The following is a 72,089-nucleotide window of genomic DNA, read 5'->3' as shown; positions in this document are numbered from 1 at the left end:
GAGATAGAGAGAGAGAGAGAGAGAGAGAGAGAGAGAGAGCGAGAGTGGCTGCTGGCAACTTTTACTTACGCGTGTTGCATTTCCTTCCTTTTGGGCCCCCGTTGCATGCCCCATGTTCAATTATTGTTTATTTTGGTTAGCGTTGGCGGCAACCAAATGGACTGCCATATATAAAAATGCACTCAACTGCAGCCTAGACAATAAATATGAATTTGAAAGTGTGGCCTGTGGCCCTGCAGCCTGCTGCCTCGATGTTGGGCCTGTTGCATCCGCATCCATTAGCCGGAAAACCAGCGTCTAAATATAGTGCAACAAGGTCCATGATAAATGCAGCACACACTCACAAAGAGATATAGAGAGTGAATGAGAAAGAGGTGGGGGACTGCAGTTTGTCGTGGCCTTTTCCATTTTCCACATTTTCATATGGATTTCTCGTTTCGTTTCGTTTTTGGCATTTTTCTCATAACACATCGTCGCTGTCAGTTGCAGTAATTGTGCCACATGTTTCGGAAAATGTTCGCAGTTCGTTTGTCGCTCAACCCACATTACTTAACACACAGAGATTTACTCAAAAACTAGAGAGAGAGAAAGAGAGAGAGAGAGAAGGGGAACAAAATATGCTGTCAGTCACAATTGCCCCGATATGATCCAATCCCAATCCCAATCCCAATCCCTGAGACCGCATCGATATTCAGTTCGATTTAGATCTTAAGTTGCGATCGAGCCAATTTTGTGAGCCAAGTTAATGCTGCATCATGATCCGTCGCGACGCGTTGCCAAAACGCCGGTAACTCCGTGACTAACTGACTGACGTGTCGGTCGACATGACGTTGTAGTTATTCGACTGCTTTTAAGATTGAGATTGAGATATTTCCATAATGCGGACTTGACACTGACATTGACGAACGTAGCGACTGCATTTCCTGCATGCAAACAGGTGACTTCTCTCTCTCTCTCTCTCTCTCTCTCTCTCTCTCTCTCTCTCTCTCTCTCTCTCTCTCTCTCTCTTAGCTGCACTGATAAAAAATGTTCTAAAATCAAGAATTTGGTCTAAAAAAAGCATCGAGACATAAAATTTTTAATGTAAGAAACACATTTGGGTTTTCAGATTACTTCGAATAAGACCAAGTTCTTATTTTAAGAATAAATGCTCTAATTATCAGAAATCAAAAAAAAAAAACTATTAAAAACAATTTTTAAATATATAGTTTTTTTTTTAATTTGATTTATATACATTTTATTCTGCCTTGGTAATTATATAAATATTAGTTCACCTTGTTACGAGTGGAACTCGAACCGTTTTTCATATAAAAATATACATATAAAATAGTACAAAAATATATTTATAGTTTCCTAACAATTAATGATTTGTATTCTTGCATTAATATGTTCCCCCACGTTTTTTTTTTGTGGGTCTGGGTTTTTTATTACTCATCTGTCCATGTATAAATATGAGTGTATTTTTTAAATACGAAAACATTAAAAATATTTATCAAAAAAAAATAATAAAAATGTTTTTATATGGTCTAAAATGGTCTTATTTAAAGAACAAAATGCATATTTAAGATAAATATTTTTTGATTTTAGAATTTGGTCTTTTTTTCAGTGTGTTGCCTTTCCCTCTTGACTGTTGGCTAACGCCTTTAGGCCCGGCTCAGGTGTTGTTGACCGATGCGGGCGTCGCGAATTCATCAAGTTGACTTTGTCAGCTTGTCAAACTGCCGAGCAATTAAAACCGCACAAAATCGTCGTCATTAAAGATTTGTTTTGTTATTTTGTGTTTCTTTTTTAGACCCCGTACTTAAAAAAAGTACAGGGGTCTATTGGGTTTGTTTTACCGAATATGTGCGTAACAGGTAGAAGGAGGCGTGGCAGACCCTATAAAGTATATATATTCTTGATCAGCATCAATAGTCGAGTCGATATAGCAATGTCCGTCTGTCTGTCTGTCCGTCTGTCTGTCTGTCTGTCTGTCTGTATGAACACCTAGATCTCGGAGACTATAAGAGCTAGAGACACCAAACTTGGTATGTAGGTTCCTCTATACTGCAGGCAGATCAAGTTTGTTTCAAAAATCAGCCACGCCCCCTTAACCGCCTGCAAATCGACATTGAAAATTTTATATCCAAATTATAAGAGCATTTTGAAAGCCAGAAATTCCAGATTTTGCACAGATGAAGATATAATTGTCCTAAATTTTTGCTGAAAATTTCATTCTGATCGCACAGTAAATAGCGAAGATATTCAAATAATAAATATTGCTGTTAAATTCGTTGATGGCGCGTTGGCAGTAATCAAAACTTGAATATCTTGATAAAACAAAAAATTTATATTAACATATTATATAACAAATTGGCGTCCATTCAGACGTGAGCTTCGGTGGCGCAGTGTACTGAGTCGCGGAGTCGGACAGTGCTCGTGGGTTCGAGTCCTGCCGTGGGCGAAAGATTTTTAATTTATTTATGTTCGAATTCAATTTCATTTTATATTAAAACAAACTCAGTGCTTATTTAAAATGTAATATTAACATTAAATGTTAAAATATAAATTATTTCTTTTACTTTTTAATTGAGCACTAAAACAAGCAATATGGCCATTTAGGAGGATAAAGACATAAGTGCGAGAGTGGCTCAACACTTTGAGCCTTTGTCTTTTGAAAATTTTTGCAATTTTGTCGCGGGTTCGATTCCCGGCGGGAACAACTTTTTTTCCAGCTGAATTTAAGCTTTTTTTTTTAATTTTTACAATTTATTGAAATTGTTATTTATGAATGTTATACTGACATTTAATATTGAATACATGTTTAAAAATTTCATTTAAATAATTTTACATTGGTATTTATATAAACGTTAAGTTAAAATTCTATGTTAATTTCATGTTTATTATAAATTTACTGTGTAAATTTATGTTTTTAGTAAATTTGTCTTTTTTTGGTTTTCAATTATTTTACTATTTGATTTAACATTTAGCATGTTTAACATGCAGTTTTAATTTATTCTCTGTTAAGGTTTCACTTATGCTTAACATAGCCAAATATGCATAAACGCATGTTTATATATATGAATGCTTAGCTAGAAACTTCTTTTGTTTTGGCGCGTGCCAACATATGTATGTATGTGTGCACTTAACAGATCTTTGAATTGCACATATGGATGTCCTGCTCTTCCTAATGATTAATGCATATGTATGTCTATTTGACTTTAAACTGACTCTTTTTCAACTCTTTTGTACGCGCTGTGTACAAGTGATTTTGAAATTTGATTTTGTTGTGCTACCAAGTGTTCCATTTTAAGATAATTATCACAAAATTTTTAATTATATCGGAAGCAAATTCGAGCGGCGACAAATTTAATATATAAGAGTTTATGGTAATCTTAAATATTATTTAGTTTTTAGAAGTGACTGATTTTGGATAGTAAGTACGGGGTCTCCGACAGTCGAGTATGCTCGACTGTAGCACCGGCCGACTAGTTGTTTTTGTTTTTTACGAGTCTCGGCGAATATTTAACCATTTTATTGTACGTTCGCATGCGCATTCACCATCAAAGGCAATAAAAACAAATATAACAACAACAATTGAAGTAGCCATAAAATTTTCGTGTATAATGTTAATGTTTTCATCAGGCGAAATCACCTGGCACGGACTTTGGGTCTGACTTTGGTTTCGGTTTCATGTTTTATTTTTGTTGATTTAGTATTTATTTTTTTTGGTTTTTTTTTTTTGGCGAAAGGTGTTTCCAAAGCAGTTCTTCTATTTGTAGTACAAATGTTATTTTTTTATATACGTGCCATAGATTTGATTTATGCTAATCGAAACGCATAAACGGAACATATGCAAAACGTTTGCTTGATTGCGAGTCCAACTCATCAACGATTACAAAAGGGACTGAGAGATGTCTCGAATCTCAGACTTGCGGTTTACGAGGAGAACGGTGGGAACGGAGGGAACGGAGGGAGTTGGAATGGGAAGAGGGTTTTTGGTTTTCAGCCATGTCAAACGGAAACCTCATACAAATGCAAACTGCAACGGCAAACCTAATGGATTTCCGTTAGCCAAGACGGAAAAGAATTGGCACTTGAGCTGAGTTGAAAACTCAACCTCCTCCTCCTCCTCCCTCAGTCAGAGTCTCAACCCGCATAAAATGTGCAACAAAATGCCTGAATGACATTTGTAGGCCTCTGGCCACTTGTTCTTTCCACACCCCTCCACGTTTCCACCCTCCTTCAACTCCTGAGCCGCCTCTCAAGCATCGCGATGCTTTTTGTGCACTTGTAAGCGGTTTGTTTCTTATGCTGTGGATAAAACACCGCAGGGCATATACCTTTTGGACAGCTCATTGTTGTGCCCACTGATGGCCAACTGACTGATGGCCAAAATGACGTGAGTGTGTGTAAGCAACTGTGTTCATGTTCCTTGACCAGACTGACACCACTTTGTTGTAGCTCTGTGTATTTTATCTATATTTATTTGTTGGAGAAACTTTGTCTTGGCACAAAGTTAATGAGCTGGTTGGGCTTTTATCTATAGATTCGAGGAACAATTTCTATATTCCAGAAGCAGCTGTAGCAGCTGTTTCTAGAAGGGAACAGCAATTCTTTCCTTCGTAATTGCACTTATGTGTATACTATATGATTATGAAGCATCGAGATGAATGCAAGCTGATAAATCACTCTGTTAAAGAGCTTACAGACATTAATTAAATAGCAAAATAATCCAATTGATATTTTGAAACGAAATATATAAATTTTCCATAAATATGTAGAGATCAGGGACTGTTATCATTATAAGTTTTATTATAAAACTATGAGTTTTATTTGTTTTTGCCCAAAAGTATTGATTATTTCTTAAAATTTATTTTTTTGCTCAAAAATAATGATTATTTTATGAGTAAAATAATAAAAAATTATAAATCTTAAGATCATGGTGAAATTGCATAGGTTACCCTTAAAGAAAATTTTTTTATATTTCACGTTTTTTTATAGATACTAGAAGTGAATGATTGTTTCAATTAAAACAAAAAAAAAAAAACAAAATAATCATTACTTACTGTCCCTGGTAGAGATTTTTATGACAATTGCTTTTAAAAACAATCAAGGGAAATTTTAGTGTTCCTGAAATTTAAGAGAATTCAGTATTCAAATTCTTAACAATCGTCAAATTCCAATAAAATTGATAATGTTGGTATACTTCATAAAATTAATAAATATATTTAAAGCATCTTCATAAAGGGAAAGTTAAAAAAAAATGATAAAATATTTAAAAACTTAAAAGCAAAAATATTGAGACTGTTAAATTTTAATTAAGATGCCAAAATTATGTAAAATATATTCGATTGAAAATGTTTTTGATTTAAAAACTGATCATATGAAATGAGAAAAATATGTCACTTACAAACTTTCATTTAAATTATTCATTATTTTAACCATTCTTGTAATGAGTTAACTTTAAATAAAATTCTACTGAAATTATTTAAGCATTCAAATATTCGAGAAGTGTTAATTATTATGTAATTAGCAATCGACAGTGCGAATGTTTCTGGTGTGAAGTATTCGGTTTGAATTCCGTCAGTTTTTGGCACTTGAACACTTACGCCTTTTTGGCCCTCATTAGCATAACAAACGCCAGGACATTTTGTCACTTAGTTGTTGTTGTTGTCCATGTCCTTGTTGTTGTTGTTGTTGTAGTTGTTGTCATTGTTGTTCACGTTGTTGTTGAATTACAAATGATATTTGCACAAAGGCGCAGAAATATTGCATAAATTCACTTTTATTACAACGCGCCATACAAAATATACTGCAGAGCAATACAAACACACACACAAACACACACACACATACGCAGAGTAGTAACGGTATTTATTGCGCGTCGACGCCATTTTGTTTGAACCTTTTGCAATATTTATGCGTTGAAATCAACACGCAACACTCGGCGAATGCGAACGAAAGCCCCAACAACAAAAACAAGAACAACAATTGCCGCACAGTTGTAAGCTTCAAAAGCCCCCGCATCCCCCCTATTACTACTCACCCCTTTAACCCTTCCAGATGCCCGACCTATCGAGCTGGCAACCAACCAGCCAACATGTTGGTTATCGTTATCCTTTCGCCTTGTCTGGCGACAACGAAATGCGCGCTCGTTGAGTCCTTCAGCTATCTCAGCCACACCCCTTGCTCAACAACCCCCTCGCAGACCCTCAGACCCTACACTGCCCGTCGCTGTAATTACAATGCAGTTTAGGGTGCTGAAAGCTTTTGTGAAAATGTGCTTTATGAAATTATGATTATAGCTCAACAGCTGCATACCGCATGGGTTGGCAGTTGGAGCTTCCACTGTTGGTTGGCATTCGACGAGCAGGAGGATGAACAGGAGGATCTGATACTGCTTGCTCGGTACTCGGTACTCGGTACTCGGTACTCGGTACGGTGTTGGTTACTGGGGACTGGCATTTAAATGTGTGGCAGCTTGTGCAAATAATGAAAATGAAACAACACTTTGGCGCATTAAAAGCATTAAAAACAGTTTCCCATATAAATGTGTCCTCTGTTTCTCTATCCTCACTCTCTCTCTCTCTCTCTTTGCTATCTCTCGCACTTGCTGTATTCCTCCATCTCCCTCTAAGTGTTTGTATCTCTGTGCGTATACATAATGTACCTTCAGCATGCAGGACTACTACAACACACATACGCCGTATAGGCCGCCTCTTCTGTGGGTAGTCAGGTCAAAATATATAATTTTTTTTCATATGCGGTTTTATTTTTGTTTCTCTGTTTTTATAAGTACCTTAGGAATAGAGAATTCTCTGTGTAAAGAACTTCTGAGTTGTGGGTCATAAATGGATTATATGCATATTTGTTCATATTTTTAAAGAGACAGGGAGTTTTCATTCATATATAAAATAATATGTTGCAAGTAATTATAATATTATTATTACAAGATATGCATACCTATTTAATGGCAATTGTAAATCTCATTAATAGAAATAAAATGTATTAATAGAATTTTCGTTTTAAATGAAGAAATTAAAAATTATTAACAACATTCAAATTTGTATTTTATTGACAATATTTTTTTTTTTAAATAATTTTCCACTTTGAATATTATTTAAAATATATTTTTGATTAACTTGATTTGTTGTTCATAAACGAAACAGAATAACAGATAAAAGATCAGAGTTGAAATTCTTTGCGTATTGTCAAAACTTTTGATTTCTTCCATATCACATTTATAAAATAAATTTTTTTTATGCATTAGTTATTATCAAAAATGATTATAGCACGTTCAATTTTTAAAGACTGAATTATTAGTTACATATATTTTTTTATGTAGAACAAAGTAATTAAAATAAAAAGGATTGTAACAAAAATTATGCATTATTTGTGATTCAAAACCTTGATCTTTCCGGAATTTAAATTATTTTTTTAGAACAGAGACTGCAAATAAACTCTGATAATAACAACAGTCGAGATGAAATTATCATTTGACTAAAGATTAATATAAGTAGCGTTTATTTAAAAATTTCATTATCTACATCATTATATTAATCGTCAGTTATAACTTATAAGTGTAGCTAAACAATCGTTAGTTTCTTTATAGTTATGGCAGTGTTAGCATCTGAATTATGTGGGTTTGTATATCCCATTGTTAGTTTGACCTCGCACTAAGCGTTGGGTTATGCCCCCGTTCCTCCCTCCGTTCTTTTGTCAGCAAATTGCATTTTCAACACTTTTGTTTATGCAAAAATATTTATGTATGAGTCTTTTTACACTCAGTGTGTGTGTGTGTGTGTGTGCGTGTTTATGTTTTTGTAGGCAACAAACATGCCCACATTTTGAGAACAGCATCTGCCTGAGCTTTTGTCTCATAGGGGGGCCAAAGAGGGGTATTTGGGGACAGCACTTAACTCGTAGGCAAACGGGGCATTCAGAGGAGTAAAGGGGAGTGAGGGAGAAGGGGGAAGCGTTATGTTTCTGTATGCTGTGCTGCATAATGCAATGCAAACATGATTAATGCAAATGTTTCGCGTGGTGGGCGTGGCAGCCACCGGCCATGAAGCTAAAAGGGTTAGGAGGAGGGAGGGGGGATGAGGTGTGGAGTGTTTGGATCGTTTTGGTAGGTGTTGCATTACATTTGCATTTTGGCTTGCGACACGGTCCAAGGATGCAGCCCGCACTTAGCTGCTATCTAAGCAACAACAACAATAACAACAACAGCACTTACAACAACAACATCACAAATTCACTTGGTCACATATTTCATGGGCTTTACGAGGGTTTCGCCTATAACTTGGCAAATTTATGACAAATTGCGCGACACATTCGCGATAAGAAAGTGAAAGGAGTGCATTTGCACTCGCTCATTCCATCCAACATTCATTCATTCATTTATTCAAGTAATTATTCGTTTATTCATTCGTTTTAGTCAACTGTTACAGTATAAAATTTATGAAATTTTTAGCATCAGCCATGCGCATAGCTCAAATGATTTTATGAGTGTGCACACACACCACATACACACACATACACACACTCACACACACACTTTTACTTGGACACAATGCCAAATATTCCCTTTGGCTTCAGGCCCAGCCTCAGACGTTTGAATCCGTCTGCTTCTTCTTTTCTTAAGCTCAACTCCATTCCCAAATCCCAATGGAAAAGTCCACCCACACATTGAAATGACGTCGCTTTCATTGCACACACAAAAGTGTAAAATGTTTACGCTTCGCTTGGATTTCCTTTTGCGCCTTTCCTTAAACTCCTTTCGGCTCCTTTGGACTTCCATTCGGCTTTCTTTGGTTCCCTGCTCAGCCATTCGTGCGGAATGAGACGTTCTATGCTCTACTATGTAAGAGGGCATAAGAACTATGTCATATCGGAGTGGGTATTGAAATATGTATATTTTATATTTTGAATTTCTTTAATTTTTAAGATTTTAGTAGAACAATAACTAGACATTGCATTTTTAATATTATTTTTATTATTATCATTATAGCATTTCTATAAGCATTATTAATGTTGAATTAGCACGATAATTATTATTAATATTATGACTGCATTTATTTAAACATTACTATTTAAATTATTGCAAGAGCATTAGCATAATTAATCGATAACTATATCTAAGATAGTTCATTATCATATTACATTGTCTGTATGAGTATTATTATAATCATTATTGTTTTTATTTCCGTTATCATAATCATCAGAAATATAATTATTGTCTTACTAATACCATCGGTATATTTTTAATTATTAGCATTATCCGTACATTCAAAAAATGGTTAAATACTTTACTTATACGTATCTAAATATTGTGATCTTGTAGAATGAAATCAGGAAAATGTCCAAATAATTATGAGAATTATTAAATATTCAGAGAGTTTAATTTTTGTTTTCTATTCCCATTTCTTTCAAATTTGACTATTTAGTTTACGGTAGACATAAAACTTATTAGAATTTTTATTTATTCTTGTCTCGTTTTCTTTTTTTTATTGAAAGAGCATAAGAATTGCAACTCTTTCAAGTTGAAGTTTCTTTGGCTGAATCTTTTTGCAATTGAAGCTGCCATTTTCTGGCTGTCTTCCTTTCAAACGTTGAGCTTTTCATTTGTCTGGCTATTGACTTTGTTGCCATTGGCGTGTCTGGCGATGCTTTAGTCCCTGTTCATACCACGTTTATGTCATGTCATGTACCAGTGGAATTTCTGAAGGTGTCTTCATATGGTGTGGCTCTGGTTAATCGAGATCAGAAACGGGTAAACATCGGATTTGTTGCGTGTCTAAAGCGCATTGCTTTTGGGCTCATTTCATGCTGCCCCTTTTGGCTTTGATTTTCCAGCCGATTTTCCCACACAAAGTCTTTGAATGGATTTCCGCTGATAAGACGGAACTTGCTCATTTCCTTATAAAACAGCTGCATTTTCTACTAGCAGTTACATCTCAATTTATCAATTTTCATTCAACATTTCGAGTTGCACTTACAATTGAAAATATTTCTTAAGTGGATACCCCTGCCCTGGGAGTTGAAGTGTTTAATTTATGGCGTAAAATATGGAAATCGTCGCAAAACACAAATGCCGACAATGAGGCAACATTTCTCATTTATTACTCGTCTTGAACTTGGCCGCTGAGACAGGGACAAAGACAGAGAGAGAGAGAGAGAGAGAGAGAGGGAAATATAATGTTGACTAAACTTGAAGATCTGATCTGCCGCACACGCTGATTTTTATTGATTCTCATGTTGGTACAACTCTCGGGAATGGGAATGAGAACTAGTTGTAGTTCTCGTCAATGTTCTGTTAATGGAAGGGCGCAAAGTGACAAGGGGGGCGTATGTGATGGGTAAAACGGGTAGGCGGGGGCATCTGCCACACGACGCGACGCTAATGGAATGATGCCAAGACAGAATGCGATGTCTTCCAGCCTGCACTTGGTCTTCATCATCTTGAACAGCTCTATCGTTTCCTCTCTTTCTCACTATGCCTGTTTCTCTGTTGTTGTTGTTGTTCTCATCATCATCTTTGCAACTGCTCTGCTCACCTTGGCACCAACGATCAGCCGCCTAATTTATGCCCCGGCTTCGCCCCGTCGCCTTTGAAGTTTCAATTATGCGCCTCATATGTCATTTTGTGCAAGCTGACGACGCGACGTTGACGTTGACGCTGACGTCGACGTCGCCGTTCAAGTGGGAGACGAAGTTGCAGCGACAACAACAGCGGCAGACGCTAAAAGCCGCGACATGTTAATTGTGCCGCTTGGCCCATAAACACGCCAACTTGATGGCGAGCGCCAGGCTCGAAAACGGACAACCAGTTGCCAGTTGCCAATGGATAAAGTCTGAGGCGAAGGCGGAGATGGATACGGAGAAGGAGCTAGGAAGGGAGAATACAACACTTGCCATTTGTATTTGTGTTTGAATTGGATAATGGAATAAAAGTATTCAAAAGAGAGCTAGAAGGGTTGAGCTACTTTCAGAGAGAGAAAAGAAACGGATAGTATCTTATAAATAAGATACAGAATTCTCAGTAAAAAGATGATGTTTATTATTTAATTTATTAATATATTCGCTGAAGTACCTAGTTATTACAAAGCTCACCAATAAAAATGTCGTTTTATAAACAAAAGAGCAACAACGCAAAAGAAACGCAAAAGCAATTCTTGGTGTTCCTAAGAACAAGCAACAATTGCTTTCAAATGTCTTAAAAATTGTTGGCAGATTTCACAAAATGTATTATTTGTTGAATTGCAATAAAGTATTTTCTTAAATTAAATAAAAAATGAATGAAATATATTTGTAATAAATTTGTCAACTAGATAAACTATTGTTCAACCTCATAATTCTATTGAACTCTAGTTAATTTGAGGCAGCAGATTTTTTTGACTTCAAACACATGTTTGAAAAAATTAAATCACAGATATGTAAGGAACATCGACATTTCGTAAGGTTGTTTTCAAAAACTCTAGAGATATGAGATTTATTTAAGGCGGTTTAGATCCTCATACAATCGAGTATGAATTTAATAAACTAATTAGGGCTGTTTGCTATCAAAATTTTGTTTAAAATTGACTGGTTTTCGTAATTTCAAAATTTAAAATCTGAATTGTGATCAATTGTTTAGATTTATTTCTTAGATGTCCAGACTCGACTGTTTATTTATTAATTGAAATAATAAATAACAATAATAACTCGACAATCGATCAAATCAAATCTCAAAAAAAAAATCTATGAGTTGGTTTGGATTCCAAAACCAAGCGGAATGTCATTTTAATCATGTGGTATTTAATTGTAGTTTATTTTAACTCAAGTGTTTACTTCTTAAAAGTGTTGTAAAAGTTAATAATATTTTTATCAATTTTAATTTAAGACTAAAAATATGAACGATTAAGCTGTATAAGTATTATACACAGCTTTAAATTCGAAGAAATATTTTTATTTTTATATTTCTATATATTGTATATTTCCAACTTCTGTATTAACATTTAATCAGTTTTCAAGGCTTACTTTTGGGATGAATTTTGTTGCCATCGCCAGCTTATTAAATCCAAATCAACTTAAAATAATTACAATTTTGTAATGAACGAAAAGTGCTTTTGTTTTGGCTGTACACTCTGGTCAAGTGGTTGGGTGGTTGGGTGGTTGGGTGGTGCAGTGGTTGCCCTATTGTCCAGTTGTTCAGTTATCCAACTGCTGGCTAACTAAAGCCATTTAAGCCATGGTCTGGTCGTGTGTCGGGCATTTGACTTTGGACAAGTGAAAAGTACAAAAGGTGTGAAAATTAAACAGGCTGCGAGCGTTCAAGGATTACAAATTATGACACGCCACGCTGCCATAAAGCAAATGAGATGAACTGCAGTTCCAGGCGAAGTGGCAATGGATACTAATGAAGGAGGGGCTGTCGGGAGGGGGATGAAAGAGAGAAGTTGAAGGTGGTCAACTGGTCAAGTGTCAAAAGGGGATTTGCATGCAGCGTGTCGAGCAAAGCGCAAAAGCGTTGACAGTTGAAAATTCTCATCTCCTCTGTGTCCTTCAACTCTGTCCGATTGTCCATTTGTCAGCTTGTCGCGTTGATCAGGTTGACACCTTGCTTGGACATTTGAAATGCACCGCAAAATGCGCGAGGAGCGCAACGCAAAATCGCTTAAGCTCCAAGTATAACTGATTAAAATGGCTTTAGCTTTGATGCCTTAACCAGAAGCGGATTTAAGCTTGATATGCAGCATCCATATACATATTTATTCTCGTATATGAGTATACCCTGTAAATAGCATTGGTTATATTGAATTTTCTATCTTTTGAAGAAATGATCTCAAATTAACATAATCAATACATATTTCCGTAATTTATTTATACACAGAAGACAATTTTATAAGTTTTATGTACTGAAAGTGGTACGATTACTCTACCAATATGCTTATAACTATTTTAATTTAAAATAATTTCGAATAATGACTTTCTCAAGTATTAATTGCCTGATTCTTAATCTAACAACAGGGCATATCTACGTCGTTCACTGCCTCACTAAATTAATATGCAACTTGTATTTATTTGCCAAATGGATTTGTATGCAGCATTATTTATGCATTTGCAGCTGCAATTTCGTCAATTTTTGGCGGCCCTGAATTTTGCATGTTGCATGAACCAATCCGCTTTATGCATTTTTAATGTTCATGCCTCATGTTAATGTTGCAAAATCACTTGCAATCATTATGCCATATGCAAAATTGTTGCCCAGAGACATACGCCAAAAAGAAAAGAAGATGCAACAAAACACAAAAGATAATAATAATAAATGAATGCCGCACAAAGTCCAAAAGAAGTCGCAACAAATAAATCTGCAGCAAAAGGGGGCAAAAATAAAGTGAGAGGTGATAGGGAGAAAGGGAGATGGAAAAGAGACAGGGAGAACAGAGTGCAGCGATATTTTCCTGGACAGTTGCAGTTTTAAATAAACAAGAAGACCAACAGCAACAATAACAATAATAACAAAGTACGAAGGAATACATTTTTATCACAACTATATTCCCAGTTTTCCTGCGTGCACATACACACATCACACACACACACACTCACATACACACACTCGCTTCAGTTGGCCACAAAAATGCAAATAGCCAACGGACCGTGCTCGCATTTTACGCCCTCACCCATAGTCACGCTGCCACGCCCACTCCCACGCCCACACCTACAGTCCACAGTCCACAGCCATGGCCAATAACAATGCAAAATGCAAATATGCAATAAAAGCAAATGGCAACAACAGAAACAATAAAAAAGGCACCACAATGCTATATACCGAACTCGATGTTGAAAACTATTCAAATGAAATACTTTTAGAAGAAATACTTTTAGAAGAAATACTTTTAGAAGAAAGAAATGAAATACTAATTAGAAGAAATAATAAAAATAACTTTGGAAGGCTCCAAAAAAAAAATATATTTATTAAATTGAATAATAAAATAATTTAATTTAAACATTCAAAAATTCAATACAATTCTTTTTAGCGGATCATTATGACCCAAAAGAAAAACGTTAATTATCTCTCTACTTTATCTTTATCTACTTTAAATTACTCAATGTGCTAACCTATTCTACTTTATCCAACTTTAATTTTTAAAAAAATCTTCCGTTATAGATAAGAAATGATAAGAGGTTTTAATTCATTGGTCTATAAAAATTCTTTTAAAATTACGTTGAAATTTTAAGTTTAACCGTCAGTTTCAACAATAACAACCTCTACAATTTTAATATTCTAAAATTTAAAATTAATATTATTGTTCAGCTAACTATCCAAGACCGGATATAAGTAGTTAGAGGGTATAATAAAAAGAACTGTTGAAATGCGAATGTTAATTCCAATTTCAAAAATGTTTGCGATAAGCGTGCACAACGAAACAACAAACGCAACAATAGTTACAATAACAAAAACAACTGCAACAATAACAACAATGGACATCAACAATGTGGCAACATTGTAAAAGCCAAGTTTAATCAAAATATACAGCTGGCTCAACATTGACGCTTTGCTGTGGGCATTGCCATGGCTTTCAGCATGGGCGTAGATATGGCAGAGATACGAGAGGCGTGGTCTGGACATTATTCTGTGACAGAGCAGAGATTTTTAAATTTTTTATAAACTCGTAAATTTGATGCAATTTGTCAGGAAATGCAGAGAAGTTGTGGGAAATTATTTAGTTGGATTGTGACAAACACACACACACACACACGGAATCATTTTGGCCAAATCCCATTGACTGATTATTCTACTGTTTTTCGGTCAGCATATTTGATACGAGTTCACAGTTATTACCAGATCTAATTGGGCCACACAAACTATCCTAGTATGCATATAACCAACTCATTGAATGTCCCCTAAAATTAAATCAAAATCAAAATCAAAATCATAACGTGCTGACACCAAACATGATAACTAATTGACAGAGTTGACTGTTGTTCGAGCAGCTGCAACTGTTGCCACTCAATCTCTCAATATCAATTTAGTTGATGGTAGCACAACCCGAAAACTGAATTCGAATGGAAATTGGAATCAGCCAGCCAAACTATGTACACTGATAAGCTTTATTATCGGCTGACATGCAGAGCACCAAGCAGCCAATTGGCCTGCAATCTGTTCAATAAACCACAAAAATATTGTTCACCTCAATTGATCCATCCGGCATATTCGAGTGAATTCAGACACTAACAAAATGACGAAGTTGAACTTTTTACAGCACTTTTTCGTCGAGGTTATTTCTGGGTTGTTCCTCGATGAGAATGGAAGTTCTTATATAAGTTTTTATAACTGTATCCTAAGCACAAACTAAATTAAATTTTTCTGAAAAGTTCTGAATGCATTTTAAGGAAATATTTGAAAAGTAAAAGAAATTTCTTGAAAAAAAATAAGCAGATACCCTGTATTTATGTCTGCTAGAACTGCTAGTCTGCTAGAACTGAAATGGTCCAATGAATAGAATTAATAGCCGTGAATAGAATTAATATATAGATTTAATTTGGTTGGCCAGGCCGCTCTGCAAGAGAAGGTTAAAGAGGCTCACAACTTAACTTAATGCTGTTCGAATCAAAATTTACACAACTACAATTGTTTTATTTTTCAATTTAAAATTTACTTGTAGAGTGTCTGCTTTCGAGCACTGATCACAGTGTATGCAAAATATAAATGAAATTGGAAAAAAAAATGTTGGCAAAAAACAAAAATTTTATGCAAATGCAAATAATGGTCTGACAGCAAAGAGGAGCGAAAAAGTGGAGGGAGCTGAAGGGGAGGTGGTGTGGGGATGCGATGGAGTGGAGTGGGCGTGGCAGTACAACGCCTGCAACGTTTTCGATGATTAAATGCAAACACGCAAATATGACGAGCGACTGACTCGTCCGACTGTCTATATCTCTTCTTCTCCACTTTGTATATGAGTGTGTTTTAGTGTGTGTGCGTGTGTGTGTGCGTGTGTTTGCATTTGTCGACTGCCAACTGTCTTCGAAATATGTAAAAAATAAAAGTTGGCATTAATAATTTATGCAATATGTGCACACAGGCAAAAACACCACACACACACATCCACACACACACACATCCACTCACACACACACACCCAACACACACAGAGCCTGGAAAATTTTTGCAGAGATACCAAAGTTGTGTTATAGTCGAATATGAAAATTGAATGCCTTAAAACGTGGATATAAGTAAGTAGATGATTTGAATACTCATATAAGAGCACTCGCATGTATTCGTACGGGTACTCAAATAAATGCAAACGATTCTCATGGCTTTTGGTCGTTTTTGCAATTGTAAACAAAAAAGCTGTCAACGCTCTTTCTGCCTTCAAGCCAAAAAATGAGGGAAAACCCAAATGAAAATGAAAATGTTGGCTGAAAATTTAGTGAATATTTCATGATGCATTTTGTTGGACAATGAATCGATGGGAATAACAAATGCGGTCATATCTTATCTGAGTGGCAATGGGATGGAGAGCGAAGAGGGTGGGGGCGCTGAAACATATGCTATGATTTAGTAACTTAGTATCTGATTGGCAACGCGTTTAATTAACCACTTACATGGCTTTAATTCAACTGCAAATTCATCGAGTGCATGACGCTGCGATAAATTGCTCATGTTACAACAATTTGTGGCTGCCACTTTGACGGCAACGGAAAACAACAACGACTACGCTTATCAGCGTCCTTATCGCGCCAAGCAATTTGTTCAGATAGATAAACTTCAGCAGACCACATGGCATTGATTTATGTTCACAAACTTCCCATTGAGGCCCCCACTAAAAACCTAGACGGATAGCAAGCCCAAACTGATCTGTAGTCTGGGTCAGGCTGGCGTTTTGTTAGTTTGTTAGTTTGTTCTTTGGCATTGGCAAAAATATTGTTATACCATTTGTCGAGCTCATTTTTGAAGCCTGATATATTTGTCAATATTTATAAGCTCATCAATTCCATAATACGTACATTTCAACTTTATGTACGTATATATCTTCAATATATTACAGTGACTGTAAATATTGCCCTTTTTTGTTTATTAAAAAAGCGTAAAATATACAAAAAAAAAAAAACAAGAAACTTATAAAATACAGTTAAAATAAAAAACAAAGAATAATAATTATTTTATGAGCTCTATTGTTTTTGTAGGAAAGTCAATAAAGGTTATAATAAAACTTTTAATGTTGACAGAACCTGAAATATTCCAAAAATTGTATCATAATCCAAAAAGAAACTGGACAATTTTTTAGCAAACTTCCGATAGACATCTACTTTTCTTTTAATATTAAGTAATTACATATTTTCCGTGCTGTTTTCATTTTATCTAAACGTTTATTCAGCATAAAGAGTATTTTCCAGTCTAGCATATGCCAATAGTATATTTATTTTTGTTATTTATGCATATTTAATATCTTTCAAATAAACAAATGAACGCGCTTGTGACTGAACTCACTTCTCGTCGCCTCTCTTTTATAGTTATTATTAAAACAAAGAGCGTGCTCAAATTTATTGCCATATTATTTGATATTTATTTAAGCTATAAATATGCATATGAAATAAAGAAATGGCATCAGGTTTTTTACGACCAAAATACACTACACGAGTTGGGTATGATTAAAAATATATTTATATCAATGTCAGCCAGATATAATTTAGCTGTAATCTTCTACATAAATGACAGATATATTATTGTAATTATATGTGACTTTACCACTCATTTGCTTAGAATTAATTTTTACTTGAAATTTTCATATACTTTTATTTATTCTTACTAACAGGATATCAATTCAAATAGAGCTCATCGCGTTTGTACTGAAATCTCTTTATACTTTGTATTTATTTATTTCCAAGTTTCCGATTTTATTTAAAAAATGTTAGCAAAACCATTCGTAGAGTATCTTTAGTTTCATATTGTTAGTGTGTTATGCATTTTATCAGTTGGCCTTGTTGCTGTTTCGGAGCTTTGACTGCAACTGCGGCTGATGCCACTGGTTTTCTCTGTTGTGTTATTTATGTGGCCATAAATTTGCAGCTGAAAGCAAAGCCCCGCGAATGGTTTGGGCCACAAATAGTTGCACATAGCCAGCCCGTGGTCCGTTTGCCGTATGCCCTTTGCCGTAGTTCGTGGTCCCAGGGTAAGCCTTGACGCTTCGCTGCCTGCGACTCACGTGCAAATGAGCACTATGGACTATGGACAAAGCCGCTTAAGGACTTGGACATGGAAATGGGCAAGGACATGGACATGGACATGGACAGCAGCTTAGCCAACTGCGGTTCGCTGATTTTCAATGGTCTCAGCATTGCCAGGACCAGGACCAATATCAAGACCAGCACCAGGATCTTTTTGAGTTTCGGTCGTGTTTTAGTTACATAATTTAACGTTTGTTGCAAACATTTCCGCTGAATTTGAGCGCACACGCAACCCCGTATAACTAGGACCAAAGGAAACGAGTATTTCTTTATAATCAGCTGGGTGTCATCGTAAGGTCATCAGCGTTGCCCACACGCAATCATTGTCCGCTTTTACAACGTCCCAACGTCACAAAGTCAGTCACTTGCTGGCTGTCCAACTGGGAATTGGAGTCGAAGTCCTTGCCGAAGCCACCCCCAGGACTTTGTGTCCAGCTGCTTATCAGAGGCCGTGCATCGCGCATAATGTGCGCCGGGCACGTCAACGACGAGGACCGTTCGTCGTCCTCGCTTGTAAACAAATTAGAAGCGTATCCTGGCCGGAAGTCCAGCACACACACACAAAGACAGAGACAGTTTAGTTGCGTCTAGAACAAAAGAGGACAGAACTATATAGACCTGGTCAGAGTCATTCTGTACATTTTGGGACAAGCGCAGCGCAGCAAACAAAACTGAAAAGTCAAAATCCATAAAAAAAAAAAAAACCAAATGAACCGTCAACTTTCCCTTTTTAAGGTCCTTGTAACGGGCATATTCACTTTTTACAAATTACTGAATAAAATAACAAATCAAAAGGACAGGTAATATCGAACATAACTAATGCAATTCAACAATATTATATTTATATGTATTGAAAGACGAAGTAGATTTAAATGTTATTTTTGTTATACTAGGATTGATTATGCTGTACAACAATAAGATTATAATTTATGAGAAACTTGTAAATTACTTACTACACAATCTACTACAATAACAGGAAATCTTATGCTAGTTTACTGAAATCCAAATCTGTAAGATTTTCATATTATTCGAAATAATCAGTGATTTATATAGTTAAATATAGGATATTTTTATATACATCAACTTGCTCATCGCATCCTATGAGCTTAATACTCAATTTTGTAAGATTTAAATTACAAATTGCAAACTTACAATTATTCACATATTTTTTTTCAAAAAATACGAAATAATTTTTGTTATTTATAGAAATAAAAATAAAAGTGATTATTGTTGATTGTTTGTTGTTTTTTAAGAATCAAAAAAAAAAAGTTAAACTAAATATGTTGTAGTGTTTTATGGTATTTTTAGTGACCAAAATATAGTGTATATAAATATTGGTATACATTGTGTTGTTTTACCTTTGCTTTGGTCAACATTTCATTTATTCTTTACTTTTTTCTCGGGTTGCGGAAAAGGCGCGAAATTCGAAATTTGTTTGTCTAACTGCTGTTGTTGTTGTTGTTCTTATTGTTGCTTGGGCCACACCTCGAAATCAGTTTGTTCTGCTGCTCTTTAAGCTGCAATTAACTTTGTGGCTTAAAGCTGAAATGACCAAACCCAAACACGGACCAAAAAAACTGAACAAACCCCCAGCCTGGAAAATTGTCGTAAAGCTGAAACCTTATGCGTCCATTGCACGCAATGTTCGTCCGGCACTTTTTCATTTTAATTGTCATTCGCCTACGCTTAACTAATCTACACAAAACGCAGCTCCCACAGGGGTTGTTCTAATTGTTGTTGTTGTTGTGTTTGTTGCTGTTGTCTATTGTTGTATTGTCATAATTTTGATTGAGGAGCCAACGCGGCCCAAATTGGTATTTTGTGATATATTGACTTACTCGCTGAACTGTCGTCTGCTTAGTCACTCTTTCCTATTTTGATATACCTAAACATGTATATATTTGTTGTTATTGTTGTTGTTGCTGTTGTGCCCAACAATTAGAACGAAAGCCAGCGACCGCATCTACATAGCAATTATGGTTTTATGGATCAGCTCCAAAGGGTTGTTTGATGCACTGTCATTTGCCTACTCTTCGAAAGAGTTGTACTATATTTATATACACATATTAAGTACTCGTATACCCTTTTCCCCCACAAACACTACCACTCCCACTCCAATTCCAAGACAACAAAAGACCCGTCAAGCACTTGGCTTCTGCTAACACCAATTTGTTCATTGATTTTGCGTTACAAATTAAAAATATTGTATACCAACAAGACACACAGGGAAAAATCTAACAACGACAAGAAAATACTCTGTAATTTAAATAGAATGTAAGCCAAAATTAATACAAGTGTTTCACAATATTAAAATAAAGAGTTATTTACTTAAAGCTGTATCTAATTATTTAAAATTAAAAACTTAATGTTAAGCAAAATAAAGCGGATTACTCTATGAAAAACAGTAAAATTTTTTTTATTTCATATATTTATTAATTTCACAAATTAATTGCACTTTTTTTATCAACTTGTAATAGCAATTACATTTTAAATTCATGATTATAAATAACTAGATAATATCTGTATGATTAATTTGCTGGCTTTGTTACATGTCACGCGACACAGGGTATATACCCAACCCCATCAATTGATGGCATTGCTGTGCTGATGTTTGATTGTGCAACTGTTCAACGCTGTCGCATTTCATTTCAAGTTGAGTGACTTCAATCTGTCGCCAGAGAGGCCTTTCTTGAGGCCTTTTACTTGTATTATTACGAGTATTACTTCGTATTATTCACAGCCGCCTTTCAATTTCCACATTTTGTATTTTTTTGTGCAATTTGCCAACCCCCTCGGCAGGGGTTGTGCATATGGCAGCATTAAAAAACCCACACGTACAATGTCCAAAGAAATTAGATGTCGTCGTTGTCGTTGTCGTTGTCGTTGTCCTCCTTCTCCTTCTCCTCCTTCCTATTCGACTCTTGCTCTTCCCCCCTTATCGTGTGACATAATTCAGGCTAGGTGCAACGACGTGGACAATGAGACAATGGACAACTCAACGCACACGCCCACCGCCCACAGAGTCCAAGACAAAAGGCGCTCCACGTCGCAGCTGACGACTCGTCACAACCCGAGAGAACTGTCGTCTGATGAGTTTTGTTTTTCTCCGTTTCTCGTTTTGTTTGGCTGACATCCTCAGCATCCTTGTATCCGTGCATCCTTGTGTCCTGGCTACCCCGGACACACCCACAAATTGCTATGTACATCATTATTGTCGTTTTTAATTTGTGTGCCCCAAAAGAAATTGCAAACAGTGCCTGCCCATTGTTTGCAACACTTCAAACGTAAATTTCAGAAAGCAACCTGTGTTGAAATACAAAATATTACGTGATTGTTTATCTACCTTGGACGGAGGTGGTTTGGTTGCAAGTCGAGCTAGTGAGTTAAGCAGATGTTAAGCAATTACATTTAAGCAATCCTTGAGAAAGGGAAGGGAAACTCTTTATGATATTATAACTTCTTTATTTTATCTAAATCCGTTGTTTAAGCTTGTATTAATTTAATATATCCAGTTTTTCTGAATATCTCAAAAACAACGATTTACAAAAAGTGTGTAAGCTTCAAACAGAAACGCTTTCAATTTTTATTTTCTGTCTAATGAATTCTTAGCAGAAATAAATTAAATAGCACCAAGAAATAAAGACTATGCTTAAGTTAAAAATCTCATAAACTTCTCTTTGATTACACTTCCTTTATACATTTTTGGTGAAACACTTAAAAAATTACTTTTTCATTCACTTCTTCAATTTAGTGGTATACCACAAATCATTCCAATTCATTTTGTAAAAAAAGTGAAAATGCAAAATTCATATTTAAGTTTATCTCATTATTCTTTATTATATTATTAATAATAATTGATTGGACAGAAGTCTTTATAAAAAAAGATCTACATTAGCTTGCCTTTTATAAATTAGTAGGTGGTACAAAAAATAAGGAAATGAGAAAATACTTCAATTGAATTCCGTTATTCAAAATGAGAGCAAAAACCGAGTGAATTTGCAAAAATATATTGTGAGTATGTGAATAAGTGTAAATAGAGATAGATGAATGTGTTAATACTTTTCCAAAACTAACATAAATTATGATGATAATTGTAAATAAAACTATGCGAGTTGTTTGTTGTTTCTTATTGTTCTGAATGTGAATGTGATTTGTGAGTTGAGATTTTAAACATAAGGCGTTATTTCTATTATACGATATATTTATATATATATACTATATATATATATAGATTTAAGTATCTTTTTGATTATAAATTATTTGTTAAAATATTATAAATCATTTAGCTTTTTCATTTATCAGCAAATTTCCCTTGCGAATGTTTTGAGTTTGTTTTTTTTTTTTTGATTTTCTTTGAAAATAATATCACTTTGTGGGAGAGATGTGCACACACACACACACTGGCAGAGAGCGATAGGTAAAACAAGAGGGAGATGGAGAATTAGGCTCTGTTTTGCTGCTGCTGGTTGTTGTTGTTGTTGTTGCCATTATTCTTATTCTGGTTGCTATTCTTATTGTTGTGCATCATTTGAATTAAACGATTTCGCTTGGCCGCCTCCGATTTGCTGTATTCATCGAGGAACTGAAAAAGATAAAGAGATAGAGAGAGAAAAACATGTAAAGATTAAGGAGTTAACAAGGAAATTTCGTCCTGCAGGTTTACTCACCCCTAGATCAAAGTCACGTGATATGAGCTGCCTGGCTGGAGCATTGTTATAGCATATGGTGACCAGAAAAGGATAAATCACCGGATTAAACTCAATCGACAGCTTGGCCAAACTCTTGAAGATCACCGCAAACTGTTCCGATATGAGAAGGTCCTGATGCCGACGATTGTTGACGCTGAAGAACGCCAGCGATGCTATCAAATCTATCAACATTGTGGAGCTCTCGCCACTCTTTGTATCGATCGTTCGACTAACGCTATAGTTCAATATTATGGTCATCACATCCAACAACTTCAGCGACAATGGACCCTCAACCGAAAGCACCTCCTGTTATAAAAAAAGAGAGAGAAATTTGAGGAAAGGATAGAGCGTCATTTAATTGGCAACACTTGAAACAGAAACAACCAAACAAAAAATGTGAAATCACTGTGCAAATGTTTTAATTAAGTCAAAGCAAATATCAAAGAGTGGCACTTGTTTAGAGCAGAGCAGGAAGTGAAGTGCTCAATTGTTTGTTGTGCGTGTGTACATGTACGTATAATGGTTGTGTGTGTGTATGGTTGTGTGTGTGTGTGGTATACATTTATTTGCATAGCGGAACAGAGCAGGACAAACACCAGGTCGGACGGACATTGAGCTCTCGCTTCTAATTTGTTTGCATTGGCAGCCGTGCGGCGACCGACGAAGGCCAAAAACAGAAAAAAAAAAGACCAAATTAAATATACAAACTGTAAGGACTTTGTGATACCCTATGGAGTCGAATCTTAATAAGCACAAATAATACTTTAAAACGATTTAAATATTCAAGTATTTTAAAAAGGTTAAGTTATTAAAAAAAAATAGCCCAATTGATAGCTATTAATAGTTAGTTGTATCATTATGATTGTAATATTTAAAAACCACATACGACATTAAAATTAACTACATCCATGTTACGATCAAAAATCCAAAACAAATATAATAACTAAATTTTGCATTAACTTACAGAAATTAAAAATAAAAAATATATATTTAGCCAAAAATAATGGAATAATAATTTCAATACGAGTATGAGTGTTATTTTCAACTCTTTTCCTTAAAAAAAAAACATAATAATAATAATGGATTAATTTAATTTTCTCATAAAAATTTTAATTTTTTCATATAAGTCAAATACATACGCCAATATTTATGTATTTAGTTATATTAAATCGAATATCAATAGCAATTAGCAATTATAAATCCTGGAATTGATCAGTCTACAAATATTAAAAATAAAAGCTTTTTTTAAGCTCTGAAAAGTAACATTCGAAAACCAAGTGTGAAGAGTCTCAGTTTTGAGAATATTGGCCACATAAGTAGGTTTAACTTTATGCTAATCACACTCACTTTCAAGTTGACTGGAAATTAATTAAGCAACCCTCTTTTAATATTTAGCATAGAGTTGCATTTGACTAAAGCTACCCCCGTTGCATAGTGGGCTACAACAATTTAAATTAAAAAAAAAAAAAAGGAATAAAATAAAACCAAAACTGAAACTGGCAACTTGTACGAGCATTGAGTAAATATTTAGCCAAACAATTGACGTGCCTGGCTGGTTTACTGGCAGGAGGCATTAGAGAGGCACCAGGAGGCAAGTAGGCAGAGACAGGGGCAGGATATGAGCGAGGATTTGTGCATGGCTCACAGAGCAGGCAATGCTCGCGATGCGCGGCATCCTTCAAAAAACAATCAGTCTGCCAACAGGACGCGCTCGGCTGTGCATTTGAGTGTGTGTGTGTGTTAGTGTGGTGTGTGTGTGCGTGTGTGTGTGTTAGTGTGGTGTGTGCGTGTGTGCGTGTGTGTGTGTGTGTGTTGACGAATGATGTGCCTTGTGCTTGGGTTAAACTTGAAAATTTCATTTTACAAAGTCAATATTTGCGAGGCAGCATCAACAGCAGCAGCACCACCACCACCACCAACAACAACAACAACAGCACCACTTGAACATTGAGCAGCTCTATGGTTCTATGTGTGTGTGTGTGTGTATCTTTCACTGATTAAAACCAAATCAAATTATTTGCCAGCCATAGTTATACATACATATTTTTTAGCCAGCAAATAAGAACAACAAGCAGAAGGAGAGAAAAAAGGAGAAAGATGAGCGTAGAGTGGTTAGCTTTTCTAGCCTGGCTTTATCTATTTTTGTGGTAATTTAAAACAAATAAACGGCTGGCAAGTTTTCGCCTAGCTTGCGTCTAATCCATGAAATGGCTCTGTGCTCGGCAAAGTTTGCGCAACAAATTAGTTTGTCAAGTGCGTTGCGGGGAAGCGAGACGCATCAGCAATTGGGGGTAGATGGGAAAGGAGCAGGGGAATGAGAAGGGTTGGAGCCGTGGCAGAAACGTGGCGAGTTGCGTAGACAACTTGAAGCTGGGTCACAAATATTGACACAACGCAGCAGGAAATGAAATGTAGACAAGGCAATCAGTTAGGCAATCATACAGCCAGTCATTTACTCATTCATTCAGCCAGTCTGTCAATCAGTCAGTCAGTCAGTCTTTCACTTAGTCAGTCAGTCAATCAATGGCATCATTCACTCTACTTTCGTATGCCGTTTCATTTTGGCAATCAACTTGCAACCTGAAATGCTTGCATATTTCAAATGCCACGACGAGTTTTGCGTGTTCTTGCGACAAGCTCGACATGCTCCAAAGTAAAGTGTCAAAATATTTGTGCAATACACCCCCGCCTTCCTTGCCCTGTCCATCACCCCTTGAAAGCCACAGCGCAACTACTCAAGCGATCCACCAAGTTAACCAAATGTCAGCTATGCCGCCATTGCGGTTCAATGGCGTTGATGTTGTTTGTCATTTGGCGCTGCTGTTGTGCAAATGTCATACCACTAAAACACACATACACCCACACTCGCACACGCGCACACACACCTTTCACCTGATGACATCTGACTGGCAGTCAGAACATTTGCCAATATGCAAATTTGCCACCTTCACTCGTTGCCAAATCCACAAAACGGCGACAACTTTTCGCCTAAATATTTTAAATTGAACTCTAACTTTTTATTGAAGTTGTTGCCATTACTGCTGTTGTTGTTGTCGTTGTTGTTATTTCTGTTGTTGTTGCTTCAGTTGGTTTTCTCAATTTTCTCAGGCGATTTCACGTGCGACAAACTTCTCAAGTGCAAAGCAAAGAAACGCAACAAAAACAACAAAAAATGCGACCTAATGAAATTTTCAACGGCTGACTTTGTGATTTGTTTAAGCGTTTGTCCACTTGACGAGACAGCAGCGACAGAGGGGGAAACTTAGAGAAGTAGGGTTCAGAACAAGCTGGAGTGGGGGCAGCAGTAGGGAACTAGGGGGCTTTAGCCTGACGACTCACCTGAAAAGTGTTCACATCCACCGAAGCCAGCGACACGTAAAGATTAAAAGTCGATGCCGCCAAGGCGGTCGTGCGCGGAGGAATGCATTCACCTGCAATACAAGAAGAAGAAGAAGAAGAGGATGATGATAAAGATGAGTAGCATAAAGAAGAAGAAGAAGCGACAGTAAACGGATATTGAAGTTAGGATTCAATATACAATGTTGTTTGGCATATTGTTAACATCAAAATAAAAATAAATAAATTGCAACCAGCTGAGTATGCTCGACTGGGAGAATACTCTGTAACTATCTTAATATTTTATACATATTTTGTACATTAGTTTTATACTAAAAAAACAAAGAATTGATTAAAATTTCTATGTTCCCTCAAGGACTAAATATCCTTTCAAGCTTTCTCACATATTTTTTCTTACATAATTTGCTTAAAATTTTTTCAGTCAGTAGTTCTGTAGTTTTTTTATTTGCATTTCATTTGGAAGCGATGTTCTACCTTTAAGCCCGGCCAATCAATATATGTCGCAAGGTTTCCATAAAACAGCTAAGAAATTATTCCCGTCTTAACTTCACCATTTCAGTAGATTTCCTTAGGTACAGCTTTTCACCCAATGCTCAAATCCAAATGAAGTTAATGATTATGTTTTCAAATATCGGCCCATTTCTAGTTATCCCCCCTTTTCGTTCCAAAAAAATAAATACAGGGTATAAAAACAGCAACACAAAAAAAAATGACTACAACATTACTAACTGCATAAAAAGCAGTCAAAAACTAATTTCCGCTCGTGGACAGAAATCACGTAGACTTCGCAGGTTGAATGCAATTAGCACCTTCACGGAGGCAGATGTCCGGCTACTGTTTGGTCCGTTTGGTTGGCTTCAATTTGGATTTTTGATTTGGTTTAGCAATCAATGGGTTCAATTTCAACTTACCTATGGGCACCACACAGCCAGCCAACATTGAGACGGTGCCAAAGAGCTCTGTGGATTTGGCAGTGCTCAGCAAACGTGTGGGATCAGCAGGTCCTGTTGGAAAATAGGGGACAAAAAAGAGAGGAAGCATCAATTAGAAGTTCTGTTTACCGAACAGAGGTGCGACTTTTTTGGGCTTGTGACTCACCTGGCGGACAAACATCAATGAAACGGGTGAGGAATCCCAACGTGGTCAACAGGCTCAACATGACGCTTTGATTCTGCTCAATGGACTCGCGCACCTTCATGCAACGACGCGATAGCATTCCAATTAATCCTGTGATCACCGCATAGCTGCAAAGAGTGAAAAGAAGATATACATTAGGAGGGGCTCATAAATAGAATGCGGATATTTGTAAATCATTTGTGAATGAGAGAGAAAAGTAGACATTCTATAAAAGCAAGAGTTAAGAAAATACATTTAAACGTAATTTACAGTCAATTACTTGAAAATATCTTAGATATTTTCAGCTGTAACATCTCTTCCACGTGTGAAAAATACTAAGCAGTAATTTCATAAGGGGGACTTGGAAAAAAGAGGTAGTTTAATGGCTAAAATTCCACAGTTATATTCTACATTTTACAAAAGAAATATATAAACAGTGAGCAATATTTTCCGTAAGAATTCCCCAGAGGCTTTGACATAAAAGATCCGTCAATTTCTCCAATTTAATAAAAAAAATAAATGAAAATCGAGTGGGAAAAGCTATTGTCGAGATCCCGACCTGTTACTTATTTCAATATATATAAAAGTACTTTAAAGAAATTACTTGTAAACTCAGAAAAAATTCAAGATTTCCGTACTTAAAGAGGCCATTTTCAAGTACAAACGATCTCAAAAAATGTCTAAGTTAGGAATTTCTAAAGATGAGAACAAAAATCTTATTTCAAGTTCGGTTTTCGCAAGTACGGAAATCTTAAAATGAGATTTTTCGGGAATGAAATTTAATATATATAATATATTACTTTGAAAACATTAAATCGCCATAACTGCCGTTCTACTTGTTTGATCTTGATGCGATATTAGATATTAGATAGTATTACTATATAACGTTAATTACAATAAAAACTGTATTATCATAAAAACTTTGGGTGTGGTGACTTTTAACGATTTTCGGGGGCGACGGGGTATTTTGAAATATGTGTGTCAAATTTGGTTACTCTACCTCTTATAGTCTCTGAGATCCTTTTGTTCATACGGACGGACAGACACACATGGCTATATCGACACGGCTGTTGATGCGGACCAAGAATATATATACTTTATGGGGTCGGAGAAGACTCCTTTTCTCGCTGTTTCTCGCATACATTCCAACAAACACAATATACCCTTTTACTTATTTATTAAGTAACGGGTAAAAAAAGAGATCGGCGAGCTCTATGTGGCCACTGGCTTAAACTAGAAATCTGTACTCCAACTAAACTTTTATTCTAAACCAATTTTAGCCAAAATTCAATTTCGACTCGAGTATCGATAGGATTGCCTTGAATTTATGGATAATATTGAGAACTTAATTGAGTTCTTCTTAAATTCTTTTTAAACTGCTCGGTTTTTTAATAAATATATACTCAAAAATTAAGAAAATCAAAAGAATCAATTAATCATAAAGACTGCTCAGCTGCCTCCGGATTTCTCCGACAAGAAATCACTGAATAATATATTTTCCAGACCAAGGACAGAGGAGTTTCTTGGCTGCACAATTTTCAAACCAATCAACTCTTCTTCAACCAATACAATTCTCAGTCGCTTTGTTTTATTTATCAACCACTTCTTATGCTCATTGGGACCAAGTACAGTTCAATTGCAGAGGTATTGGTAATGCTAATACTTGTATAACTTTCATATGGTAATCAGTATCACGCGTTCGGTATTAAACGTGCTCAAAATGCGAAAACGATTAGCTGCAAGCAAGTAAGGACTCGAGTATTGAGAATTCTGCCAGGATCTGCGACTGTCTGTGACATTGCATGCATTGAGAAGCTCACGAGATTTATAGTGTGGGGAGGGGTGTAGATAAGTCTCACATTATTATTACTTTTGCTGCTGTTGTGCAAATAATTCAAACGCATGTTATGCTTTCGTTCAATTAGAGCTGTTGTTGATTACAAACACTAAATACATCCAAATCAAACACAAATCGAATGGAAGAATTTGTCAAGTGGTATGACAATTCGTGATTTATAATAATAAATGGGTAACACAGTAAACAAATCATCATCAATTACAACAAGCGAGACAATTGTGTAAAGAGCAATCGTTGATTTGCACTCGACAATTGACACTCGTCTCTCATTTCTCGTTTCTCGTTTCTCGCCACTCGCCACTCGTCAGTCATCATTTTGTTGTGTATACAATATAAATGAATGGCATACAAATTTTTACTATTTAAGTGCAGAATTCATCAGGCAATCGACTCTTAACCCAATCGCCCCAAATTCGGATTCCTCTAACCTACTCCCGATGCTGTATATGAGTGATTGATACGCCATGACAATGTTCGAAAAACGAAATAATAATGAAGCCAAAAACGTTGCCAAACCAAACAAATATGGCCAACAACGTTAGCAAGGGATATATAGCATTTGACCCCTTTTGACACAGCGCCTTTACTGCGAAGTATAATCGGGGAATAAGGGGGCACATATCTCTACTGTATGTGTGTGTGTGTGTGTGTGTGTGAGTGTGTGTGCGCATGTGGAGCTCAAATAAAAGCGTCCATTACTCAAACTCACACACTTGGACATGGGAGAGGCAAACAAAAGCGAAGACTACGTGCCTGGATGCGACTCCCGAAACTGTGAATGAAGCTGCGAGTTCGATTGGATGATTATGGCGAGGATTGGGATGCTTAGAGGGGGGAAGGGAAACAAACTGCTCTGGCGTTGTCAACTGTAAACATACTTGAGCTTCCTGTTTTGCTATTTGTGCTCACTACGCTGGCCGCACACTTAGCCAACACACACACACCCACACACCACACAATGTTTGCTTTGGGTTGGTCAGTCAACGGTCCCATCCGAAAAAGTACTCGGCAAACTCATCAGCACCACAAAAATATCCTTAATAATTTTCTTAAACCAACAAGCACAAAGCTGTGTGAAGGATGCTTTTACCCAGTCAACAGCAGACTTACCCAACCCCCTACCCTTTCTACCTCTACAGCCCTTGGCCTGTCATCGTTTGTCATGTGTCCTCGTCCTCATTGTGTGGAGGACAACGCTTGTGCAAAGTATTTAGTTCGCAGCGCCGGGTCGCATCAATCCAAACACAAAATGGCCAACGCCGCCGACGAGTATCGGATGTGGCTGAGGTTTCCTTTAACCCCAACCCATCTCCCCAACCCTTCTCCTCCTCCTCTGAGTCCCTTTTGCCTTCGCCACATATTCCGCACATTGCCCGGCTCCCATTCCGGGAGACACACATAATCGTCACTGCCCGTAAAATAAACAGCAACAGCAACAGCAGCGACGTCAACGATGGCGACAAAATAAAAATAAAATACGAGCGAAAGCATTTATCAAAGCTACAACGAATGGCAAATACTCTAAAAAAAAAAAAAAAAGAATTACTTATTTTTGGTATTTGGTATTCAACATACTTTAAAATATATTATTTTTAATATATTTAATATATTTATTTTTAGTATATAATATATATATAGTCATGAAAAAAGTTTCTCCAAACAATTTTAATAGTGACTGTAAAAAATTTTTTTCAAAAATATCTTTGCTTATATCTTTTATGATTTTTTTTGTATGGGATGATCTCAAAAAAAATTTTCAAAAAAAACAAGGTAATTTTTTGCATGTTTCAAAAAATCATAAAAAATATATGCGAAGATATTATTGAAAAAATTTTTTGCAGTCACTATTAAAATTGTTTAGAGAAACTTTTTGCATCAAAACGTTTTTGTTTTAGCCCTAGGAAAAAAGTCAAAAGAGTAGATTTTTACATAAATTCAAAAATTTTAATGGGTACTTAATGGGTTAAGGAAAGTTTCGTATCATTCAAACGGCATTTCGAAGACCTTTTCACTGATACCAAAATGTAAATGAAGTAACTTTAAATAGCAAGGAGATTTTAATTTAATTTTGTGTAAATAACTTTGTGTAGAATAAGTGGATGTAATTTTCAAATGGAATGACTGACTATGAAATTATATTACAAATTTTCTTAATCATGAATTTCTTGGAAGTAAATTTATTTTACATAGTCTGTGTACCTATACTATTTCATAGATTCAATATAAGATTTTTAAGACGAAAGCCAACTTTGTCTATAATAAACTATGATATTTCATTTTGAAATCGTTATTAACAAGATTTTATTTCGTAAGCACTGTCTTACAATTAATTTTAATTTGTTTTAATTTTAAGAAAAGTAAGAGATCCTTTTGGTTTGTTAGTGTATATAAAAGAATACGAGACCGGGGCACAGGACATGAGCATTTTGGCTGGGTGTGAAAAGGCATTTGGTGTGTAAAGCTTGAAATAAAATAAAAATAGTGCCGCAAAAGGACGACGTGCAACGGCAACAGCAACGGCAACAGCAACAACAATAATAGCAACTGTAACAACAACAACAAAATTAACATCCTTGTTAGTTGTGAAAACACGTTCGCTAAATACGCGACAGTCGACGGGCGTTGGCAACAACCCCGTCAGGACCATCAAGAAGCTCAAGTGTTGTGCGAGTGTGCGAGTGTGCAAGTGTGTGTGAGTGTGTGTGTTGCAGACAGGCGCAAATATTTTAACAAGTGTCAAATGCACACGCTACTTAACTAAGTTGTTGCTCTCTCAATTTTATTTCATTTCATTTATTTCTCATTTTTTATGTTCATTCTAGATTTCTTCACGTGCAACGTTTCACACACCGAAAAAAAAAAGAAAACTCAATTGATTAATAAACAAAACAGCAACACTTGCAACACTCTCCTGCCCATATTTTGAGAGTGGCAACTCAACCCCCCGTTGACCATGTAATTTGGCCATTTGTGTGCATTGATTTCGGCACTTAAGGCGCATAATCATCATCAACGGAAGCTGCAACAGAGTGGCAGCAACAACGACATCAGCGGATTTGTGTTCAACAACAAGCAACACGGATCGCTGCACAACAATGAATAGCGAGGCTGAAGCAGGCGCAGGATGTGGCAGCAGTTGTAGTTGTAGGCCAGTTGCATGCCCCGCAAGTCCAATGGCATGCAACGTCGAGTCGAGCCCGAGCCCAAGCCGAGTCGGCTTCAGAGCGCATAAGCAGGATTAAAATCAAAACAGATTTGCGTTGACAATGACAACGGGCAGCAGGACATGCACACAAAGGACACAGCGAGTGAGAGAGAGAGTGAGAGAGAGAGAGATAGATAGATCGAAAGGACATGTTAATGTGCGAGGTTAAACAGCAGGCAGGCTGTATGTAGCATGAAGCATGTTGCACGTTGCTAGTGGCAGGCAGGCCGAAACAAGTTGTTGATATGTGAAACGAAACACCTTGTGCCCAGCCTCAAGAAGGATACAGACATGTACAAGGACTCGTCGTGTCGTGACGCGACTCAACTGAAATGTCATTTCAACTTGATTACGAACAAGCATACAGTGCAACATGGGAATCCGAATAAGAAATGAGGTGTGGGGAGAAGGTAAATGTACGGTGGGAGGAAGGGCTTAAATCGTTTTCAAATGAGATGATGCCCGTTTGGCAGTTTCGGCCTTTAGCCCTGGGGTCGCTTAACAAGTGCCAAGCAATTGAAATCCTTGCAACATATGTCACGGCAACTAAACAAAATGGCTGACCACATGCTTGAAACAGAAGCAGCTGGATAAGGGGATAAAGGAACACAATAATTAGATTCGCAATCAAAACAAAGGATATTTATCGAATTGAATAAAGCAATTGAAGCATGTTACATTTAGCAGTATTATATTATCATCTATTGAACAAAGATCAAATGACAATAATTGTCGAATTCTTTTAAGAAATTATCAAGGAACCATTATTCAAGTCGGTTCAACCCAGCAAAAAATTTAGCAAAAGACAATTTTTTGTTGTCACTAGGCTTTGTAGTTTCTATAATATTTTTTAAATAATAAAAGTGTATGTTTAAAACGTGACGAAGAAAACAGATAACTAAAACAAGCCCAAATTTAAATATTAAAGGATTTTTTCTTCAAATGAAAGATATTTCTATTAAAAGCCAAAGACTTTTATTAATTTTTATAACTTCCTTAAATTTTTCTCAATTGTCTGTCGAAATCATTCATATATTATAAAATTTTTAATTAATATAAATTTAATTTTTAATTAATATCTTGAATTTTTTTAGCTGAGAGACTGTAGGAAAATTGAATTAGACATGAGAATGTCATTACATTATTAAATGCAAATATCAACTCAATATCTAATATATATAATAATAATAATACAATTTAATATATAGAACATATGCAATAAAATTGTATTTACAATTAATTTATTTAAATTATATTTATTACAAATATTACTTTTATATTACTATTAAAATCCTATTCAAATTAATTCAAATAACAAAAATGCATAGCAAATCAGTCAATCTGCAAAGTCAACAAGAGCTCAGGGAAAACCATTGGCAGCTGTAAGCTAGAAATCAAAATAGAAAAATAGAAATAGATTTAGCTACAGTTGCAGTTGCCTGTCAGTGCCTGCTTCTGTGGTACGCCTAAAACAACATGCAACCTAAATTGTAACAAAAGCAAAAAAGGTGTTAAATGAAAACTAAACCAGGCACAAGGACTAGAGAGAGAGAGAGAGTGAAAAGAGAAGGGCGACGGGTATAAAATACATGTATCATGGAGTTTATTAAAATGCAATTGTGAAATTGTTGTTGCTGCTTGTCAACACTTGATTAAGAGCAGCCGCCGTGTCGAGACAGTTGACAATTGGCAAGCGGCAAGCGGCAAGCGGCAAGCGGCATGCAGCATGTGGCATGTGGTACATCGCCGCCGAGGGTTGACAGAGACAGTTGCGCCGGCGCAATGACAGCAGCAACTCCCCTCTCTCTAGACTAGAATCTGTCGCAGTCGCTGTCGCGTTCCGCTTGGGTGTCATGTCAAAACAATGCAACTTGAGCCGCATTTTTAGGGTTACAGATGCCACCGAGAATCCAGTCCGAGTCCAGTCGAGAGTGGAGAGTCGAGACTCGCAGCTCTGATTGCCCACAAGTGGCTGCTGTTTCAACCCTCTGCTGGCAAATGCAATTTGAATAAGGCCCATGAAAATATCTAATTGAAAGTGAAAGGCAATGAAGGGCAAACCCAATGATGATGATGATGATTATGATGATGATAATGTCTGATGCACACCTGGTGACTGGAAAATGATAACTCCTGATTCTCCTGACTACCAACTGCTTCTCACATGGCTGTAAGCAAAACTTTTGGCCATGTTTATGCATTAGACGTGTTAAATATGTTTTGTCACTGCATTCGCATCGCATTTTGGCTGCCCTTTAGGGCCATTAAGTTACCTTTGCCCACAAATGGGGGAGCAAAAGCGACATACAGCTTGAAATACCACGTACAAATCTAAAAGGTTCGCTCGATTTAAGCATGTTAAATCGCTTAAATTAGAATTAATAGAATACTAAGTCACAACAAAAATTCTGAAGAAAATTTTGAATATAACAAAAAATTCAATAGATTATAAAAACAAAGTTTTAGAAGAATAGTTTAGAAGATTTGTGCTGCTCACATGTTAAATCATCACTACACATAAGCAAATGTTATAAAATACATGAAATTCTGTTAAAGTTTATAATGATAAGAGATTAACAGATTAAAAAAAAAGGTTTCAAAAAGATTAAAAAAATGAATTCAGAAGAATGACACAGCTTAGAAGTTCCATAAACAAAAGGAAACTGCTTAAAACCAGGGTATTATGTAGTCACAACATAAAGATGCAACCGATTGTTGTTCCGCCAACTCGACCCACTTTTAATGGGCAACTGGCAATTCAGAATGTTAGCATGTGCAGTTAAGTAACGGTTCCATCAAGTATAAACATTATCAGAGCTCCGTTAGCTCAACTCGAGCAACCCAAAAGAGCAGCAACAATGAGGTGTCGTTATCATTAACAACGCGACAGCAATGAGTAGCAACATCATCATTTTATCATCATAATTATTGAGTTTATTAGTGCGTGTAGGGAGAGAAGGACAGAGAGAAAGACAGAGAGAGAGAGGGGGTTGCAAGGGAGACAGAAGTAGAGTCACGTATTTGACAAATCCGTTCAAAAAGCCAAAGGCCATCCACATAGAGTCCACGCATAAATAGAACCCACAATACATAAATCCCTACACAGAGCTATAATACGACTAAGACAATTCGTCATGTCATAAGGCTCAGTGTGCAGCAAGAGAGAACCAAGTTAAGATCTCAATCCCGTCTAATGGAGTTGCCAACGCACACTGAAACAACAACAGCAACAGCAACTACAACAAGCGTAACAACAATAAACGCCTTCTTATGAATTTCAATTGGCTCACAAAATGTCATCGACATAAAAAGGGGAACTAAGTGAATCTGTGGCTCTGACTGCAATTTGCGCCGGCCTGTATGAATTTAATTATACCCTGTGAATAAAACCGAGATTGGGTATATAGATTTTGTGAGAAAAACGTTTAACATGTGAAAAAAAAAGCTGATAAAAGCTGACGAGGTACTACATGTAACTGTTCAAAATTACTATTTAAATTTCAGCAATTTTTGAAAATTAAAATAAATTAAGATTTCTTTATGTTAAAGTAAATCGTGAATATCGAAAATCAGGTGTTTTTATATAAACGACAAATATATTTATTTTAATTTAATGATGTCCTAGGAATTAAATATAAAAAAAACCCAGATGAAAAATTTGAAATATAGGGATACAAAATTTTAAAAATACTTCATTGTTGTATACAAGGTTGTACATTTTAATTGTAATATTAATTAGATATATATAAATTATATCATGAAATACCTTTCTAAATAAAAAATGGAGTCCCATTCTCGAACTGCTTTTACAGGGAATATCTTAGTTAAGTTGTCCCGCTTAAAAGTGTGCCATGCTGACTTGTTTTGTGTGTGTTTGCATTACTAATATGAAACGCCCACCGCAACAACAACAGCAGCAACAACAATATCATCAAGAAAGGACGTACGTGAGTCTCCCTAATTCACAGCAAGACGCTTGTCCTGCAATGCAACCCAGTCGAGCAGGCGGGCGGTCCTTGGACATCCTGCGGTGCTAATAACCCACTTACTTATAGTTATCCCTTTGTCCGGCTGCCGTTTCTGCTGCTGCTGCTGCTGATGCTGCCGTTGAAGCCCTGACAGGCCATCAATTACGAGTATTAGGCGATTATTACTTATATAAATGCACAGAGGGAGGGCGACATTACTTCAACGGGGGAAGTAAAAAGCGAGCAACAATTGCAATCAAATTGACCACAAGCGAAATATCGCAAATCAAATTTTTTTTAAAAAAAAATACTGGGAAATAGCAGACTTTCCCCTATAGTTATTAACCATAACTAAAACTTTTTTAATAGTCTTTTTAAATTAAACATAAAAATTGGCCATGGTTTTCGAATAAAACGTCAGCTGTCGAGCTAGAGCAGTCCGAAAGATTGAGATATCTTGAAATGTGTCCAATTTGAGTTGTTGTAAATTTCAAATTAAAAAAAAATAAATGTTGCACAAATCAACGTGAGAAGCGTCACAGGAGAAGTTCGGCTAGGGGAAGTTAAAATGGAATAAGGTAGCAGGGAACGAGGAAAAAGGGAACGGAAAAAAAGCGCAATCGAAACCAGAAACAGACTCCTAACCAAAAATACAACTGTGAGAGAAGCCGCACCTTGATAAGAACAGAGGAGTAAGGAGAGGGAAGTGGGGAAGCAGAGCGAGGGACAAAGATAACAGCAGCCATGTAATTAATTTCGGGTTTTGTCGTGTCAATTAATGAATGCAAATGAATTTTTACATGCGAATAAAGCAAATTTGGTTAACGTTCATAATGATTCAGATGCAGGCCGCAGAGAAAGGGGGAAGACCGAAGAGAGGAGGAGAAGTCATGCCCACATTGGAGGAGCAAAAGAGACAGTCGCCACAGCAGCCACAGCAAATGACCGCAAACCGCAGGCAGCGACAGAGATAGCGACAGCGACAGAGACAGCGACAGCGACGGAAGCAGCGCTAGTGTAACCGCAGCGAAAGGATTGAGAGTGTATGTGTGTGTGTATATGCGTATATGTGAAAGATATGCAAGTGTATCTGTGTGAGTGTGTGTGTGTGTTGGCCTTTGGGCGCATCATAAATAATGCGCCCAGGTGACACGAGTCCCCAGCGCTTATCAAGCGAAGCGCCATGAATTTAACCAAAAAGAATGCGAATAAATAAGCGCAGAAAAAGGAGTGCAAACAGAGATGCGTAAAAGCCGTACAACAATAATGGAGTTGAGCAATAAATAGATAACTCTGCTCAAGAACGAGAGCTATATAAGAAAGAACTCGAATAGGACTATTTTACGGTTGAAGCAAAATATCTTTTATCTTTAAGCCATTTTTTTTAAATCCTTTTTTTAAATTATTTATAGCTAAATAAATATAAGGAAATTTAATGTTTTCTTAACCTTTGTTGAAGAAAGCATAGGATATAAGCAAACAAAAAGCTTTCATTAACTATTAACTAGTCAAAGTCAAAGTCATTATTTTGATATATGATTTAAGGATAAACACTACATTAAGCATTTATATCAAATTCTTTTTTTATAATAGTCTCATAACTCCGCCGCATAACTGAAAACTAAATTCGCTGTTTTGGTCAACTTATGTTGCAATATGACTTAATTTCAAATCAGTTTTTGATTACTTTATAATTTATTGAAAAGTCAAGACTGCAACCCCTTTCCAAACCCAACCCCTTTGCATGAATATGGATTACGGTTAAGCCCCTAAATACGCATATGTTGAAGTTAATATTAATGAAGGGTTATTTATATGACAATTATTTGTTATTGACTTATTGCCAAATGCCACGCCTTCCTCTCTCTCATACGTTAAGTGAAATGCAAATAAATTTGCGACAGTTGCAAACTGCCTTCCCCTTTCTTTTGATTATTCCGTTCCCCTCCCCTCCCTTGGCTACACATCGTTCAACATTTTTAAAGCGTTGCGCCTCATTAAACGCACGAAATGTGAAAATCTGTAAAAAAAAAAAGATTTGGCCAGGGCCAAGGCCGCTGTGGTGGCCATTACCACGCCCATTAATGCAAATTAAACGCAATGCGGACATATGCCCAAAACTGGCTGAATGACTGAATGTCTGGCTGCCTCCTGTAACTGATGTCACAGCGCATTATCATTCATAAATCAAAACATGGAAATTGCTCAGGCACATGCACATGACTCTCTATCAGAGTCTGTAGCTATATCTATGTATCTGTATCTGTATCTGTACCTGAATCTGTGTCTGCATCTCTAGCGGAGGGTTGGCTGGTTTTTCAATTTTCGCCTCTATGCTACCCCTACCAATATTTCATACCCCTCACAGTCTAATAAACATATACAACGGGGAAAAAAAGTTATGAATAAATTAAGACATTTGTTTGCTGGCTACGTAAATGAGCAACGTTGTTTGTGTTGCCATCTATTAAATTCGCATTACAGCAGAGGGTTAAGGGAGGGAGGTTGCAGGGTGGCTAACCAAGTGACTTTGAAATTAAGTTGTTTCAAGCGAAATATGCACAAAAATTGCATATGAAATGCGAGATGAAAATATGACAGCACGACATATGATCATATTATGCGGTAGGCCAAACTAAAATACAACAGACAACAGAAAAGTAAACAAACTGAAATGAAATGAAATAAAATAAAATACGGATGTGGCAATCACATTCACGAAAAATCCTGTCGAGAGATTTTCAATGAAAATTCATCAGTGTCGTCTTCTCCGACATGCCTTCAAAACTGTTCCGTAATTCTCAGTTCTATGGAGATCTCTACGATTCTCTTCGGTTCTGTTCTGTTTTCTCAAGTCTGAGACGTTGTTTTCTTAGTAAGAAGCACCACCCAAAGCGTTTTCCATTTGGAAAACTCAACGGGGTAAACGTTTTTGGTGTCGCTCAGTTTTTCTCATACATATTTTGACAGACAGTTGGCAGCAAATGTCTGGAAGGAGCAGACGAATGGGTAAGGAAGAAGAGGGTTGGCGGTTGCGAGGGGTGCTCAGTGCGTCTTCAATTACGAGACGCGTGTTGAAAATAAAATTTCAGCAGTCGCCGCCCGGTTTGCCATATGGGAAATGTCACTTGCTTTAAAGCAAAAGCACAGCAAAGATGGAGACAAAGAAGCAGACAAAGAGGTATATATGTAGATTGTAGTGGGAAGGTGGAGATGGAGGTGGGCGGTTTAACGGAGTTCTGCCTACCGCAGAGAAATCAACGTCACCAAATGGACAACACACGTGGGGCCAACGACGCTGATAATGATGATGATGACAATAATGATGTTGACGTTGATGATGATGACGACGACGGCAATGGGGGCCGTTAAAAAGCCAGCGCCAAATAGCTGCGAAAAGTAAAGCCGCTCGTAAAACTCAAACGAGGCGAGGAAGCAAAAACATGGCGCCAAATAACCGCAAACATAACGGCAACCACAGCAACAACAACAGCAACAACAACAATCAGTACAACAACGAGCAGCCCCAGGAATATAGAAGCGCAGGATCAGAACATCGTTGGCGACGTTTGCCGCCATTTTGTAAAAGAAAAGTGCATATAATAATATAAAACAACAACAGCAACAACAAAAACAACAACGAAAGCTACACATAAGGAATCATGGCAAAAACAGCATTAAATCCGGAAAGAGAAAAACTTACAAGTAAAACGAAGATTTTTATACACTGCAAAACAATAAAAAGCCAAAAATCAAACCGAAACCAATAAAGGTTACGGTTTCGGTTCCGGTACGTTCCGAAACAACTATTTCTGTAAAAGGTTCTACTTCAGTTTTCTTCCTTCGGGTTCGGTATCAGTGCCGGTACGTAACGGTATACCAAATCAGTTTTGAAACATTTTAAAACTATAAGGTGTCGTTCTATAATAGTTATGACATCAAAGTAAATATCTGGATCCTGAAGAAAAAAATTTTTTGATCGAATTTAATAAAATTTGAATGAAAAATAAATTAAGAGGCCAAACCATGATCAAAATGAAATTCCGCTTGAAAATCGGTAAAGTATTGCCAAAGTTATGACAGTTCGAATTCCTTAAACCTCTAACCTAGTAACTTTACAAGTCAAAATATATCTTAATTTTGACATGTTTTTTTACAAGAAAATGAAAGGCTTAAGAATCTAGTTTAAAGTGTCGTTTTATACTAATTACGATATAAGGAGTAGATGGAAAGTAAAAACTTGAGATTAAAAATTTTGAATATTTAAAATTCCATTAACGTGGAACCATGGCTATGGTGATCAAAAACAATAGAATATTCAAAATGCAAAAAATTTAAATGTAGTATGAATTAAGAGACCGAATTATGATCAAAATGGCATTCCGATTGAAAATCGGGTCAGTTTTCTTCAAGTTATGACAGTTATGAAGTATGTCAACTCTTTGACTTAGTAACTTTACCATAGCCGTACCGGTGCAAGCATTTCGGTTCTTGAAGGACAATAAATTTAGGTTACGGTTTTAGTTCCGGTACTAAAAATTAAACGGTTAGTTTCGATTAACGGTTCCGATACCGGTTATGGTGTTATTCCCTGATCAAATGTATGTCATAAAGAAATTATTATTCTATTATGAAATAATTATTTTGATCTTATTCACGTTCTTCATGTTCTACTAAAATTTTAACTGAGATATTTTTAGAATTTAACATTAGCTTCTTTACTTCCAACGATGTAAAGCCAACTGCTCAACAAAGCCAACATAACCTGTCTAGAATAGCGCAAATAACAGTCCTAGGAGTAAAAACAGGGGAGCTTGGAATGATGGTTTGAGCACTGAAATGGGCGCCTGTGATTTGGCTTGGTGAAAAGTGGAAAGTAGAAAATGGCGAATATGTCGCCAAGCATCGTAAAAAATTATGCCCAACGTAAGGCCTCAGTCCTCACAATGATGGAGGGGAAGAACAGAGAGGATAGCGAGGAAGTAGAACTTTTCAGAGTCATTCAAGTAAGAGAAAATGATTCTATAAAAGAGAGTGGGAAATCGACGGGCCATCGCCATGGTCAAATGGCGTTCATATGGCACTTTAGTGGCAAAATCAAATTAGAATTTATGTTAAGTTGGCAATCATAAATGGCGCCTAACGTAGGGTGTATTCGATAGCCATAACCATTGATGGAAGCAGCTAGCAAAAGATTATGAAATTCAACTAGGAGATGGAGATTGTAAATGGAAGTATAACTGCAAAGATTTTTAGTTTATATCATAAATTTTTACAGCTTTTTTTATTGGACGGCGCCCAACGTGTGTGGGGGCAGCACAGCATACTTTTAGGCGCATTTGGATTAGTGGCTTGTAATGTGCGCCATCTGTCGGCCACTTGAGGGCATTACTCACGCCACATTTGGCGCATTCAAGTGCTTAGCGTGTTAATTTGCACCAGTTACAGGGGTTGACTGCGAGACAACCCACAGAGAGAGAGATAGAGAGAGAGAGGGGTTGCTTGCTCGCAAGGCCCCTGGGCAGAATCTACAGTGCTAAGCCCTCACAATTGCCATTTGATTGAGTGATGCGCTGGTCTCTAAAACTCTAGATAATGTTCTTGTAGCTTAGCGATGCGCATTAACTAAAAACAACAACAATAATAGTGGAGGATAGAATAAAGATTGAGGGTGCAATATTATCATCCTCTTTAGCACTCCTGACGAGCATTAAATTAACTGTAACTGGCATTGAAGCTGCACTTTACACATTTTACATATGTCACCTAAGATCTGTTGCCTTGTTGGCAGCTGGGTGGGTGGTTGCTTTGCTTTATGCTAGTTTGGTTGGGTGGATTCGCTGGTTGGTTTGGTTAATATTCCCTCGAGTGTAAAAAACACAACAAGCCAAAATCAAAGCGCATGCACTCAAAAGATCTCAACTCCCGGACTCTACGTAATTCAATAGCCCAAAAGCCGACTCTCTTTCTCTCTCTCTCTCTCTCTCACACTATTTCACTCCCTCTTTCTCACTGCCTCATACTTCTCTGCCAGTTACCTTTGACATGCGGTGCTGGACAGGCACTCATCAAACTTTTGACATGCAGCTGAACAGTTCAAGGGGTAGAGATACGAAAAGCTGGGAGGAAGGGAGCTAAAGAGAGCATTCGAGAATGCTGCTGCGCCTTTTTGCATGCAAAATGTCAGCGCATATGTCAGACTTTTGCATATGACCCGTTCCTCTTTCTATCACACGCCTAACATCAATCGAGGGGTGATTGTTGCATTTCCAGGGGCCAATACGCATATTTGATAACATTCAAATATCAGCACATATTGCGTATATAAAGAAAATAGATTGCCTGACGTCAGATAAATGTTGAAAGTTCTTGAGATTATAATAAGCTTATAGCCTAAAAAAAGGGGCAATATTCAATTAAACTTAGATTGTAAAAACCTTATTATCCGGCATAAAAGGCTTAAAATAGTTTGCACTATTTTGAGTATTCAATTAAACTTCGATTGAAAAATCATTATCAGGCATAAAAAGCTTAAAATAGTTTGCACTAAAATGTAACGGGAGTTCAAATAAATCTTCAACGATTTTCATTTGCGACATATTTTAAATATCATGGAATTTCTTCAAAAGTTTTTAAAATGTTGAAAGATAAAGGTAAAATCAAGATTTACGAATAATTCAAGACTTTTAAATGTTCTTTATGTTGAAAGACACATTTTTTTTCATCTCTGAAATTCGTCAATGAACCCTCGCATTTCCAGTGTTGTGTTTTTATTCTTATTTTAAGTTTTGACCGACCTGTGTCCAAATGCATTTTGATGCAAATCTGAAACGGACTTCTTTGAGCTCTTCTCCACTGGACCCACTCTCACTCTCATAATTTCCCATTCTCTCTCTTTCTCTGAATCTCTCCCAAATGTTCTATGGCATTCTCTGTGTTTGCTATGATGTCTCTGTAACTGTAATTGATGCTGACTTTTTGACAGTTTGAATGTCGAAAACGAACAGATGAAACATACAGGGAACGGAGGGAAGGCAGAGATGCAGAGGGATGCAGTGCACATTTGAGGTGAGGGTGGGGAGAGGAGAAAGGAGAGGAAAGGAAGGGAACTACCCGTAGCCGGTTGTGAACTGTCGGCTACTGTTACAAAAATGACAACTCTGATTAGTTTTGTGACAGTTTCGTGATTTGAATTCAATTATGACATGCAGATTGCGACCAGCAACTGGGCGACAATTTAACCAAGAGACAATTTATTATCAAGAGACTGAAATTTTTAAGAGAAATTCGAGAAATGCATAAAGCTGCCATAAGTTTACTTAGGGTTGCCGCCTGCACACAATGGCAGGATCAATAAACAAACCGTTAAGAGTCAATATTTTGATTTTGAACGACGTCGACAGAAGGGAAAACAAAAGGACGAATAAGAAGAACAGCGCGCACTAAGCAAATAGAAAACTTTCTCGTTGCCGCCAACAAGGACAATAGCGATTGGGGCAGGATGGCGGATGGGGAATTTCAGCTAAGAAGTGTTCAATGCCTGCGCCCATTGTCAAAAAGAATCAACAAAAAACTGAAATCGGATATTAAATGCACAACAAACAGCAACAACAAGGAAGACGAACAAAGGCGAATGCTTGAAATGAATACGCCAGGATGAGGCACTGCAGCAGGAGAGGGGCAATGCCTACACTGAAAAAAATGACAAGAAATTTAATTGAAATTAAAGATTTTTGTACTCTAGCTGGAATCAAGGAAACTTAATTTTTGTTATTTTTTATTCATATGTGAGCAGGTTTATAATAATTGCTGAATAACAACCTCACTTTTGAAATTAAATCAGTTTTATTAATAAAAAAAAAAATAAATAAGGGAATTCAAATTGGAGTAACGATTTATCAATAGAAATTTTGAAGTAAAATTAATTAAGTTTAACAAAATATTTATGAATATTATGTTTACAAAAAAACATCAGAAAAGTGTTCTCTTTAGAAATTAAAGAGTTTTTCTAAATAAATATAATATTGCTCAGTGTAATAGTGTTCGGTGTGGCAGCGTTTGTGGCAGGGAGCGGTTGTGGTGGCAACTAAATAGTTGCACTAATATGTCCATGAAGATGGCAAACGGTAAAATAAAACCCACAGCACGTGTGTGAGTGTGTGTTTTCGGATGAACGTGTGTGTGTGTGTAGAGAGAGAGGTTCGGTTTGGGAGCTGAGTGTGGAGTTAAGTTGGATTCTCTGGTAATTGAGGCAAAGTTAAAGGGCACAGTGTCACAGGACAACAAGACGAAACTGCAAAGTGCATCCACGAGTCAGAGAGGACAATGGCCCAATGGATGAGGCACAACTGAGAGGGCACAACTCCAAATGGCCATTCGATATGGTTACTTAAAGGGTAATTAAATTAATTGTGCAGCAGGAGCACAGTTGCCACAGCGTGTTGTCCCTGCTGATATCCAAACAAAAGGACACGCGACACAGAACTGGGAATCTGAATCTGAAAGAGAATCTGCAACAGCAACAGAATCAGAGCTCTATCCCCTTTTAACACGACTCGACTCGACTCGACGTCTGGTTACCAATTTTTTCTTCTTGCTGTATGCATATTTCATTATGACAGCAGGCGGTTTTTTTGGGTGGGAAGGGGATGGGTGGGGTTGACAGTCCTGCAGGGGGTTGCTAAGGACGGAGGATACAGATGAGCATAAGGATGAGAATGAGAATGCGGCCACGGATGCTACTCGTCTATTTATTAAAGGAAGCGCCTTATCGCGTGTCAAATCATCGTTATGATTGCCGTTACCTACTTTCCGTTCATTCTCTCCTCCCTCATTTTCTCTCCTTTACCCTCACTCCACTTTTTTATCATTTGTTTAGAAAGACAACGCCCTGAAATTGATGATCAAACGATGATTAAAATGTATTTGCTGCCGTTTTTTATACAAGTTGCGGGAGTTGGGCGGCGGGTTGATCTGCCTAATGATTATGTTGATTAATTATGAATCAATTACATTTTAAAACGAGAAAAGATACACACACCACAAAAATTATGCTTTATGCATACAATTTGAGTTGCCAGAGAAATCAAATTCGTTGTGGTTCAAGGCATTGAAGCGAGGAAAGAGGAGGGATGAGAAAAGATGATCCAAAAAAGTTGCTCTTATCTAAGGCTTAAGAAGTAAAAAGAAAGATTCAAAAGGAATAAAAAGAATTAGCCTTTGATCAAATAACAAGCAAATAAATATAACTATCTGTAGTCAAATATTTTAAGTTGAGTTTGATATTTATGTTCCAATGCTATTTGTTTTATTAAAACTGAGTTTATTTTTTTTTTGTAGTATAAAACGTTAGATGATATAAAATAGACATAAATATATACATATTCAAATTTATATTCCTATATTGAATTCTAAATTCGACTTCATTTAGTAAAAATGCATTCATTCAATTCAATTCAATTAATTTAAAAATATGGAAACTCATAATATTTTGTTATATTAGTTTCGATTTAAAAATAGCATATGAAAAATTATTTTGAATATGTGAAAAGTTTTGTGTGGCAACTGGAAAAATAAAAGAGAAAATTTTAACTTAAGCCAACAAAAAAAAAATGTGGTAACTGACAGTTGGCCAAATACCAAAGCCAGTAGGGTTGCAGTTTACCATGTTGATGACGCAGCTAAATCCGAGAGTGGGCGACTGGGTCAGTGGGTGTGTCGCATACAAAAACAATACATGTGAATTCAAAAATCCAACTTATTTTTATGAATTTATTATTGAAATTTAAGAAAGTCAAAGGAAATTGAAATAAAATGAAAGACCATGGCAAATGTTTGCTTAATTAAAATCAAATTTACATTACATTTGTAGAAGAACAAATATTGCAAAGTTATTTTTTCTTCTTTTTCTCCGTATTTTTAGCCTTCCAATCATTCACTGAAGCAATTAAAAGTAAACAAAAATTAAATTATGCAGCCAAAGTAAAAAAAGGAGTTGGAAAACTGCAAGTAGAATGCTTCAATTGAATTAGAGGAAAACCTAGTAGAAGAACCCCCAAAGAGTCAGAGGAAAGAGGGAGAGGGAAAGTTGGCATTGAAGTGCGGCGAATTGAATTTCGTTTTTATTCACGTTTTCCACAAAATGGCGCAACGTATTGTGGTGGGCAGGAGAAGAGAGGAAGAGTGTGGTGTGAGTGGGTGGAGAAATTATAGTCAAAGAAATTTGATTTTGCAGTAAATGGTAAGCAGATAGACGAAGCAACATAGAAAACATAGAATGGAAAACAACGTTAGTCGGCAACGTTTTGTAATTGAATTGAGCACAGAAAAGCGCGCTTCAAAGTAAATAAAAATTAAAACGAGAGAGAGAGAGAGAGGGAGAGAGAGCGGGAAAAAGAGAGAAGGAGAATAGAGAACGAGCACTGAGAACAATGGCGGCGGTTGCTAATAAAATAAACGAAAAGCTTTTGTAAGCAAATTGAAAACATAAACAAACGAAAATTGATCAACAAAAAGAAAATAAGTAAAACTAGCAAAAGCCAATGTGGAGCAGGCAAGGGAGCGAGTGAAAAGGAAGGAAATCTTCCACACAAAGGATAAACACAATGTTTTCACTAGCGTGCCACAAGCAAAACAAAAGGCAGCTAAAATGACAATAACAAAAAAAAAAATAAGGAATAACACAAAAGCCAACACAAGCAAATGGCCAAATAGCCAACATAAAAAAATAAACAAAAAAAAACGTCGCTGAAAAAATGCATAATAACAAAGTTCTTTTTTAGTTGTAACAATGAAAAGCGAACACAAACAAAAAAAATATAAAAAAAAACACGCACACACAAACATACTAAAGGAAATATACAAATGTATATGAAATTCAATTTGTATGAAAATAAACAAAATGGCGTGGAGCTGCTCTTTCTGTATGTGTGTGTGTTTGTGTGTAATCGCAACAACAAAAATTCGATTAAAACTTTTGCACTGGCCAAAACACGCACATAAACCGACACAAAAAAACACACACACACACACACTCAAATACAGCGAAAATTAAAGAAAAACAAGCAGCGACGTCGACAGCGCACCGCATTAAAGTTTTGTTCAAAAAATTAAAGCAACAACAAGAATGCAACTGTAAAACGCTGCACTCATAAAAACGTAGAGCCAAAAAGTTAGCGCGAGTGTTGAAAGCGTTGAGCAACAACAATAACAATAATAATAACAACAACAACAATGGCTGCACTTGCTCATAAAAAAGAGAGAAAACTTTACAGTTTGGCAGTCACTGTCGAACCAAAATAAACAGCCTAGGCTGTCTTACAGTTTGAGAGCAGCTGCAGTCGCTACATATATACACACACATACATATATATATACAGACAGCAATATGCGCTGGTTGTCCCGCTCACACAGTTTTGACACGCCCCCAGTACAGCATTAGCGCTTGCTCGCTCTCACACACGCACTTAAATGCCACTCACGCATTTTCGAACTAGATTTTCGAACTTATGTGCATTTCCCCTGCGAACAACAACGTTTATGCTGCTTCTGTGTGTGCAATGTTAACATTTTGGGTATTGTTTTCTTTTTGTACTCACTTTATCATGTCCGGTAGGCGTTCCGGTACTTTAGGGTGGGTGTTTTTCTTTACATAGCTCGTTGATAGCGCCTCGGTGCATGCCAGCATTAGCTCCGTGGATAACTCGACCGGATGTTGTGGTGATTTTTCTTCGGGTAACTGCAAATAGGGAGACAACGGAACCAAATAAGTGAAGAAAGCAAACACACAGAACAAAACAAAAACAACAACAAAAATACAAAAACTATTCAAAAGTCAAAAAGTGTCAATGGACTTTCAACTTGCTATTTTTGTTGTTGTTCACATCTATTTAACTTTTACGCGATGTTCTTTATCATTCTGCTTCTTCTTCATGATTACATGACAAGCGGCGTGCGCGCTGATCCATCAGATGAGAAGGACAGGGGAGAACGAGTAGGAGAAGGTGACAAAGCACGACAATAAACACGAGCCAAGGTAACAACAACAACAACAGCAAACATGGCGATTGAAAGTGCGACCGACGAGTAGTAAAAATATTTTTTATTGAATAAAATGCAAGGCAAAGCGACCACAACAACAATAACAATGAAATGAAAAAGTCTAGCACAAGAATGCTCAACTAGCAGATACCCTGGTAAATGAATTCGCTGCAAGCAGAGAGTGCTAGGCAGCGGCAGCGCAGTAGCAGCGCTGCTTCTGTTCTCTGCTTTGACTTTTAATGCTGATCAGAGCTGCCTGCTATGTCACGTCTTCTAAGAAACTCTCTCCGCTACAAAGTTTATGTGCACTTAGCCCCGTTTTTACACCAGGAAATAAAATTTTTAAGAACCGAAAAACGAAGCTTTTGTTCAGTTAAAATTTCGGTACATGTTTCCAAAAATGATTTATTTTCTATTAAAAAATAACTTAAAATTTAATTTTGTTAAAAACCCGAAATAGCTATTTGGGAACGTTCTAGAAACCATATTTGTTTCGTTTTAATTCCCTGCTAAAAACAATTTACACAAGCTTTGTAGTGGAAAATACAAATTTATCATTACACCCCTTTGCAACAGATTACAGGGCATAAAATAAGAGTGGCTTTTTACGCGATTTAACGATTGATTTAACAGCAAGCCACAAACACATACATATAAAATAAACATAAATGTAAATAAAAGCATTAAAAAAGCACACGCAAAACTTGACAGCCAAATGCTGACAAATTGTAGAACCGACGAGAGCGAGGGAGAGAGGGAGAGCGAGAAAATGGGAAGCGCAGGGGGGTAAAAATACGGCAATCGGGAGAACTGCGGATTTTGCGGCTAGTTACAGACAAATTTATAGGCCAAGCGTCAAAGAGGACGCGACGACGCCGCGGCCAGTAAATAAAATCAAATAAAATGCCATACAAAGAAAAAAAAAAAAAACAATAACAAAAGCGTCGAAAGAAATGGCAAATAAACAGGCGAGCAAAATAAGAAAAACAATAAACTTTAAAACTTGGCAAGTTTAAGCGAATTAATGTGTGGATATAAAGCAAAAGGCTAAACGACTTGCAAATACGCTAATGCAAAAGTTTAAAACAATATTTAACTAAAAACAAAACTTAAAAAAATATTTAAAACTATTCAAATGAATTATTACAAACTAAGAAAGCTAAAAGTTGAAAAAATTTTGAATTAAAAAATCAGTTTTTCATAAAGTTTATTCCTTTAAATATGAAACTAGTCGTCCTGAAAAAAACTTGAAATGAAAACTAAGAAACTTAAACAAAAAGAATACTTAAGATCAAATATGATAAAATATGAACTTTGAAATGTTCTATACCATATAACATAACTCCTGTATCCCTAACAGAGGAATAAGATTCAGTAGTAAAAAAATATATAGTCTATTATATTTCGGATCTTAAAATATTGTTTCAATTATTTTTGTAAAATTTAAGGACAAATAATTAAAATAATTATTCACATGTGGAAAACTCAATTAATATTTCAAAAATATTTCCAATTTTATATATTAATAAATATATAAATAAATATTTATCTAAGGTCAATAATCCCAAAGTTGTTCTTAATTCCCATATAACCTACTATCTGCTGGTATTTCCTTTTATTTGTAGATTATAAAAAGAGCAAGACAAACAGTGCAGCCAAGTGTTAAGTGTCTAAGTGGCAGGAGAGGGGATGAGGAAAGAATGAGGCTGTTAAGAAACACTCGCCAAGTTTAAAGCGTGCGACGCAATTGGGGAATTACGAATTGGATATGTTCCATGGCGACAGACTGGCGACACTTTTATTGGGTCACTTTGCGAAAACTTTATGCCGTATGTAATGCCTCACCTGGAAACTCTTGGAGATGGCATCGAAGAGCGCTGCAATGGAGTTACCCAAAAGAGCATGTCGTGCAATCTGTGGACAAACGGAGCATGCATTGCGATACAACTGCACGGCGAGTGTGAGGGATCTGCAAAGGAAAGGGTATTAGCTAAACTAAGTGAATAAAAAGTGGGGGATGTTGACTAACTTTTTTGAGATCTCGGTATTCTCCTCCAAGCCCCTGCTGATGACATGACTGGCCAACACGCCAAGGCCGTCCATGTTGAGGAATGCCTGGAAGTCATAGGTCTGTGCCTTTGGTATCATTCTTAGCAAGTTGCCCAATGTACGATCCAATCCCTGTGCACCTCCTCCTTTCATCACCAGATTCAGCAGTTTGGGCACGCTGCTGTCTCGCTTCAAATGGATGGGCAGTGTCTCCATGGTGGACAAGTATTCGCCGGCACTGTGAAGAGAGATAGGACAAATTTTAAGATTTGTATTTATTAAAAATGTAAATGCAGAATCAATTTGGAGACCAAATTATGATCAAAATGCCATTCCGCATTGAAATCGGTTGAGTTTGGATAAAGTTGTAAGAGTTGAAGGTTATTAAATTGTAATGGGAAAAAATTTAACTTTCCATATTTGATGCAGAATCAAAATACAGGTCAAATAATGATCCAGTTGACATTCCGCAAGGAAATCGGTTAATGTTTGACAAAATTATGAAAGTTTTAGAGTTCTTAAAAATAATTGAAAAAAAAAATCGATAATTGCGTCGCATTCACAACACTAATTGAAAAGTTAACTCACCACTGGCTCATGCGCTGCTTTAGCTTCTTCATCTTCTTTTTATAGCTGCGGGAATGCTCTCGACTGCCGCTGACGCCTCCCAAGTCGGACAACGTGGAGGATAGATCACAGTCGTCGTTAGTGGTGCTCGTGGTATTCCCATTGAAAAGCTCATCCTCCTGATCCCCGCGTGCTTCGTCCTGCTGTCGTGTGCTGGGCATGGTTAGCTCCAGAGCCCGTTGGCGAATGTGCTCGATATTCTCCTCGTGGCGTCTCGCCGACTCCAGTTGCTTCTGTTGTATCTTCCGTTGCAGCTCCTCGGCGGTCTGTTGCTGTTGCACTTGCAACGCGAGCAGACGCTCCTCCCGATCTCGTGCCTTTTCACGTGCGAGCGCCTGACGTTGTCGCTCCTTCTGCTCCTGCATTTTTCCGATGCGTTGTTCCTTCTCCAACCGCGTCTCGTTCATCTTCTCTAGCTTCAGCAGACGCTCCTTTTCGAGTGCTTGACGACGACGTTCCACGGCGGCTTCTTTGGCTGCTTTCTCCTCGACGCGCTTCTGACGCTCCTGCTCCAGATCCTGCAAGCGTCCCTCTGTCTCCTTGAAGGACTCGAGTAAATCCAGACGCTTGTTCTGCGCTTCAATGTTCTTGATAAAGTTAATCTCCTTGAGTTTCTTGTCCTCGTCATGCGCCTTCTCAATGATTTGACGAAGGTATAGCTCGCGATTCTCCGCGGCACGTTGCAGGCGTCCCTCCATCTTTTGACGCTTGTCCTCAATGAGCTGCTTCTTGGCCGCCTTCACATCCTCGACGCGCACAAACAATTGTTGCAACTTGGCGGCCTTCTCCTGTTGCAACAATGCCCGTTTCTGATGCGCCCGCGCCTGCTTCGCCTGATACTTCTTAAGTGTCTCCTGCAACGAACGACGACGCGATGGCGACGACAACTTCTGATGCAACTCCTGTGCCCGTCCAGGATGACGTGCCACGTATGCTTGCAATGTGGCCAGGACCTCGGCACGCTCGTTCCAGGACATATCCGAGAGCAACGCCTGATAACGCAGCTCCAGGCTCGCATTCTCATCATCGCTCATTGTAACAAAGACGCCAGCATCGTCGAGTCCCAGTTCAGCGCCATCCTCGTTCTCCTCCATCTGCACCTCGCAGTCTGTTTCATCCGTCTCGGTGTCCACATCAATCTCTGTGCTCTCCAATTCACGTATCTGACGCTCCAACGATTCCTGTACCTCCACCAGGATGCGTTCATTGCGTTCCTCTTCTCCATCATCGGCATTCTGTTCGTCATTCTCATCGCACGCACTCAGCATGGAGGAAACCGACTTCACACATCCATTGGGCAGCTTGCATCGGGCAATGCTCTCGTAGAGCTCCCCAATAGTCTTGGAGAACTCACAGTTGGTTTGTATCTTGATGTCTATCTTATTGTGATCGTCATTATTAGCTGCAGAGTATAAAAAATTGAAAAGGGTTAGAAAATATTTGAGTAGGTTGCTTAAAAGTAATTCAGTTTTAAAATCATAACAGTGGTTATACAATAGGATTTAATAATATGCACTTATAGTCTAAAGATTTGAGATCTCTCTTCCTATAATAACAGAATTGATATAAAAGAATTGGGATTTATTTAAAACACTAATGAAAATCCAATTCAATATTACGATTATAAAATAATATTTTTTGTTTGATATTACTAGCTTGATGCGAAGAGGAATAATACAATTTGGTCTAATAATACATACATACAAATTATCAACCATGATCCACAATGATCTACTTTAATTATTTGAACAATAATGTATAAAGATAATATTAAGGAATTTGTCTGTGTTTCTAATTAAGTCAAATGATCGATATACTCCAAAGAGTTGTATGTTTATCTGTTTTTTTCTGCAGTAAAAATACATACTATATAAACTATTTTTAACTCGATACTCACACTCACAATTGCTGCCAGATGAGCTGCTGTTGTTGTGATTGCTCTGCTCCTTTTGTTCCTTCTGTTGCTTGCGTAAAGCATTCTTTTCGCTGCGCATGTACTCCTTGTGCAAGGACGTCATCTTGAGTCCTGTGAGATCCGATTTCTGACGCTTGATGGTGGAAGTGCGTCCATTTAAAGAAGTTGCCGCTGTGCTGGAGCTGGAGTTGGAGTTGCAGTTACTATTGCTGCGGGCTGATGCTGTTGTCGTCTTCAACTTGTCTTTATCCTTGAGCTTATCCTTGTCTTTATCCTGGTCCTTATCTTTATCAGTGTCCTTTTCTTTGTCTTTGTCTTGTCTCTTTATGTTGGCAGCTGAACGCTGCGCTGGAAATGAATTAACCTTGGCTTTGGCATTCTTAATCTCGGGTCTGGTTGTTGGAGGCGCCACAGCTTTAGCTGCTTTATTGGTGGCTTTCGGTTTGGACTCCGTAGGAGGAGCCTTAATGATGATCATGGCTTTCGGATTAGCTGTCTTTGCCTTTTCACGCTGTTGCTTGTCCTTCTCCTCCTTCTGCTCGTTGAGAAGAGCCAGAGTTGGCAGACTGGCATATCCCGTGGGCTGATTAAAGCGATTCGCCCAGTGCATGCTGCTCCTGCGTCGATTCTTGACTGTCAGCCAGCCATCATTGGCATCCACCAGCTGCTTGGGCTCGGAATGTCTATCATCCAACTTAATAGTGCTGCGTGAGCTGCTCAATTGTTCATTGCTGGCCTTAAGTGTCGATGTGGAGCTGGCAATGTCTTCGCCTGAGCTTAATCTCACGCTGGGAAGGCTCACACGCTTACCAACCCCCGATGAGGTCAACAATGTGCTGCGTGTTCGCTTCGCTAAGGGCTTTGGAGCCGGCACAGCTGCCACCGCATTGCCATTCATGTCCAGCATGGTCCGTGAGCGTGCCGAGAGTCTGGAAGCCACATTACTTGGCGGCCCATAACATTCAGTTTTGCTAGAGGGACGCGGCGGCACAACGGTGCGTGTGGTACGTGCTCCAACTGGCTTCACATTGTTGTTGTTATTGTTGTTGTTTTGTTCACATTCGAATTATTATTGCTGCGTCGCAAGCCGTTAACTGGAACAGTCGTTTTGGCCAAGCTTGGTTTACTAGTAGCCACTTTGCTGTTGACTGGCGCTGCACAAGTTGTTGCACCACCAGCTGCTGCCTGTTGTGTGTTTGTCGTCTTTTGATTGCCACCACGTGTTGCAGCTGGACGATTCAATACGCTGGAGTATTTCAAGGGACTATTTTGCATGACGTTCCCTGCACTCAGATTGGCCAGTGACTGTGGTTTCTTTGTGTTCTCCGGCAACTGAGCCACCGGTTTGAGCAGTGTGCTGGGTGGTGTTGGCTCCTTGTTGGCCTGTGCGCTTAGCAAGACATTCTCCATGGCATCCAAGCGGGAGACGGTCAACTGCAGAGCTGTGGGCTCCACAACAGCAACGATTGGTTCAATTGGCAGTGGTTGCTCTACGATCAACTTCGGCTCAACTGCTGTGTCTCCATCTGTGGTTGTTGGCTGTGGCTCCAGAGGCCTTTTTTTTGTTTCCTCCACTGTAGCTTCATCTGCCTTTTGAGCCGCCAAATCTAGGGAAGATTTTTTATTAGCAATATTAATAAAAGTACAACAACAAAGAAGGGTTATCGTTACCGAATACTTGATATCCTTGCAGACAACTAAATAATATGGAAATTTGATTTGAACCAAATTTGAAAATCTTTCAGATACTAAACACATAATCTGTGAGATTTTGTTGAGATATCTTAAAAGACAAAAGAGTTTTTCATACAAAAGCTCTATGGCATAATTTCTATGGCCATATGTCGGATATAGAGGTCCGATTGACTTGACATGTGTTATGCCTGTAGCAAAAAGAAAAAAGTTTGTAAAGTTTCAAAACTGAAGGACTTTTTTGTCATAAAAACAGACGTCATCCTGTTTAGAATATATATACATTACAGGAAGTGCCACAGCTGCTTCTCTCTGTTACCTTTATTGATTTTAATACATTATACCCAATTAACGGATATAATAAAAGAGCACTCACTTTTAGCTGCCTCCTTTTCCTTGGCCTCCTTTTCAGCTTCCTCCTTTGCAGCTGCCTCCTTTTGCTCTGCCTCCCTTGCAGCTGCCTCCCTTTCGGCAGCCTCTCGTCGCATCTTTTCACGCACATCGGCCAGCGTAAGATGCGGATCCTCGAGATCTGTCTGTGAGTATTGTGTGCTCAGCTGTACATACGATTTATCGGAGTTTAAGTCTAACTGCGATGCTGCCGGCTCCAAGTTATTCGTATTCAGCGATGTGTCCGAGTTGGAGCAGTCTTGAGTGGAGCGTTTATTGGCCGCAAAGAGTTCTCTTACATTGACACGCATGGCGCCTCGCGGCAACTGGTCATAAGCACGCAGCAGCTTCTTGGGCGACACATGTCCATCGCAGCAGGGCGACGTTTTGCCCGAGTTGCAGGGGAAGAGCAAGGGACTCGATTTGCCCGATGCCGTTGGACTGCACAGACTCTTTGTGCGCACACGCGGTGTGGGATTGCTCTTGCGCACCTCCCAGGCGAGACTCTGGGGACGCTGCTGAAGCGGACGAGAGTCATAGTCCCAGCTGACCTTGAACCATTCGCTGAGCGCCTTAAAGTCACGCACATAGTTCTCGAGCACAAGGATGGCCTCCTGGCAACTGGATATGTTCTCATAACATTCGACTGTCTGATAAATCTCATTGACGGCACGTTGCAGATTGCCAAAGAGCAGGGCCCAATAGCGTGCCTGCAGCTCCGATTTCTTGTCTCGTCCCGTTGAGGCGCTGCGGACACGTGGTCCACTGCTGTTCCCTCCTCCTCCTCCGCCTCCGCCTCCGATGTTACTGCTGTGGTTGCTGCTGTTGTTCCTCATCTTGGAGCGCATTGTCGTTGGCGATTGGCAGTGTTTGGGTGTCTGTATGCCGTTTGGTGACTTTGGCGGCGCAACTGGCGGCTTGCGGCATGTGGGCGACGAGTAACCTAAAAACGAAAACATTTAATTGAAATTCGAATAAAAATGACAAAACTTTCAACTTACAGTCACCATTGACTACGACGCCGCCGTCTCTGCCAACGCCAACGCCAACGTCGGCGCCTCCGCTTGTGTTTAAATTATTTGAGCTTGTCTCATCGCAAAACTGGTAGACGAGCAAATTCTTTGCCTCTCGCCCCTCCCGACTGAGCACCTCACGCATTTCCATTGCTTCCCCTTTTTGGCGTCTTTGTTGCTAGGCTTTTATTTTTATTGTTTTCTCTGTCGCTGTCGCTGCTGCTGCTCACTCCAACGCCTACGACGCAGTAATTGAAGTCGCAACGCAGCTGTTCACGCAGCTTTGCAATTCAACGTCTTCCAACAGGTTAAATTGATTTCTACTCACAGCTACTGTTGCTGCATGAATAAAACTATGACTCTTTGATATATTTTAATTGATTGCTTTGCAATTAATTACACACTCGTGCGTACTATTTTACTGTCTTTTAAAGACTACTACTGTTTTTTCTTGTTATCGTTGTTGTTGTTGTTGCTGCCGTTCTGTCTGCTTCTGAAAATTTCGCAATGACAGACAGTAACATTTTTGCGAAATACTCACGATACGTTGTGCGTAAAGCTAAACACACACGGGCTACTCAGCTAAATTGCCGAATCTGAGTAGCCAGTTGTTGTTACTACTGTTTTGCAGGTGTTTTAATTATAAACTATAAATAATTTAAAAACGCACCAAGAATAAGAACTGCATGCCAGCCAATCAGCTGTTTTACAGGCTGTTTGTCAATCGAACAGTGTGTCCACTCTGCACGTAAACAGCACATCGATAAGAGCGGTACGGTTTTTGGATAACGATGTATTGTATCATCAAATATCGAAATATAATACAAAACAAAACATCGCCTGGTGTAATATCGATTAGGACTTATATCGATTACATTGCAAAACCGGTAATCTATTTAAATTTTTGTTGTTTGTTTTAGCAAAAAATAACAGTTTAATGCAAATGTTTTATTCGAAATAAGATTCAATAAGGATGCATTTTTTGAATGCTGGGAGTTTGTTCTGCGGGGTTTGTTCTGGGGAGATATATATTAATTTAATTTGATTAATCCGAAAACTCAACAAAAATTGTCCAAACGATTTCAAAATTCTAGCTTTAAAATTAAAGATATCGTATATTTTGATACTTTGTATATGTAAATTGATCACAATTTGAAAATGGGCTTAAATCCGCGAACCAAGCCTGCCAGCCCGTTTTTGTGCGACACGCAATTAAAACAAGTTGGCAGCCTTGCCGCTAAACCAATCGCATTCCGTCACAAACAGTGGGGCGAACCACACACACACACACACACTCGCACGGACCGTGATTGCGGAGTTTTTGTTTTTGCCATTCGCTTTGAAAATTTCGATTTAACTATAATTTAAAATTAGCAATTTGCAATTGCTACAAACAAATTCCGTCTATGGTGCAACGAAATACGTATATTAATAAAGTGTCTGCATCGGTTCTGTGCTGGCTTGCAAACTGGACAGCAACCAATTTATAGAAATGAAAGTGGAAATCGTGTGATGTCATGTCGACGACGACGGCAGCGACGTCGACCGTTCTGTTAATTTAAACTTCCTGTCCTCTTCTGTCTTGTGTTTAAAGTGCCGTCCACGGTGCATGTGTGCAGCGAATGAGAATTGATAATTAAAGCGAGATCCTTTCAAGAACCCCAAAGCGACAAGTGACAGTGAACAGTATTTGGCTTTGAAAAATAAAAGATTCTTTCATTTTCATTCCACCTCCAGCTCCAATGTGCCCGTGAATAGCAGCACAAAAGAGAAAAGGTGAAACGAGCCAAACACACACACGCACACACACACAAACACAGACGTTTATTCGCACGCACACAGAGGCACACGCAGCACGCTTGCGTGTATGTTTGTGGAGTGAGTTTGTTTTCTGGAGCGGGAAGCAACAACGACAACAACGGCAGCCAAAGCACTCAAGCAACGTCCGACATCAACAACAACAGCAACACAGTAAAACAAAAAAGGGAACATTTTACTTTTTTATTGATTTCCCTCCAAAAAAAGGAAAGCAAAAGAATAACAAAACGAAATAATTGACGACAATTCCGCCCAAGCAACAGGAGCAGCTGCACTTGCCACACCTACAGACTGTGGTACCGTCCTAAAGCTCCAAACACATACACACACTCACACACACATTCCCTTCCTTCTCCTCCTACCCCCTTTTACCCAAACAACTCCTGGAACCCAACCCCACATCATGTCCAGCCCCAGCGCCAACGATGGCGCCCAAACAGTTCTGGAGCTGCGCATGGAAGTGGAGCGTCTGACACGCGAACTCGATCAGGTGTCCAGCGCCAGTGCACAGTCCGCTCAATATGGACTGTCGCTGCTGGAGGAGAAGTCGGCGCTGGAGCAGAAGTGCGAGGAGCTTGAAACTCTCTACGACAACACACGGCACGAGCTGGACATAACGCAGGAGGTGAGCTTAATAATCTCTCTCACTCAGTCTTTCTCTTAAAAAAAACAGTCAACAGCTGTGTGACAGACTATCTATGTGTGTGTGTTTGTGTTGGCTGTTTCCAAGCCAATTGGCGCTTATCTACCAACACAAACACACACACACATGTACAGAAACTCACTTGTGGTTAGAGCAAAGTTTTGCAATCGGTTTTCAATTTGTCTTGTTGGCAAAAACAGTAAACATTCCATTGAATGGATAACAAGTTGAGAACATATTTGTTTTAGTAAACTTTTTATACCTATAAAATATATACAGTTGGCAAAGTAATTGCATTGACAAAGATACAAAAAATGGGATTAATATATATATATATATATATATTTTTTTTTTTTTTTAAATTAAAGTTATTTTATTTTTAAAAATATTTGTTAAGCCCAAAGATTCTCAATTTTCTTTTGTAAATTGGTGGAATCAGAAGCAACTAAAATAACATAATAAAACAAAAAAGTATATAACTCGGATTATACAATTATGCACTTGACATACTGTAAATTTAATTTCCATATGTTTTTAAGACAACAAGTCTATCTGTCCGCCTTTTTAATGCAGACAGTATATATGTATGTGGGATTTGGCTAAATCGGATCACTAAATCGGAACACTATATCATCATAGGAAAGATCGGTCAGAAATTAACCTTTAGTTTGCTTGTTCTTTAGATATCCCATCCAAAATCACAGATTGGGTATTTGGAATTGTCTTTAACACTCTGACCAACTTTAGTTAAATTTGGACCACTATATCATATATCTGTCTTCAGTTAAAAATAAAATACAAGGGTATCAAATCTTTTGCAAGCCAAGGATGCAAAATTTGATTGCCAAATATGCTTCAGTTTAGCATAGCGAATGATCACTGTAGTCGCCGCTGGCTCGTTGAGCTTCATCTTGCCAGTTTTACGGCTCTGATAATCACGAATCATTTAACCGTCCATCTGGTCACATGTTGTACGTTCTATAAACTTGGCTTGCGGTACTTGCCGCCGCTTCAGTGAACGCCCCCGCCGTCTGTCTCTTTAAACTCTCTTTTTTCTCTCTCTCTTTCTCTCTCTCTCTGCCTATGTTTGTTTGTCTGATCACGGTCAATTTGGTCTGTGCTTTATCATCGCCATTCAGCTCAGTAGTTTGCCTTTCTTGTTGTTGCTGATTTGCTGTTTTTATTACAACACGGCCAATACAGTTGGCCATTCTGCCATTCCAGTTTGCACCTATGTATGTATGTTTAGCTTTCTGCCAACTGACTGAATGGCAATTAGGCACGCCAATTGTTTTGGCATTTCCGCTGGAATTTCAACGTGCAATGCGGAAAAGCCAACTACAAAGTTTGTCCTTCGCCTGCAAATCAGAAAAAATAAGCGAGAGGGCTAAAAGAGAAGTAGTGAAATATAGCACAAAAATAGCTTTTGCCTTGCGGTTCATTACCATTTTTTTGTTTCACCTCTTATTTACGGTTGCCTGTGGCGTTAATTACTCGTTGCCAAAACAAAGAATTGTTTGGGAATTGGTAATACGAGGGAATGAGTAAATAAGTTCAATTAAAGGCATTTCCCTTCAGTTTTTTTAACTATCTCAAATCGAAAACTCTTTTCATCATTAAGATACTTAAGATTGAATGAAAATTGGTTATAAAATCGAAAATAATTAAAGTTCTTAAATTTCAGGGATATATTCATTGTCAGCGAGGTTAAATTTAAGGATTTAATAAAGTTATAAATATAATTTGATCCGTTGATGTTGAAAAATAAGTATTTTATTGAAACTAAAATAAATTCATGTACCTAAAAGCTGATCAATATTTATCATGTAAACCTTATATAGTAAAGTATCGAATAAATGTACTGCAAACTTAAGTACAATCTTTTTACTACAAAGCTTAAGTACATTTTAATGTATTTTTAATCAGCTTTTTTTAAAAAAATTTACATTTGTTGGAAACTGTACAGATAAAATATTCTTTCTTTTTAATCTGATTATAATTGAATTTGCCTTTGCAAATAACATTTTTCAACGGATTTTAAATAAAAATATCTCTTTACTTATTATTCGCTCTGTCTCATCCTGTTACTTAAATTCAATAACAGAGCTTTTAAATATAATTCAATCTCTGCTCATAGCGTACAGAAGGTGATTAATTGGCCGACAGGTGGCGCCCACCTGCCCATTAGTCCGCTCGCTTGATAGTTTCCAGCTTGTTAGCTTTGAACTCAACTGAACTTTAACAAGAGTGCCGAGAGCAAAATACCACACTTTTACACATACAAATATGCATACACATACACACACACACACACAACACTCTCATTCACACTCGCACACAGATTAATGCATGCTTAAAATTAAAAGCGAAAAAGAGAGAAAAGAATTATTCGCAACGTCGTGAAATGACGACGACGAGCGACACTGCGGGCATTTTGTGCTTGCCACATGGTTGGGGCATGATGAGTTGGCGGGAAGACATATTTCCCATTGCACTTGTAATCAAGATATCAGCCCTTAGCCGACAACCCTGAAATGGCATAAATCAGAAGGGAAAGACGCATCTTCATCCTCAGAATTTTGCACTGTGGGGCCCAACGAAATTAGCTATGCCTACATTAATAGAATATTTTACATTTGGCCAGCGGCAACATTGGAAATTGGCTAACAGTTAGTTGGATAATTGTGTCCTAGTACAAGTACAGCATACTCGGAATTGGCCAAATGCAACTGCAGTCGATACAAATATTTGCTCAGTTGGTTAGGTTTCAATTTGGTGAGGTAGGAAGGAAGAGAACGAAGGGGGGAAGTTGACAGTGGTCATTTATTTATTTAGCTTTGTTCTGTGGTTCTTGTGGTAACAAGGCGTGGCTGGTCTGCTTGGTACACATGTTGTTTTGGACGTGTCTAACAGCGGCAATTAAAAGCCCCTCCCAAACCCTACACTCTCCTTTCCCTCTCCAAAAAACAGTCATCAGTATATGTGTGTGTGTAATGTATGTTTGCCATATTTTATGACTCGCCTGACAGCTAGCCAAGGACATTTCACCTAGGGACTTGCAGTCATCCTGTGTTTTGGACCCTGGCATAGTTTGTGGCTTGCGAGTTGTTAACTTGGTTACTTTGCTGCGGCCCATGACAAAAGCCAAAACTTTTTAATACTGACTTAAATAATTAATGCCGTTATTTGCATTGCGGCCGGAATGATAGATAAGATAGAGGGTAGATGAGGGGTCACTCTGCAAATAGTGGAGTTTTAAAGTGACTTAAATGAATCGCCATAAAGCTAGAAAATGAAATTTGCATGAGGACTGTACGGTATCTATATTTCGTGTTTCCAAAGCAATAAAATAGATATTCATCAGTAAACATTTTTAATAATAAAAAAATGAATCTGTGTAAAAACTTAGTAGTGAATAGAAGGAATTGTGTAATGTTTTGGATTCAGAAAAACCAGTAAACCTATCCAACAATTAATTGAATAAAGAGTGAAGAATACCAGAAAATAAAAATTAATAATAATAATGCAATAAAAGTTTTTAATAATTACATAATATTATAACATAGCTAATATTGTATAATCTACATGTGGTCCTATAACTTCGCTATATCTTTTTCTATATTCGGAATGGGCAGCATCAAAAATTGTCTGCCTTTCATATATAAAAATTATCTTAATCAGATACTAAGATGTAGTTATAATGCTGAAACCAAGAAAATCTAACTATATTTTATAAACGAAATATAAAAATATTTTTTATTAAAGTTGAATTTCTGGATAAAATTAAGTATACAATAGGTTAGGTCGAGCCAGACGAGTTCTCACAGGCGAAAAATTTATGAGTTTAAGTTAAGCTTTATTTCAAAAGCATTTATTTCAGCGTAATCTAGTACTTTAAGAAATTCAATTGCAAAGATATTAACTAATAGTGTTATGAATCCGCGAGTATATCTAGTTAGCAAAATGTGCAGCCAAAAGCCGTTTAAAAATCCTTGCCAGACCCTTGCAATTACAACAATAACAACAGATGCGGAAGCCACTGCAACAAAAATCAAAACGACAACTAAACGAACGACAGAAGGAACCAAAGGACCAAAGAAAAAAAAAATCCCGACAAAGAAATTATAATGATTTGACGCTGATGTTCTGTTCTGTTGGCGCAAATTGCAATTCTACGGCAATCAAATCCGGCAGCAGCAACAACAACAAGAACAACACTGACAACTGGGAGCTGGCGTCAAAAGGGGGTAGCAAGCATTGGGTGCATGGGGTTTGTGGCAAGGGTTAAATGCTGTGCTTGAGCACTGTCAAAACATGTTTCCGACTTGGTTGCAGTCACAGTTATCGTCATTGTTGTTGTTGTTGTTGCAGTTGCTGCAAGGGAAATGAGTAGGAAAAATGTTGCAAGCGAGCCAGGACCCACTTCTCCCTCCCTGTCTGTGTGTGTCCCCAGGAGGCGGCTCTGCAATGAAAATGTAAAGCATCAGTTGGGGCACTGACGAGCACTGGAGAGGCATGTGGCATGTGGCAGGCAGGAGGGCCAGACGAGTCGACAACAGTTGAACTTTTTGTGCCACTCCATGGTCATAATGGCAATGCAATTTATTTGCAGCAAACTTATTTGGCGCTGATTGGCTTCCATCTCGGCCCATAGACACATTTTGTGGCCCATCTTTGGAGTGTTGCCAATTGTTGACCCTCGAAAATGCAAATGTGACTGCATCTCTCAAACTGAATTTGGTCACAGTATTACGAGTTGGCCCATTGCCTGTTAACTGCAAATGATTTTTTATTATTGTAGCTCATATGATGATGCAACAATCTGTCGCATGACAATTTGCAACACACTTATCCCTACTGCATTTGCATACATTGTTTTCGTAGTCGCTTTTACATTTTCCCCATTTCTCCAGTTAAGAGCGCAATTTAAGTTATGCTCGCACATATTCCCCTATCCCAAGAAAGGGTATTATAACTATGTGAGAACATTAAATGTACACAAATACATGTTTTATATGGGGAAAAAAGAAGAAATTTAATATCTGTACTAAATGTATCTATTTGATAATGAAATTCAGTTGGATTATAAACTCATTATGTTTATTCCCAAAAAAAAGGTGAATTTTTCCACAAACGAAAATATTTTTAATCAATAATTGCTTCTTCCCACTAAGTCCAAGTTTTTTCTTACATTTAATATAATTTAATTTAATTGTTGTTGCTTTTTTGTTTTACTTTCTACCATTAAACGGGAAACTATAAATTTACATTTATTGAATTTGCTGACAACATTTAAGGCAAACCATTAAATGGAAAACTATAAATTGACATTTATTGAATTTGCAAACAACATGTGAGGCATATATATTTAATGGAAAAAACTCAACTTCTGAACTTTGGGTTTTTTATAAAACTCAACGAATTTACATTGCAATTGCATTTACAAAAATCAATATAAAAAAGAAAGAAAGTTATATATAATATTATTGTAGTGTAAAGCGTATTAGTCAGTTTTTTAAACATATTTATTTATTTTATTTTTTATTTGTTTCAGTATTTATATTAGTACCCTTTTTTTATTAAGCTTTTTTATTTTATGCTGCTAGCCATATTTAAGGATTTCAGGGTACTTGTTTAACTGCTTGTATATGCATAGTTTACAGTTTTCACTTTAGTTGTTTTCCATTTAGTTGAGAGCGTAATTTGTGTTGCTTTTGTGTTGCACAGTTTTCATGCTGAAATTATACATTTTACTTTTGGGGCGCGTCGTTGAGTCGCATTTGCTTATTTTCATTTTGGCGACATTTCAAAGGAAGGGAAAGGGAGAGGGAAGAGTAGAGAGAGTGTTAGAGAGTCAAATGCGTGCATTGACATGGAGGCCACAAGTGCGTCCACATCCCATGTCCATGTTGCAAGTATCTCAGTGTGTGTGAGTTAAGAGATTACACGACAACCCACAGCAAAACAGAGGCAAACAGCAGCAGCACTTGTTGTTGTTTATATTGTTGCTGTTGTTGTTGTTTTGCATTTGCCACTGTTGCCTGCTACTGATTGTTATTTCCATGGGGCAGGGCAAGAGATGGTGGCACTGTCGTCATTGTCGCTTTGGCGTTGCCCAACAATCTGCTCAGTCATTCATGGCATACTTTATCAACGTCGTTCCCCTCACAACTGCCTGGAAAACAGGGGCAGGAAAGGGGATGGAAAAAGTATGCTGAGGTGGGGAAATTGTTATGAGTCGGCCATTGCCGTTGTTGGCAACCTAAACGCGACACGTCACGTAGCGCCTCCGAAATTCCGCTACTCGTTGCACATAATGTGGGCAATCTGGTCTATTTTTAGTGGCCGGTAACACGGAAAAGTTGCAACGACGACAGCTGTTGCCACGTTGATGCGGTCCAGCTTCATTTAGGCCATTTAGTTGATGCGCCATACAGATTCAACCGCAAACACTATGCGTTGCACATTGGCCCAGTCATTTGGTCAGACCGATAGACTAAAATGTTTAGTCGCATAGTCTGCTCCTGTCACTGCTGGTCCTTCTCCTCATCCTCCCTCCTTCTGCTCCTGCTCTTGCTTCGTTGCCTCGTCTGGCTGTGTGAATATTTGCTTAACTTAATTAAAAATCTGTTCAAATTTGCATAAAGTCCATGTCATGGCGTCATTTATTGCGGTTGTTGTGGCATGCTGTCTCCTGCCTGTTGACCGTTAGATGTGCCATTGCATATTCAGATACACTGATAAAAATTACAGACTAATAGTGCTTAAATATCACTCTTCCTTTGGGCTTTCTTCAAGAGAATTGAAAGCAATTTAAACAATAATAAATTCATGACTGTAAAAAGCAGGCAGAAATAATTCTTTCGAAAGTAAAAATAATATCTTGTTATTAAGAAGATATAAATATACTTTCAGCTTACATTTTTCAACATTTTTAGTTAGTTTTTTCGAATCTTAAATGATTTTACTCTACAAACTCTGAAGTTAAATTTAAATTTTAGTTTCTGTCTCAAAAGTTTTCTCTAAACTTGACAATATTAACTTTTAATTGAGTTTCCTAATCACTTCTGCTGTTAATAATTTACACTATAAATTCAAGCAAAAGTTTATAAATAAGCCAAGTTTGTCTCTGGCAAATATAGGAATTGCATAAACTTGCAAAGTATCGTATAGAAATTATACTATATTTTATATGTTAATGTGGTCACGTTTTATTTACAATAGTTTTATCAATAAACATTACAAATTTAAAAAATTTACCGCATTTTTGCATTGTTGCTTGGCACTTTCAACATCTAAAATTCCATTTGAACTTCTGTACAAAGTCTGTTTTTTCAGTCTTTTGTATAAATTTGTTTTACTCGCCTCCACAATTCGTGCGAACAATTTGTTGGTAAAAAGTGTTACTTTTGGACCAAGCTTATAAGGTGGCAATAGTTTATTTAACGTTAATCGAGGAACTCATTAATTACATAATTTAACCGATTATTACAATCGAGATGGGAATAAGTAGTAATTAATTATGTGTTGTTTTTTTTTTGATACTTGGGCATTTAGAATTGATTTTCAATAAAACAGTAGGGAATACATATATTTCATTATTTCACATTATTCCAAAGTTTATCCATTACAAGATATCAACATTTTTTTCTTTCTGAAATAAATCCTCAAAGATGCATTCTTTTCTAATTTTATTTTACAATCCAAGAGCTCTAAGAGGAACACTCAATACATATGTGTGTATGCATATATGTAAGCTAGGTGGCGCCACTGTGACGTTTATGGTGTCACACAAAATAAACACTCTGAGCTTTTGCCTGGTTGAATGTGACGGCATTAGAGGTCTCAAATTTCCAAGTTAGTTGGACTGCTGGCTTTGTCTTTTGTTTGCCTTCCTTCGCCTTTTCATCCACACTAATTAACGAAATGCACTTGCCAAGAGCTGGGAAAGTATGTGTAGGTGTGTGTGTGTGTGTGTGTGTGAGATTACTAAAGCAACAGCAACGACAAAGGCGTTGACGTCGCCCTAAGGCATTGACAATAATTATACGGCCGCAGCGAGTGAGGGAGAGAGAAAAGGGCGAGAAAGAGAAGGAGCAAAGACTGAAGGGCTGCATTTTAAGGCTATTTCCGTTACAATTTTTTGGGCAACATGGGGTTGCAAGCAGCACTTGCTGTTGGTGTTGTCGTTGTCACTAAGAAAAAGATTGCTAATTATACAGCATTTAAAATTACTTCAAAGGCATTCCCTCAGCTCATCCTCCATCAATTTGCAACCAGCATTCAAGTTGAATTTCTCTCTATGGTCATTTGTTTTTTCTCCCTCTTGCAACTGTGATGTGAAGCACGTACTTCAAATGGCCCATAGAAAACTAACGACTGTTAGGCGAGATTTCAATTAAAGCCACAGCACGATTGCGGCCCAACCCAGTTTGAGTTTCAGTTCCATTTCAACTCCTGGCCATATGGACACGTTGCATGCCCCTTCAATCAGCGGCTTTTATGACCACATAGTTAAAGGCTTGGCTCGCATACTTTATGTTTTAACACTGAAAAAAAATTTATCTAAAATTCATAAAATTATAAATTTAAGTTGATTTTGAATCGAACTTAAATTTAGCTAAATAAAAAAATAATTTATTTCCAATATGTTTTCTAATTTTAAGCAATTTTATTATTTATCTTAGTGCAGACACACATACTTACCTTAACTTTACTCAAAACAAATTTCGTGTTTTCTTATTTCCAATTTAATTTCTCATATTCAAACTATTTGAATATTTCTTTCAGTGTGGATACATATTTACCTTTTGCCATGTTTTGGGCGTATCCTGTTCTCGTTAAGCCTTAACGAGTACGTGCGTCTATAGTGCGTTTTTCAGCACTTCCAGTCGCAATTAACAGAAATCCAATAAATGCTTGTCTTTGAGTGCAAATACTTCCACTTTGGAATGCAGTTGTTCCTCTTTCTCCTTGTCCTCCACTGGGAGATTTGTAATAAAAGAGAACTCCCAAAAAAACAAAGATATTTGCGTCATTTAATGAAAAATGTAACCAAGTGAAACGAGCAGAGGGGGGCGTCGTCAGCAAGCGCCAACCGAGCTCCCCAGTGACTAACGCCCCCATTGGTACTGTCCCGTGCCTCTGCCTCCGCCTCCATTCCCGTCTCCATCTCCATCCCTGCCTTCGCCTTACACATGCAAATGGCTGCAATAAAAATGGCAGGCTCGCAACTTTTATGATTGCTATACCATGGAGAAATGAGGCAGTGGGTATATTACATTGCAATGCTGCTTAGAATCAGAAAAGGAAGAGACATTTAAAAAAAAAAGGAGACAATTATTCGATTGCTCAGACATTTAAGAGAAATTGTGAGATATAACTATGATTATCTCTCAATACTCGACTAAATAATTTATCAAAAAATGCTTTTATGATACTTGCCATATTTTTTAAGCACACACATTGCTTTAATTTTTCGCTTTTACAGAGTATTCTACAATCGTGCACATTGAAATGCCCACAGTTAATCAGATTTTTCATAGTGTTTAACCCTGTTCTCTTTTTATCATTCTCATTTTTGCAGGCTCTTACCAAATTCCAAACCTCACAGAAGGTCACCAACAAGACCGGCATAGAGCAGGAGGAGACACTGCTTAATGAGTCGGCTGCTCGTGAAACATCACTCAATTTGCAGATATTTGATCTGGAGAATGAGAGCAAGCAGCTACGCCATGAGCTGGAGCGGGTACGCAATGAGAGGGATCGTATGCTGCAGGAGAACTCGGATATTGGACGGGACAAGACCGATAATGAGGCGGAAAGATTGCGTCTCAAATCAGAGTTGAAAGATTTGAAATTTCGTGAAACTCGTATGCTTAGCGAATACTCAGAACTGGAGGAGGAGAACATAACGCTACAGAAGCAGGTGTCCAGCTTGAGAAGCTCGCAGGTAATTTATCTCATTAAAGAGAAGTTTCCATTCGAATATTCTCTAAAGGTTCTCGCACACAGGTGGAATTTGAAGGTGCCAAGCATGAGATTCGTCGACTGACCGAAGAGGTGGAGTTGCTGAACCAACAGGTCGATGAGCTTGCGAATCTCAAGAAGATTGCCGAGAAGCAAATGGAGGAGGCGCTGGAAGCATTGCAGGTATTGAAAAGATTATTATTATTATTATGTAAAAGAACAGTATTTCTAATTTATTCTTGTCTTCTTTTTACAGGGTGAGCGTGAGGCAAAATATGCGCTGAAAAAAGAGCTGGATGGTCATTTGAATAGGGAATCCATGTATCACATCAGCAATTTGGCCTACAGCATACGCAGCAACATGGAGGACAATGCCAGCAATAATTCCGACGGAGAGGAGGAGAATTTGGCACTGAAACGTCTGGAGGCTGATTTAAGTACAGAGCTCAAGTCACCCGATGGCACCAAATGCGATTTGTTCTCGGAAATTCATCTGAATGAACTGAAAAAGCTGGAGAAGCAACTGGAGAGCATCGAAAACGAGAAATCCCATTTGACGACCAATTTGCGTGAGGCACAAACGAGTCTGGATAAGTCCCAAAATGAGTTGCAAAACTTTATGTCACGTCTCGCGCTGCTGGCCGCGCATGTGGATGCCTTGGTGCAACTAAAGAAACAGATTGACGTGAAGGATCCGAAGGCCAACAGCACTGATCAGGAGAAGGATGAACAATTGCAGCAACAGCTTCGTGCAATTATCTCACAATATGCCAATTGGTTCACGCTATCCGCCAAGGAAATTGATGGCCTCAAGACTGACATTGCCGAGCTGCAGAAGGGTCTCAATTACACAGACGCCACCACCACGTTGCGCAACGAGGTGACCAATCTGAAGAACAAACTGTTAACCACCGAACAAAAGTCCCTCGATCTGCAAAGTGATGTGCAAACACTCACACACATCTCACAAAATGCTGGTCAGAGTTTGGGCTCGGCACGCAGCACTTTGGTGGCTCTCAGTGATGATCTGGCGCAGCTTTATCATCTGGTCTGCACGGTCAATGGCGAGACGCCTACACGTGTGCTGTTGGATCACAAGAGCGACGATATGAGGTAAAAAGTGTCTTTAAATTAGTCGACTTTCATTATACATCTTTTGTTATTTAATTGCAGCTTTGAGAATGATTCTCTGACTGCCATTCAGTCGCAGTTCAAGTCGGATGTTTTCATTGCACGCCCGCAAATTGTTGAGGATCTGCAGGGACTGGCCGATTCCGTGGAGATCAAGAAGTATGTGGACACGGTCAGTGATCAGATCAAGCATTTGAAGACTGCTGTGGAGCACACCATCGATCTGAACAAGCACAAAGTGCGCGCCGAAGGTGGCGAGAGTAAGTCACAGCAGCAGCAATTCCAAAGAGTACATCTATTCACTTATGCTCTCTTTTCAGCTGTGGAGAAGGGCAACACCGAGGAGCTGGAGGAGCAACAGGAGCAAATTGTCAAGCTCAAGAGTTTGCTGTCTGTAAAGCGCGAACAAATTGGCACGCTACGCAATGTGCTCAAGTCAAACAAACAAACCGCCGAGGTGGCACTCACCAATCTCAAGTCCAAGTATGAGAATGAGAAGATCATTGTTAGCGATACCATGTCCAAGCTGCGCAATGAGCTCCGGCTGCTCAAGGAGGATGCTGCCACCTTTTCAAGTGGGTGAACATATTATATCCATATGTTGAATCAATTTAAATTGATATATTTGTTACAGGTCTGCGCGCCATGTTCGCCGCACGCTGCGAGGAGTATGTGACCCAGGTGGATGATCTGAATCGGCAGCTGGAAGCTGCCGAGGAGGAGAAGAAAACGCTCAATCAGCTCCTGCGTTTGGCAGTACAACAGAAACTGGCGCTCACACAGCGTCTGGAGGAAATGGAAATGGATCGGTGGGTGCATTTGGGTCGCTAAGCAAACAAATCACGATCCACATATCAAAGTCATTTATTTCTCTATATACAATATACTATATACTACCCCTGTACAATACCCAAACAAAAACCTCGACCACAACCAGCACATGGTAAGCATTTTGCATGTGGCAAACGTGTTTGCATGTGCGCCTATCCGCTAACCTGCTGCTGCTGGAATCCGCCTAACACCGAAATGGAAATGAGCTTAGATTCAACAATTGAACACTTGCATTTGTCGTTGTACTTATTTTTTTAAATAATAATCATAATCATTATTTTATTTCAAAAGCTTTCAATTAACTTGTTAAATTCTAAATAAATTAAATATTCTTAAATTTAATTTTTATATTTATTTTTCTAATTGACACAGCGAGATGCGTCATGTACGTCGTCCGATGCCACCGCAGCGCGGCACCAGTGGCAAATCCTCATTCAGCACACGTCCATCGAGCAGAAATCCGGCGAGCAGCAATGCGAATCCCTTCTAACATAAAATCAGCGTGCAGCGTAAACTCTTGGCTTTAGTTTATACTTTGCTTAAGTTGTAAATTCGTTGGAGCGTTGGACACTCACGGAAAGATCCTCTCCCTCCACTCCCCGCAATTGAATGGAAATACTGAAAATGTATTTTGTATTTGTGAACGAAGCTATAGCTATTGTCTATCTATATTTCTGTCGATTCTATCCTATATAATAATATCTATTTGTATCTGTTTCTATTTGTATTTATTGAGAGTTTAGTTAGACGAAAAATTTGTGTTAGGCGAGTCACGCAACAAACGGTTATTAACGGTTAGTTACTTAAACGTCCAATTAATTTAATTAAAATTATACATTTACAACATTTAACAAAAGTGAAAAGTATTTTTCTATACACACAAAAGAAAAACAATAACAAAATATAGATGTATTTAATAACGTTTTAGTTTGATTTAAGTTCGAGTTTTGTTAAACTTTCGCGTTCTGTTATCAACGCTGTGCGCAAGCGAAACTGATGAAACTAAAACGATAAAAATTAAAAATATTTGATGTTAATGAAATGATGCATTGATATTGATATTGGCAAATGAAAACCATGTATTAATTGGCCTGATAAACTGATAAAACTACTTCTACGAGTATTTTTCACAATCTGTGTACGTAAAGAACGAGCCAGAAATCATTGTTAAGGTCAGCCAAGAAAACCCCCACAAATGGAGTTTTATTCTGACCCAAAATGTAAATTATACAGAAATACATATATTATAAATATATATATGGAAAGCAACTATTGTTTAGCAATGGGCTGCGTCTAAAAGACGGCTCTGGCCGCCTTGAAATTGAAATTATAGTAAATTAATTATTGTTTGCAATTGAAAAATAGAAGGAAAAAACTTAGTTTTTTTGTTTGTTTTGCTTAAACGGCAGAATTAGCGTTTAATTTGTGCATTATTATTTAATTTAATTAATAAAAAAATAAAAACAACTACAACTAAGAGATTATTATTAGCGACAATTGTTTTTAATTTTATTTGGCTCCTGCATAATTCTTTATTTTTAAAACTTGTTGCTCGGAAAACCTTATCGTTATGGAAAATGGTTGATAT

General features: G+C 37.6%; 2 protein-coding genes across 3 annotated transcripts; one reads left to right on the top strand and one right to left on the bottom strand.

Annotated features, from left to right (window-relative positions):
* Positions 1–22,304: 22,304 nt before the first annotated feature.
* On the bottom strand, positions 22,305–56,786 carry LOC117779672. The gene is given in 13 exon segments (XM_034615942.1): positions 22,305–22,774; positions 22,860–23,186; positions 26,220–26,311; positions 27,149–27,241; positions 27,336–27,481; positions 47,982–48,121; positions 50,269–50,392; positions 50,453–50,710; positions 51,061–52,501; positions 52,997–54,063; positions 54,066–54,621; positions 55,083–56,039; positions 56,098–56,786. Coding segments are annotated over 13 exon segments (5,505 nt in total). The 5' UTR covers positions 56,261–56,786; the 3' UTR covers positions 22,305–22,633.
* A 564-nt stretch (positions 56,787–57,350) lies between these two features.
* LOC117779852 (protein bicaudal D) lies at positions 57,351–71,863 on the top strand. 2 transcript variants are annotated; one of them, XR_004617037.1, is made up of 8 exons: positions 57,351–58,552; positions 68,157–68,522; positions 68,585–68,722; positions 68,796–69,652; positions 69,713–69,930; positions 69,991–70,245; positions 70,305–70,613; positions 70,874–71,863. XR_004617037.1 is itself a non-coding variant. In XM_034616173.1 (8 exons), exons 1-8 carry the CDS (start codon positions 58,331–58,333, stop codon positions 70,989–70,991), a joined length of 2,349 nt encoding a protein of 782 aa, XP_034472064.1. In that variant the 5' UTR covers positions 57,352–58,330; the 3' UTR covers positions 70,992–71,863. The 2 variants fall into 2 exon arrangements, 1 of the variants encoding a protein (XP_034472064.1); XM_034616173.1 differs by having other exon boundaries at positions 57,352–58,552; positions 70,305–70,479.
* Positions 71,864–72,089: the final 226 nt, after the last annotated feature.

Source organism: Drosophila innubila, assembly GCF_004354385.1.
Source record: "Drosophila innubila isolate TH190305 chromosome 2L unlocalized genomic scaffold, UK_Dinn_1.0 4_B_2L, whole genome shotgun sequence".
In the NCBI taxonomy this organism is placed as follows: Eukaryota; Metazoa; Arthropoda; class Insecta; order Diptera; family Drosophilidae; genus Drosophila; species Drosophila innubila.
Note: the sequence above shows the minus strand (reverse complement) of the source record. Positions and strands in the feature narration are given on the sequence as shown.

Excerpts from the sequence above, each read along its gene's own strand:
- LOC117779852 (XM_034616173.1), top strand. The coding sequence starts at position 58,331 with ATGTCCAGCCCCAGCGCCAACGATGGCGCCCAAACAGTTCTGGAGCTG. Across the intron at positions 58,553-68,156 it reads AGCTGGACATAACGCAGGAG|GCTCTTACCAAATTCCAAAC; the intron begins GTGAGCTTAATA and ends TCATTTTTGCAG. Across the intron at positions 69,653-69,712 it reads CACAAGAGCGACGATATGAG|CTTTGAGAATGATTCTCTGA; the intron begins GTAAAAAGTGTC and ends ATTTAATTGCAG.